Source organism: Haemaphysalis longicornis, unplaced genomic scaffold (genome assembly GCF_048455015.1).
Source record: "Haemaphysalis longicornis isolate Haplotype H1 unplaced genomic scaffold, Haemaphysalis longicornis Haplotype H1 scaffold_11, whole genome shotgun sequence".
Taxonomy (NCBI): Eukaryota; Metazoa; Arthropoda; class Arachnida; order Ixodida; family Ixodidae; genus Haemaphysalis; species Haemaphysalis longicornis.
Window position 1 is genome coordinate 126,710,366 of NW_027526214.1, and position 72,089 is coordinate 126,782,454.

The 72,089-nt window shown below is 47.2% G+C and overlaps 3 long non-coding RNA genes and 1 pseudogene across 3 annotated transcripts in view; 2 read left to right on the forward strand and 2 right to left on the reverse strand.

The window, feature by feature from the left end:
* Positions 1-12,717: 12,717 nt before the first annotated feature.
* Positions 12,718-14,881, forward strand: LOC144160799 (uncharacterized; annotated as a pseudogene).
* A 15,528-nt stretch (positions 14,882-30,409) lies between these two features.
* On the forward strand, positions 30,410-36,764 carry LOC144161004 (uncharacterized). The gene is made up of 3 exons (XR_013320469.1): positions 30,410-30,494; positions 32,032-32,301; positions 35,186-36,764. It is a non-coding gene; the product is annotated as an uncharacterized LOC144161004 (long non-coding RNA).
* Positions 36,765-56,231: 19,467 nt separating this feature from the next.
* LOC144160912 (uncharacterized) lies at positions 56,232-56,864 on the reverse strand. The gene is made up of 3 exons (XR_013320440.1): positions 56,646-56,864; positions 56,466-56,544; positions 56,232-56,357 (listed from the first exon to the last, which is right to left on the reverse strand). It is a non-coding gene; the product is annotated as an uncharacterized LOC144160912 (long non-coding RNA).
* Positions 56,865-63,274: 6,410 nt separating this feature from the next.
* LOC144160913 (uncharacterized) overlaps positions 63,275-72,089 on the reverse strand; it is an 8,908-nt gene continuing 93 nt past the window's right edge. Inside the window, exons 1-3 of the long non-coding RNA XR_013320441.1 lie at positions 72,068-72,089; positions 71,380-71,466; positions 63,275-63,591 (exon numbers count right to left, since the gene is read on the reverse strand). The exon at positions 72,068-72,089 is cut by the window's right edge and continues 93 nt beyond it. This is a non-coding gene — a long non-coding RNA (uncharacterized LOC144160913). The remainder of the gene's footprint in view (positions 63,592-71,379; positions 71,467-72,067) is intronic.

Here is a 72,089-nt window from a genome sequence, read left to right on the forward strand (position 1 = left end):
CAAGTGCAAAAAACCGCTCCCCCGCGTGTCGCGTCCCTACAGGCGGAGTTCCCAAGTCCTAAAAACGAAAAGTGGCCAGGAAATCACCCAAAGTAGCCGAAAAAGTCGCCACCTTTAAGGGAATGTTTGAAAAGGAGCCAGAAAAGTTGCCATTATCAACAAGACGATGCTAATAAGTAGTTTGCGATTACCTTCGCGGGAAAAATGCAGAAATTACAAGAAGTATAAAAACGTATAACAAATTTCATTCGTTTCCTATGGCGCGAGAAAGCGACAGCGGTTGACTACTCTCTACAAAAAAGCTAAGATATGGAAGTTTCGGTAAAGCATTTAAAGAATACGAAGGACTTAAAACGGCCGTTCTCTGCACACCATGTTTTAACCCTTTCGCTGCCTCTTTACATTCCCGTGCCTAGTGCGTGGGAAGTGTGTACTGGGTGGGAAGCGTGTTCTCTCATACACACTTCTCACCCGTCTGCATGAAATATCGAGCTCTCTTAAACTACTTAGGCATTACACTTGAAACGTGTCGCGTGAAACGTGTCGGGAACGCGTATGATTATTATGCTTTATGATTATTATTATGTTTTATTGGCCAATCTTGGTCAATCTCTCTAAGTGCTTGGGGCTTCGCTGTCGCAACGAACTTTACTCCATCATTGTTGCTGTAAGTGGGAGCTTCTTTTCTTTTATTGCAAGTGTTAATCATTGCCCCATCATGCGTTGTATCAGTAGCTTCTTGACGTAGTTTGAATGAGTCAAGGATATAAGGCGCGTTCGTAGCATTTGATTCTGTCTCGGTTTTGAGGCGCAGTGGGAAGAGCACCATGTACCTCGCGTTCTGGCCACAGGGTCGTGGGATCGAAACCGGGCGCCGCTATTATTTTTTTTATAGTGTAGGGGGAAGGGTGTGGCTGGACAACAACGCCATATGGAGGGACAAGGCGAGTGAATATGATGCAGTCGCATCTAAAACACCGTAACACAGAACTGTTTGTGAACGAAGGCATCCTGTGCATTTGACTCCAACGGAACCAGTTGATCATTGGCGGATCTCCGCGCCCTGAAGCCAGCCCAGCAGCTCTCGAGAAGAGCATTGTACTCTAAGAAATACATGAGTCTCCTGTTGATCATCTTCTCGAGAAGCTTGCACAGGCAGCTGGTCAGGGCAATGGGTCGGTAGCTAGCGGGAGAGGAAGGGTCCTTCCCTTCCTTCAGGAAAGCCACTACTATGGCCTCCCTCCAAAACCTTGGAAGCTGCCCCGAAAGCTATATACTGTCGTATAGGTGTGTTTCTCAACCGTGTCTGGGTGTAGGTGTTGTATCATGGTATATGTAATCTTATCTGCGCCTGGAACTGAAGGTTTGCACGTGCTCAGGGCAGCCCTCAACTCATAGAGCGTGAATTCAGAGTTGTAAGAAGTTTTTGCTTTGTCTTTGTCATGTAAGGGCTTTTTCTCTGCAGGTGTTTTGTGTTGCATGAAAGTGTTAGTATAATCTGCTGAGCTGGACACGTGTTGTGTGAGCGTGCTGTTGTACTAACCATGGGCAGGCTGTGTGTCTGTTGTCTTTTTAAGTTTGCGTATTCGTGTCCAGACTGTGAGTATCGGTGTATGAGTTTATGGATGTTGTTAATGAGCGCCAACTTTTTCGTTTTGCCTTCCGGCGCACACGTTTTCCTATCGCCTTGGCCCTTTTGAACAATAAAAGGTTACCCGACGTGGGGTACCGACGAAGGATACCCCACGCCTTCTTCTCGGCCTCTCGCGCCGCCTACAGTCCTCATTCCACCACGGCGTCCTCTGGTTGCGCGGGGCACCAAAGGCGTGGGGAATGGGCTTTTCGGCGGCGTGGAGTATGTGCGCCGTGAGGAGTTGGGTAGCGTCTTCAATGTGTAGGTGTCCTATAGATATGTGGTGTAGCTTGGATGTCTCTGTAAATGTATTCCAGTTAGCTCTTGCTTCATTCAACCTGCTTCGCGGAGATGGACTGCATGGGCCTTTACCCATATATGTTAGTGAAGAGGGGAAGTGGTCACTACCATATGGGTCCTTGCCCACGCCCCACTCAAGACAAGGAAAGAGTATTACGGAAGAACGAGAGAAGCGAGACCTGGGCCATGGCTGCCCTTAGCGGGGACGATAACTTTCTCGCACAGTCCCCACGATGACAATGATAGTGGTGACTACGGATGCATACCCAGGATGAGATTTAACACACTCCCGCGCGCGCAACGTTCACGTCAGCTACCCGCTACGGGGTACGCGCAACGTCGTTTAGTGTACCAGCACAAGCGTTCAGTGTACCAGCACACCACAGGCTGCAACCGCGTCTCGATCCCGCTCCTGTGTGCTCCTTTAACGGCACTCACTGATACACTGCTCCTGACGAGTTTCAGGCTACTTTAGGTTGAGTCACAGATGAGACTTGAAGAAGCGAGTTCTGTACACATTTTATCACGATATTTCCGGGTGCCGGGACTCATAGTCAGAAGCAACGAGGGCTGCTGTTTTCGGTGAGTAGGCACGTGTAGCTGATCCGAGCGGCGTAGCAGCAAAGGTGGGTTGCTTCTTCGTTGGCTAGAAATGGCTTGTTGCTGCTCTCACTCCAGCCCGCGAGAAATTCGTGGTGCCGATGATCAATTTGTCCGCAATCCTAGTTCTGTTTTTCTTGGCATAAAGTCGATACAGTTGGGTAGCCGTCCTCGAATGCTACCACGCTTTTCTGCTTCCAGCGGTGCTTGCCTCGTCGTGCAGCTTTCAGTGGAGCGAGGCGTCGGCAAGGCAAAACGGACGTCCACCAAGCTATGCACTCAGATTCCTGAAAGGTTTCATGTACTGCAGTCTTGCGACCAGTGGCTGGAAGGTGTTGTCGGGCAACTGTTAGTGTCTCGATGGGGCGGTTTCGCGTGTGAATCCAGTTGAGCTACATTCTCAGAAAAGTCTTTGAACTACCTCGGATCGGTCTTTCGGTAGTTTCTTCTCTTGACAAGCTCTTTTTCGTGCTCGCAGCCAGGGTACTGTTCTGTGCTGGTGGTTCTAGACCAGGCTGCGCGGTCTTCTTGCATGGAACAGAAAGGCCGTGCAAGGGTTGCTCATGTTTTCCCACATCATTAAGATCTAACACCTCACACTTGCGCCGAGGGGCAACCTGCCACCCTACTTCGTCTATTAGAGCTGGTCGGCTTTCAATAACTTCTAGTAGGCATTCGCTTCTCCTTGTGTCTGAACCGGAGACACACTCGAACGGTGGCGGAAATGATGGCGGAAATGTCTTCTCTTTCACGTTCTTGCTTCTTTGAGGCTTTCATCGTCTGCTTGGAACACTGACGCTGTCTCGTCCTTTACTATGACAAGCGCAAACTCGTGTTCATGACAGTTGCCTTTCGCCTGGACGCTCGACACTACCTCGTTGCTGGCTTTGCGCTCAGCCACGTCTTCGGCATTTGGGAATACTGAGTCCTGCCCTGCAACGACGGCTTGATCCTGTACGGAGACATGCAAGACGTTTCCAGAAAGATGAGTCTTCAAACTCTTCTCTCGTTCTCCTTGGGGCCAGAAGCTCTTCTCCTCGTCGCTCGTCGCGTTTGCCGAAACTGGATCTCCTTGCATCTCCGCCTTAGAGCAGTTGTAGTCCAATGAACGTCCTGGCCTCATGGTATCAGAAGTCGACATTGCAGACAGCGTGGTAGACGTGAATGTCGACATATCTGGCTTCTGCACGTTGTCAGTATCGTCGCGATTAACTTCGGCAGTACTACTCGCGATGTCGACCTGCTCGAGACGACGTGGGAAGGGTCGTCCGGACGGGGTGAAGTGCCCTTGCCTGTACATTTATTGCCGGGTGCCCGCAGGTCCTTCAAGGTCGATCGCAACCTACTGAGGGCCCCGCATATCCTTTCCTGATATTTCATGACGTAAAAATCATGTTCAAACTCGTCTCCTTCGAGAAGCTCACCTATCGCCTCATTCAGCTCGTTAAGTTTAGCGTCTTTCCGATCGAGCTCGTTGATTGCCTCCAGCAGGTCCAACGCACACGGCGAGGGAGCTTCCCGGAGCTGGGTCGCTGCCTTTAGCAGCCTCGTAACTGCAGCGCGAAGAACCTTTCTCAACAAACGCAGGGCGTCCAGGTCGTCACCAGCTTTGTACTCGGGGGACGGGTAGCTGATCCCAAGCGTGGTGCCCTGGACGTGATGGTGCGTATCTGCGTCCCGTTGAAGGTTCCCGTCGGTCGTAGGTGGGCGGTCGGGGCCAGCCATGCCGACCTCCGGCTGAGGGCGGGGCTGATCAGCGGAACAACAGTCGAAATCACGGGGTTCCAGGAACCTCAAACCGGAGGGGACGTAGGTGGTCTCCTTCGTCGTCGCGTCCGGTCACCCTCCCGGGTTTAACGGCACCAGAAATATTACGGAAGAACGAGAGAAGCGAGACCTCGGCCATGGCTGCCCTTAGCGGGGACGATAACTTACTCGCACGGTCCCCATGATGACAATGATAGTGGTGACTACGGATGCATACCCAGGATGAGATTTAACAAAGAGAACTGCGTAGCCAATAGCGAAGTCAAGATATGAGTTTGTGGTGTCCTATATTAAAGTATGTTGGCTTATTAGATGCAGAGCATCTGATTCACTCGCTTTGTCCCTCCGGCGTCGTCGTCGTCGGCGTTGTCCACCACTCCCCCATTCTCCTCGCCGCACCAGCTGCGCTCTCCGCCGCTCACCCCCTCTCCTCTCCGATAGCGAACACTCTCTCTCGAGGGACATTCGATTGGATTCGATTGGATTGGCTTGGATTGGCTTGGCTTGGATTGGATTGGCTTGGCTTGGATTGGATTTCGATTGGATTGGATTAAAGTGGATTGTGTTGGATTGTGTTGCGTCATAGCCGCGACACGTTGCATCATAGCTGCGGCACGTTGCGTCATAGCCGCGGCAGACGCGCTGGGGCCGGCGCATGTGCAGTACTCTCTCTTCCGCGGTTTCCTCTCCTTTGGGCGCGCTGCGCATATAACCGGTGTGCCGTTCTCCGGCAAAGCAACACCCACGCTTGACTCAAACACCTAGAGTCCACGCCGCTTTACAAGTACGCCAACGTCGTCATCGACTGGGACCGGCTTACGCAGTCCCCTCAACGCTATGCGCGTTGAGGGTCCCTTCGCCGCTCCGGTCCCTTCGCCGCTCCGCCGATGCTTCGCATCTACACAGGGGTTCCCGCGAGGGGAGGTGGCAGTTTTTTTGTTCAAGAGGCGTGCTCCCGAGGATCTTAAAAACTTCTCTATCAGGCGACCTCGGGCATCCGTGCGAGAAGATTCCCAAGGAGAATTGTGTGCATTAAGGTCACCTGTGAGGATGAATGGTTGGATCAGCTGGTCAACAGGCGCCTCGAAGCCGGAGCTCGAAAGTGCGAGATCGGGAGGAATGTATATGGAGCATATCGTTATCAACCTATTAAATATTGTGCGGATTGCTACAGCCTCAAGGACAGGGTGGCATGCTACGGATTTCCTGGCGATCATAGCCACACCGCCACAAGAGTGTGTGCAGCCATCCCTGTTCTTTCTGTATACCAGGTAACTATTCAAGAAATTTGCGTGTTTGGAATTCACATGTGTTTCTTGGACACTCATTACACTTGGCCGATTAGCATGCAGAATCTCGTACACATTGTCAAGATTATGCAGAAGGCCTCTGAACAGTATTTTCTCGTCGCATTATTAAGTGTTCAGAGCTGCTGGAGTGTGACTATTTACGTCAGGTCTTTCGGGGCTTCGACTCTTGGAAGGGGTTTGTTAACCTTCTCTGGAGGTTTGAATGAAGCGACACGCTCCTTCCGCTGCAAGGCAGGCTGAAAGGTCGCACATTCCTCTCGTCATCAGATTTATGGGGTGTAGCCGGCGGACCCGACACCTTGGACTTGGCACTCTTCCCGGTGCCTTTTGTTGGAAGCACACCCGCCGAGGCCGTCAGGAGCGCCCCGGGTGTCAGAGACGGTGCGGCGGGGGCGGGAACTGACGCGGGTGCCTTCGTCTCAATCTCCTCCGTGCCCTCGCGTGTGCTTTGGGCTGGTGGAGAGCAAACAGTGGATGCAGCGGCATCACCAACAGACGTGGTTTCCACCACAGCCGCTGCTAACTGAGCGAGCGGTGCAGAGGTGGGTTGGGCTGCCCAAGCCGACCCTGAGAGGGCGGGGGCGGGACTAAGTCCGACTCGCGGTACTGGGTCGCCGCCGAAACCAGATGCCGCTCCGCTCCCCGGCGAGCCACGTCGGCGTATCTCCCCAAGGGGAAAGAAGCGAACATCACGTTCCTTTCCTGAGCTGTGGGAGACACTGTTGACCAGCTGTCAACCGCAGTACTAGACTCTCGTAGTGACACGTGCGAAGATGGCGAGGGCAACGCATCGATTCCTGGACTAGGGTTCCACTCTCACATTTGAGCTTATTAAATGTTTTTTCTCTCTCTCTTTTCTCGCCTCTGGGAAGGTGATGTTCTCGTTGACTTTTAAGGCAATGATTTGCTTGAATGTTTGCTTGAATGTTTGAACTTTTCATAACTCCTAGAATAGGCAGCATGCGGTCCCCAGCAGTTAGCACCGGTGATGCTGTCGGATGCACAATAGTCGGTTAGGTGATCATGTGCTGTACATTTTGCGCACGTCAGTTTACCTCGGCAAGAGGTTGGACCGTGCCCAAACCACTGAAAAGCAGCGGCGTGGGTTTGGCACGTAGGGTGGGACCGGACATCTCATGAAACCTGCCTTGACCGACTTAGGAAGTGCTGAGCGGTCAAACGTCAAGAGTATGTGCTTTGCTGGTATTACTTGATGATTTCGGCGTATTTGGATTCGCAATTTCGCCTCACTGCTGTCACGCCCCGATCTCGAAGACCCTCGAGCAGATCTGCTTCAGCCTCATTTATTAGATCACGATCAGAGATCACGCCCTGTCAGCTATTGAGGATGCGAAGGGGCGTGATCTTGATGTCAACATCGACCATGCGCGTTTGCTTGAGGAGGTTAAAGGATTGTTCTTTGTTTTCTACTTCAATCAAAACTTGTCCCGTTGTGAGTTTCTTAGCCTTCTAGAACTTCCCGATAAGGCTTTCGAGAAACTTGGAAGTTAGGGAGACAGACTGGGAGGTGATGGGTTTTGACGTATCCAGGAATTACCATTATTAAAAAGCGCGAGAAAGTATCAGGCTTTGGAAGAGAGAGCGAAGGAAAAAAAGGAAAAGAAACTTCGATGTGGCCCCTTTACAGGGACCGATAACGTTTGAGGGGGGTTGAAATACCATATGCTATAGTATAAAAACAGGGGACAGGGGTACATCCTTCGCTCGGGTTACCCTGATACCGAGAGAGGTCCCGGAGCTCGCTGCCTGGTAAACAGACAGGGAGCCCATCCGCCGGAGTTTGACCTGGGCTCCGACGGCCACCGCTCGTGGTTTGTCACCCTCCACCTATAAACACATCGCCACGGTTGAATACAGCTTATGTTTGGGGGCTCGGGGTACGCGGCGTCGCCAATACCGTAACCAAGATTACTCAAGCTGCCCCGTGCGGGGAACAGTAGCAACTAGTACAGCTTATAACACTTCAGCAGTTGATGATGACCCGGAAGGCCTCCACAAGGGGTCAGGGATTCATTCGAATTAACGACGCATTGAAAACGACGCCTGTGTCGTTCCCTTTCTCGTCCCTGTGAAAAACGTTTGCGCTTAAGTTTCTCTCATGGAAATTGCGAACCAACTAGCTCGTCTCTCCATTTTGTTTCAGAAAACTTTACACAATATTAAACACCATGGACATGGGAACCACGATGAATAAGTTCTGATATGTGGCCTCAGAATATGCATTCAAGCTTACGTAGTTCTAAATGCAAAAGAAAATTGCGTAGAATGGGCAGTATCTAAAACAAACTGATAGTACATACGGACAACTTTTCCCTAAATTGAGGGGAACAATAGCAAGAAAAAAAATTCAGTGCCCTTCCACTCTGTGAAGAAGGATGGCCAGCAAAGCTGTGGTGCCGAGCCTCAACGTGAGGTTTGACTGGGTCCAGGGGGTGCACGAATCAAAACACGTTTGTTTGTAATTTGCGAATGAGCATTGTTCCCGGTAATTAACTGAAAGTCCAGTCCTGTCCAGTCACTGCTCCTCGCACATGCTCAGCACGGCTCTTCACGAGCCACGTGAAACGGCTATCAAGCGGCTCCGACGCAGCGTCAACTTGGCTAATGCGCAACTGAGGCGCACACCTAGGCACGCGCCGGCACCAGTGCGTCTGCCACGGCTATGACGCAACACAATCCAACACATTCCACTTTATTTCAATGCAATTCAAATGCAATCCCATCCAAGCCAAGCCAAGCCAATCGAATCGAATCGAATTCAATGCCCCTCGCGCTTACGCAGAACGGCCCTTCGCGGCGCACGCGAAACTGCTCAATCTCGGCCAGTGTAGCGTGCGCTACAAAACAAACAGTTACCGTGGGTAGAAATTTATTGTAGCGCGGCTATGGTAATCACGGCGCATGCTCTATGAAGGCCCTAGGACATTTTTAATTTTGTATGATTTTTTTTCATGCCCCGGGGGGTGTGGGGCGCAGTTTTACGATTCCGGGAATTTGAGTAGGCTGCGCAACGTGGCTCTAGGCTCGCTAGCGATTCCTGTCTACATCGTTCTGGGACCTGTGGGATCCTGACGCCCTAGCCATTGCGCGATCACTGGGTTTGTGTCATTACGAGGCGCTCTTCCCCTCTCTCCTCCAAAATTCCGGCTCGTCTTGGCGCCACTGTGTAGAGCCGGGCCGTCTCTCAAACTCTTACGTGAGGTGAAGCCTGCAGAGACCGTTGCGGCGATAAAACACTGTCACGCAGCGGGCGCTCCGCCCTGGTAGCGGAGCTAACTTCACCTCATTGGTCCGTTTGAACGATGCCCGAACCCGGCTCTCGCCGGGGACGCGAACGCGCGCCCTGCGCGGGGGTCCGTTCGGGGAGACGCTTCCAGGACGCCGAAGGCGTTGGCCGAAGGTATGTGACGCTTTCTTTACCAGCCGGCTGCAACTCTGTTGCGCCGGCGAAAGCCCACCAGCCCTCCCGGCTGCGGCCCGTGCCTAAGGCTGCTCCTGTCGCCCCTACGCTTGCATATAGTAAGGCCGTACCTACCACTCGACGATCACGCCGTGCGGTACGCGCCTGTGAGCGAATGGGCCCCGTCTCCCTCGCTGCTGCGAGCCGATCTGGCCAGCACGGCGATGCGCGCGCGCACAACGTGCGCGCACCCCGGAGTTTGCCCTGACAGAAGAGCCCACTGGCTCTGCGCCGACGAAACGTGCGCACTTGCGCGTGGCGCCCCATCGCCCCTTTCACCTAAAAGGAAGTACGTACCTGTACTGTAAATTGTGTAATTGGCACTGTAAAATATGTGACTAGAATGTTAGTATAAAATAAACGTCTTCCCTCCGTACCCTGGGCATATTCCTTTGTCGCCCCCTTCTCCACCTGCCCAACAGAGGCGGTGTTAAGTTGGCGCGACGGCGTTTCAGTATCGTGAGCGTGCTCAAATAGCTCGAACCCGCGGTGGTTCCTCGCAGTGCGCATGAATGCCTGCCTTGTGCAAAGCTAGCGTTATGCATATTGTGAGGTAGAGAGACCACAGACCGCAGACGATCTGCTGGATCCCAGCCATTTACAGCTTTGCTGTAAAACTCATGGGTGTGGGACTACAGACTGTGCACAATGTATTCGGTGGCGCTGTCGGGCGTGTGGTAAAAAATAATCAAAAACTAGAAATTACAATTTTCAAGCCCCGGAACCGGTTCTGAATGGTTCCTTCGATTCCTTCCGGTTTGAGTTCAGTTCCAAAATGGCGGAGAAAATACGGGTTCGGTTCGGTTCCGGTTCCGGGCAAAATTTCGGGTTCGGTTCCGGGTCAGGTTCGACACCCTGCATGTGGGTCGCCACTCACCTATTTATGGTCGTGTCCAAGATGGCTGCAGCGTACACGGCCGGTTTCCAGGAGTCGTCAACGGCATCGACGAGCAGCTCTTGCTCCAAGAACGTCTGTATTCCACCCTTAAGTGACACCTTTCGAAATGGGAAGGCAGGAGAGGGAAATCGCTGTTTGTTAGTTCGTACGTATTCATCCATCTCTTGATTTAAACAAACAAACTTACGTTTTTGCGATAGTAGGGAAGGTAACAGAACCGAACTGAAAGGTTGAACGAAAGACAAAACAAGGCGCACGATCGCAGCACCCCTTTCGAGTACGTCATATAGCTCAGTGATTCAAGGGCGCGCAATCTCTTATCGTTTAGCCTAACAGATTTCAGATGACTTTTCAGACTTATCCCAGCATTGCCATGATGATATTCGTTGTTTATGTTGCAGAGTAACTTCTAAATGTGAGACAACTCCCACGCATGAGACCGGCTTCACTCTTTTGTAACAGTTTTTTGGGAGCTCGGCAATTGCGGCTAAAGAACGCGTTATTCTGCGCTATTCTGGATTTCTTTCTGCTGTTTCTGTCTATTCAAGCACTGATTTCCTCTCTGTGAAATCTCTCACTGGTTATGCGTCAGTCATGATCATCATCGTGGATTTACCGTGCGAGTAAACTTATCGTCCCCGCTAACGGCAGCCATGGCCCAGGTCTGCCTTGTGTCGTTCTTTCCGGGCTGCTTCCGTCCAAGCAGGTGACAAAAAACGTGAGGCAAAGGACATGAAAGAAAACGTACAAGCCACACCATTCGTGTCCGAGTACATCGTCGTTGCAGAACTCATGTACAGCGAGTCCTTACTTGAAGTTTTGGAAACCCGTGGTACGAACAAGACCGGCCTCGCAGCTCCGCTACACTCGCCGCACAAGGGCTACCGCAAAAGCGAAAGTTCGAGAGCTGCACATCTTCATCTTCTGCAAAATACGTACATCACCGAAGGGCTGGACACGTTTCAAAGACCTTGGAGCGCAGTATTGTTGGCAACCGCTTCATCTTGGCGCCCCGTGGCTGTCCTGAAAGCGGCGAGACGGTGCAAGCACCGCTGGAAACAGAAGAGGAGACAAAGTTTTCCAACAGCTTTCCCTGTTTTGACGTGGATGGAAAAGCAACTTTTATGATTGTGGACATATTGTTCGTGGTCGCACCGATTCTCGCGCGGGCGGGAGTGGGATATATGGTTAGTAGTTGAAGCAGTGTAACCGAATGTTACGGTGCCCGTGTCTGATGACTGATGAAACCAAAGCACGCTGTCTTCTCCCACTGTCGCGCTGTACTCACGAGACACCTGAGCAGAGGCATCGGTCCGTCCAGAAAAGGAACGCCGTCGCAATTCGCTAATAAGAAAATTGCCCCACATTGTTACGTACGACGTGTAAATGATCCGCGTGCTCAAAATGGAACCGCGACTAAGCGTAGGAAAGTTTCAACCCACCAGAAGTGGTTAATCTCGTAACGCAGCGAGGAGTCAAGCTACCACTCAAGCTATCGGATGATCTGCGAGGGTCTTTGCGCAAGCATCGTCCACAAGGAACGTGGTACAGGACGCAGGAAGTCATCGGTTTGCGCTGCGACGCTTGTGCCAGAACATTGAAGGAAGCTCCTTCTACCCCTTAATAGCAGAAAAGTACGTTGCGCGCGGAGGAGGATGTTAAATCTCCCGCTGGCTATGCGCCAGTCATGATCATCATCGTGGATTTACCGTGGCAGTAACGCTATCGTCCCCGCTAAGGGCAGCAATGGCCCATGCCTGCCTTGCGTCGTTCTTCCCTTAATATTTTGTTTTTGTTTTGTTTTTTGACTCATAACTAATTTATTCGTAGAATGCGTGCAGAATATAAACGTTGCCATCAACAGAAGAAACGAGAGAGAACACCACATTCCACTCGTACGCATGCCCTCCCCACCGCCTTCACCACATAGTGAACACTCGTAAAGCCTTTGAATTTGGGGAAGCACATGAAGCTTCCCCAAAATGTTAACCGAAGAACGACCGAAGCGAGACCGAAGCCATGGCTGCCCGTTACGGAGGTCATCCCTTTACTCGCACGGGAAATCCAGGATGATGATCATGACCGGCGCATAGCCAGCGGGAGATTTAACACTCTCCATACTAGGCGCAGACAACCACACAGAGTTCTTTTATTTCCTTTCTTCAGCCCATTCAGCCCACTGAACTCATTTCAACCCATTTACCCATTGGCATCAGCATCCAGCTTTTCGGGTACAACTGGTAGCCTTAACGAATCGATAGTAACTTTTGTGAACTTGCTTTCCGCAGCGCAAATGGTCTTAGAACCAACCCGAGGCAACAACATATCAGACATTCTGTTTAGCAAATGAACCGGAGCAAGCGCCATCAACAGTGATTACGACTGGTATCAGTGATAATCAGGTGTCGTTAGTGAAATGAATATAAAAAGCTTAAACGCTACAATAAGAACTTCCCGTGAGTCTGTAGTTATAACAAAGCTCTAATAACAGAAATAAATACATAAATACGCATACATCTATCAAGGACATGTGCACAACGTGCCTTTGGTGCTTGTCTGCGACGACGTTTCCCATGGATCGACACGGACCATAAAAGCTGCGTACCTACCACACGTGGATACATCGTACGGCGCAGCTAGTTCGAGTGCGTTGACGTCACCAGGGGACCACATGACAGTCTGGCTGGCAGCTATAGAGGACGGACACGGGACATCACTCTTCAGTTGACACGGCAACCCCGCCGTGGCTATGTCGCCTGACACTCCGCTTTTTGTGCAGGTTGGCGACCCGAAATACGGCTTTCATAGTATTTATCTTTGCATAGTGGTGTTGCCGTGTGCACACACGTTGGGAATTTGCGCGAGGGAATGTTTCTCTGTAGCGTGTTTTCTACTAAAACTGTCGGGAGATGTCGAAGAGAATCCAGGGCCTATTGAGGATATGATTAAAGAGGTGCTGCAGACACAGAGGGAAATCCTTGCTAAAATTACTGACATTCAAGAAAAGCAGCAAGCCTCAGGGATGGCAATGTCGCTTGTTGAGAACAGACTGGAAATGATAGAATGTAAGTTACGGGGCGTAGACGAAGATAACACGAGACTTGTTACACTTGAGGGCTCTATGAGAAACTTTGATGAACAGATCAACCACATGTCAAAACGAATAGACGATCTCGAAAATCGTTCAAGACGCAGTAACATCATTGTTAGAGGAATAGAGGAGGGAGAGCTAGAAACTGAGGAGGTACTCCTACGAAAAGTCAACGATGATGTGTTTGGGAACATTCTAAAACAAAAATTGAACTCTATCGAAACAATTCACCGGTTAGGTAAGAAGATACCGGGAACAAATCGGCCAGTGATACTACGAGTAGGAGACTTTAGGGAAAAAACCAAGATATTTGAACACTGTTCGAAATTAAAGGGAACTCCTTTTAGCGTAGAATAAGATTTTTCTAAACGAGTGGCCGCTACTCGGAAAAACTTGTGGAACTCGACAGCAGAGGAGAGGAAAACCGGAGCCAAGGTTATATGGGTTTTCGACAAGATAAAAGTTAACAACGTGCTCTACGCTTGGGATGAAGTAAACAGCCGACGGTATGCGTACCTGGCTTCTGCGGCCATGCCTCGTTCGGCTTCGGAAAATGACCGACTCCTTGGAAATAAATCCGACTGTTTCAAAATTTTGAACCTTAATGCAAGAAGCGTCCCGAATAAACGAGATACTCTAGAAAGCATTATAATTGAGCACGACCCAGACGCATTGATAATCACAGAAACGTGGCTGCATCCAGACGTATCTGATGTTGAACTCATGCCTCCCGGGTATTCGATAATCAGAAAGGACCGCCGCACTAGAGGGGGCGGAGTAGCTATCGTTATTGAAAACGACATTGCCTTTTCGGTACTGGATGATCGAACCGATCTTCAAACAGTTTGGATTAAAACTGCTTTAAACGACCGTAATGTGCTGATAGGCGGTTTATACAAGCCACCCAACTCTCCTGTAGAAGTGCTTGTTAACTTAGAAGCATTTATGAACTTGCACATGAGCCCTGATGACGCCATATTTTTTGCGGGGGATTTTAATTTAGCTGGAATTGATTGGGTGTCCAACTCTCCAGGATTGACGGAAGTGCGGAGCTGTGACCAGTTGTTAAATATTGTATTTAATTATAACCTAACACAAATTGTGTCTGGTTTCACAAGGGTGGGCACTGAAACTTCGACGCTTTTGGATCTTGTTTTTGTTTCAAATCGCCTATGTCCTTTTGGTGCGAACTGTGACGTCGAAGATGGTATATCAGACCATAACATGGTAGTGACGTCTTGAGCATGTGTGCGCGTAAACTCGTTCGTCCTTGGAAAGTGCCGGTATTGAAATTTGCTTTAGCTGACGATGTATCTGCCTTAGATTACCTCGAAATATCGTTGGATACATTTTTAGGCCTAGCAGACTCTGGCGCAAGCGTAGACGGTCTATGGAATTTCTTCTCAGACATGGTCAATCACTGTGTGCTATGCTTTGTGCCTAAAAAATTCAATAGAAAAAATCCCTGGATAACCAGAGAGATAATACACGCAAAAAGAAGGCTAAAACGAATGCGAGCATCGTCTTCAAAAAACTGCCGACCCATCGATAAAAGCTGCATTTACACTATGAGTCGAGACTTGAAACAGCTCATCGCAGAATCAAAAAATAAATTCTATAATTTAACATTAAAATATTTACTGGAAAACGCCCCTGGGAAATTTTGGCGATACGTTCATCCCCCACCCGCCTCTTCGCATGAAAACGGAGATAGCGCCCCAAGCAAGGCATGCGCTTTCAACTCGTTCTTTTCGTCGGTCTTTACGCGTGATAACGGCGTCCTGCCCCATTTTACAGATGAATCAGTAAGGCCCCCATTTGATGATATAAAGACTGACGATCAGGGTGTGTTTAACCTTCTGCTCAACATAAATACTAAGAAAAGTACCGGACCTGGCAGAATTCCTAATGAATTTTTGAAAAGATATGCAGAGTGGGTCTCTAAATTCTTAACTGTCATTTTCCAGGCTTCTATTAACCAATGTTCCTTTCCACGAGCATGGAAGCGTGCTAAAATTATTCCAATTCATAAAAGTGGCAGCAAATCAGACGCTACAAATTATCGGCCGATCTCCCTCACTAGCACTTGTTCGAAGTTACTTGAACATATAGTGTCGAAGCATCTATTATGCTACCTTAACGATTACCATATTTTAAACAAACGCCAACATGGGTTCCGTCAGGGACTGTCTACAGTAACTCAGCTAATTGAAACTATCCATGATGTCTCGTACACAATAAACAGCCGTGCTCAAACAGACATAATATTCCTAGACCTTGCCAAGGTTTTCGATAATGTATAGCACCCTAAGTTGCTATTAAAAATTAACACTTTATTTAGAAACCCCGGTGATCTGAATGGTTCTCGTCATACCTTAGCCATAGAGAGCAATTTGTCGAATATGAGGGCTTCCAATCTTCGTTTTCGCCTGTGGAGTCTGGTGTACCCCAGAGAAGTGTTTTGGGCCCCCTGTTATTTCTTTTGTTTATTAACGACATGCCGCCTAACATTACTGTTCCAATCAGACTGTTCGCAGATGACAGCGTATTGTACAACCCTATTGGAACACCTGCCGACCAGATCGAAATAAATGACAATCTGCCAAAAATTAAAAAAACTGGTGTGACAGCTGGCAAATGGTTTTGAACACACTTAAAAACTGTGTACATGTCTATTACTAGAAAACGAAATATGCTTGATTATGCTTATTGCATTGAAGGTGCGCCGTTAAGAAAAGTATCAACAATTACGTACTTGGGTTTGAAGCTTACATCTGATTTGCGTTGGAATGAGCATGTAGAATATGCATGCAGTAAGGCCAGAAACGCATTGAGGTCAGTTCGAATAAATCTGTTTAACGCCACCCCTGAAGTGAAATCTTTAGCGTACAAAACCTTAATACGAACAGTTATTGAATATACTCAAATTGTGTGGGACCCGTACACTTCCGGAAGTCATTCGAAACTTGACAAGATTCAACGGCTTGCGGCAAGATTTATTTTTAACAAATATCGTCATTGATGCCACTCCCCCACCCAGTTATGTGAAGTTGATGAACTCCTTCTTTAGAACTGAGAACTGAATGTGACCGATTGAAGTTTATTTTTCTTATTATTCATGGCCATGCTAAAATTGACAAAAATGACTACTTTCGCATATCTCCCGACGAATATTTTCGCAATCGTCACAGCATGTATATCCCACCTCCGACTGTTCGTAATGACTGCTTTAAATACAGTTTCTTTCCTAGAGCAATAAAGCAATGAAATATGTTAACAGACGCCGCAGTAAAGACGACATCTATAAACGAATTTCTCGAAAATGTAAAAGGCACACACGTTCGCGCTAAATGACCTGGCCAAAAGTGAACCATGTCATCACCTGTGTTTGTAGCGCATTTTATTGTTGCCTCAATGTTGCATTTCTCGAGATGGGCTTTCTTTTTCATCGTTGTAACCAACGTGTGTTGTACCCTTCCACTCCTGTAATAGCCCAACAATGAGCTGACAGTATGGATGAATAAATAAATAAAATAAATAAAAAAATAAATAAATGAGGCCTTAAACAATTACCACTTATGAAACGTTGGCAGAGCCGCAATGGCTAACTGCGCACTGGACTCTACTCAAAGAGACACTACTGTGCCTACGAGACGGATGTACCGTCATGGTCATTGTCCCCAAGACGTAGTGAAAATAAGCCTTGGTTTTTCAAAAGAATTCGGCAGGCTCATCTGATGCAGACACAGAATGTTGAAGTTGTTTTGGCGCACCCCCCATTCCGTAAAATGCAGATAAGCTTTAAAACATTTCCCAGCTACATTAAATTGGCCATAGAAGAAGCGAAGTGGCGATTGTTCGATTGTTACAGCCGTTTTCTTTATTCAAACACTCTCTGCATTATAGGTGTAATACAGAGAGCGTATGGATACAGAAAACGGCCGTAACATTTGCTTTATGAAAACTATCCGGATACTAATTATATGATAATTGGCAGCGGAGAACACTGTGACATTAGGCCAAGGTTCATATTTCCCCGCTAGAATAAGCTCTAGTCCCTTCCCTCCAAGTTCAATTCAGCCACTTAAGTAGAAAATAAACGCTCAATCAAAACTTGAAAGGAACATGTTTGTCTCATGCACCTCTTGGACTGCACCCTCAAGCTCCGCTGGTCGTGATTCGTTACAGAGTGCAACGGCACTGGCTCCATTTTTAATATACATAGCACTTGTACTCCCGAATGTATGGTGTGAAGAAATTTTAACCCCATGGGAAATGTTCCTTTGAATTTTTTTCTTTCCGTGGACAGAAAAAATTCAAGGGAACATTTACAATGGGGTTAAAATTTCTTTTTGAGTCGCAGTGGGCTGGATCTCAGTTTCTTGCTCTGCGGGGTCGTGTTGGCGACAGTGCAAACTTTTTAATCCCCACAAATAACTACCTATAATACCTGTACAAACAACCTCAGGGAGAGCACTGCGAACAATTCCCGCACCCCGCTGGAGACAGTGGTCAACCTTTCGTTTATGAATGAATGAATAATTGAATGAATGAATGAATGAATGAATGAATGAATGACTTTATTTCTGGTAAAGTTTACAAAAACAGCACGACGGACGATTTGGGAAAAAGTTGCTCGCAGGCAACTTGACCAGCCCAAAAGCCCGGTAGACTCACAGGGCAGCAAGACAGCGAGACGAGGAAATGAAAAGGAGAAAAAAAAAACACTGACAGACCTTGGCTTCAGTTCAATGTCTCAGAGCTATTGATACAAGCCGACCTCGTGACATCATTGTCAGGTCTCTAAAGTCAGTAGAACTAACGCCCGTAGAACAGCTTAGAGAATTAGCGGCAGCGAAGACACCCAGCCGCCCAAGCTCCACCGAGTGGCCAAGCGGGCCGATGATGATGATGATCAGAGGCCCTCCCTTTGCATCGGGACGTCGGTTGTCACCAACCGACTTGCCTGTGCTATTGTAATTATTTGCCCTGCCCTTAACTAACCTAATGGGTTGGCCCCTCCCCCCGGCTTTAAGCTCTCATCGGTCCCCCCCCCCCATTCCCCTTGTGTTCTAAATTCTAATTCGGTATATTACCCTACCGACGTCCCGCTCTCTTCCCTACTTTTCTTCCACTCCAGCTGCCTCATCGTAACCCCTATGGCCCTGAAGGTGAAACTCCCCCTCACACCATATCCCAAAGCCTCCGTCAACGTCGCGTCCCCATCGTCCTGCCGCGGTCGTATTTCTGTGCAGCCTATGAGAATATGCTCTGCACTTTCCCGACCCCTGCGGCACCATATACGAGTTTCGTCCCGTTGCTTGTAGTTAGCCATGTATTTCCGCGTTCTCAGACAACCCGTCCGTGCTTCAAAGAGCAATGCACTGCCTGGCGTATTGCCATAGAAACCTTCCTTCCTGATTTCTAGTTTCTCTGTTCTATAGGTCTCCATGGTTTTTTTAACCTCAATTCTCTGTGCCCAATTCGTCGTGTTTGCTGCTTTTACCTGCTTTTTTAACTGTTGTGTTTACCACACCTTCCCCTAACGAATTTCCGTACCGCTTGATCAGCTGTCTGGTCCTCCGTCTCCACCGCTTGCCCATGCTCCTCATATACAGTCACTTAAACACCCTCGCGGCCCTTTTACAGCAAAGCTTTTTAACTCTACCCCCTAAAGGTTCTTTCGTGACCGTTGGTGCCAACAGAAAACTCCTGCGAACAAATAAAAGAATTTACTGGCACCGCAAGGAATCGAACCTGGAAATAATAGAATAACAAAGCGAGAGCCCGTTCTCCTACCGATTTAGCGACGAGCCCACGCGGAGACACGAAGACAGGTGCTGCACTCACGAAGCACATGTACGGGTTTACCCCCTGCACTCTCGCTGAATGCCACGTGATAGCGTCACGCGAGCTCTCGCGCTGCTGTGCGGTCCACCCACGGCCCGCCTAGCGCCCTGAGCGCGTATTGTGCATGTGCTACAAGTTACAAAAATAAAGGATGCTCACACCAACGCATCGCATTTCAATTCTAGTACGTCAACGTGCTAAAGCCTGTGGCCTCCTGTGTTCACGTAAAAAATCAGAGCTTCTTATCATCCGCCCTCACGCCAAGCGACACATCAAGCAACACATTGAAATACTCCTTGCTGGCCAGGTCATCACTCCAAGCCCCAGCATCAAGATACTGCATCTCCAGGCCAACACCAAGAGTGACGTATCACTAAAGCGCTAAGTTAGGCGAGTCGGTTACTGTATACTAAGGAATTCAGAGGAAGACAGAGACACAGCTAAAGAGAAGACTAAACACACGCTAGACCTTCAATTCAGTTTATGCCACATAAACAGGAAAACACGAATGAGTACATGAAAAAGGAATGGGTTATTGTAAAAACAAACGTAATGAAACGCAGGCCACATTACAGCGCCGGTCTATATCACATTGCCGAAATTTAACAGACACGTGCAAACAGCCTTCATCCTTCGCCCGCGCTCAACCACCTTCCCCTCTCCAAAAATGTAATTTCCTTTGCGGGTAGTGCCAAAGACGGTGGGTGCGCTGGCGCATACATCTCCCTCTCTTCCTATCAAAAAGGCTTCCACAATTTCTCGGTCGGTTTGGGAGGATGACGTGTACAAGATGCGCGTCCCCCAGAAATCTGGTATGCACCCCTTCCACCTACGGCAATGATCAGCCCGGTGAGGAGCCCCCCTCTGCGCATTGACAGCCGCCTGGTGCTCTCTCAGCCTCACATTGAGGCACCTGCCTGTTTGGCCAATGTAGGACTTTTTTGCACGACAGGGGGATCCTGTAGACCACCCCCGTCGCGCAATTCACAAAACTGCTTGTATGCCGCACGGCACTGCTGGGCTTGGAGCCGTGGTATACAGTAACCAACTCGCCCAACTTAGCGCTTAGTAGTCCTTATTTCTAGTACAATGGGCCCTGTCAACCTGTTTCAATGTGGTAATCCTTCTGTCACTTACATTAACCTCATCGCCATTGCTTCGTGTCGCGCACACGTCTACAGCTTCGCCCTTGGCAATCACCTGGTTCCTCCGGATGTGCAACTGTTTTTCCTTCCTGCAATTCCTTCATGGCGAAGAGCGAGAAGATTCATGAGAATGGCCCACTCGGAACTGTGGAGGCAAATTCGTCAGCTAAAGGACTGTCTGCGTGCGCTGTCTGCTCACCATTGGGTTCGTCTTGACGACAGCCTCAGACTGCTTCAACGTTGGATTCGTGAAAGTGAATCTGTGAAGGTTTTTCTGTGGTCCCAATGCCTCCCGACACTATGTTCCTGGAAGCGAGCTTCTTCGGGGAAAAAAGTTCTGCCACAGAAGGTAAAGTGCTTCGGGGATGTAACTTTGACGAGCGAAGCAGAGTCTGTGTTGAATTGTGGTCCGAAATTCTGTTGTGAACCGAAGATGCATCCTGTTCGATTGGTGTCAATGGTCAGGAAAGTAGCATCTTGTGCCGGTCAGGACAACAAGAAGCGGTGCATAGCGGAAGGGGTAGAGTGCCTTGTGGGTGGTAGTGGGAGAGCGCAGCGCTGTAGTCGTCGTGTGAACAACACCGTAGGATTCTTGCCATACAATAACTTGGCTTTGACGCTGTCCGACAAGGAGGGTGGTTTTGTTGTCATGACAAAAGACTTCTTCAAGGAAAAGGCCGAGAACGCCCTAAAAAACAATTTTGTGTTAACCCCAGCCAATCCTGTTAATGTTAAAAGAGAAGCGCTACGCCATTGTGACGATTTGAATTTACCCAACCTAAGAAAAGAGATTGCGGGTGCAAAAACAGATGCTCTAAAAGTGTTTTATACAGCAAAGACACACAAGGATTCTGTACCTTTTCGTGAGATTGTTACGGAAAAAGGCTCCTGGCAAGGTGCGCTTTCAAAGTTTTTGCAAAAGCAGTTGAATGGCTTAAAGCTTGGGGACCCGTTTCTGGCACGCAACTGGGAAGAAGTAATGAGTTTTTTCTCGGAGCGCGAAGATAGCGGCGGCGGCCTTTTTGCCTTTTGCATTGACGCGGAAGAACTGTTTTACTCCATTCCAAAGGGTGGAATGCTAAGCGCTGCACAGAAAAGCATGGATGCTAGTGGTATTGTATCGTTCCAGAATTCCGCGGGCATGCCTGCCAGTAGCTTTATAGCTTTACTAGACTTTTATCTGTCATCTACTGTGGTCAGGTTTGAAGATAGGCTGGTGGTGCAAAAAGAAGGTGTGTGCATAGGTTCGTGTATCGAACCAGTCCTGAGCGACGTGTTCTTGGCAAAGTGTGACCGGCAGATTGCTTGCCGCCTTGAAGGCAGCCCCATTGTGAAGATCTGCCGGTATGTAGACGATTATCTTGTGGTGTTGAATGAAGTCGTGCCCGGTGATAGAAATAGCATTGTTGCCCATGTGCTAGGCGTTTTGACTGAGCGTGCAGGTGATGTACGAGTTGCCGGAGATGGGTGTCTTGACGCTGGATCCAAAGCACCGTGTGTCTCTCCGTCTCCTCGTGTGGGCGTAGCTTAGTCGCTAAGACTACGGGCTGTAGCTCCGCTTCTCTTCGGGCCCAGGTTCGATCCCTGGCGGTGCCAGTGGTTTTTTTGTGTAGCCTGCCTGGTTATAAGTTAGAAAATTTCCTTGGCTGGTTAGAGGTACTCTGCTCCGCAGTAAAGAGAAGTGGCACAATGGTATAGATGTGGGCTTCTTAACGCGAGGAACCCGTACGATTCCGACCACATGAGGCGTCCGCGCTTGTTGAGCCATGGCTTTCATGTAGCACGTTGTCGCGTGCGCAAGGTGCCATGAACTGGCATAGAAGCGTCGCTTTAAAGTAAACTGAGATCTTTAGAAGCAATCAACAATTCATTCATGTAGAATACTATTCATAATAAGCTCTCTGTGCAGCATTCACCCTTGCTAAAGCCTGTTTCAATTTTTAGCAAAACGAAACTGGGACGTGAAACAACGTGTGCTGTGCATATGTGAGCACGGCAATGGTACTACAAGCACGTGCATACGGACACGAGTTTTATCGGCGCTTTCGTGCATGCAGGCATGGCACAAAAACAGCGTATACCTGATAGATGTCCACGGCGACTCGTAGCAAGATGTAGACCCAGATGGATCGAGTGTAAAGCCGCGCATACTGTGCGAGCCCATTCAGTGGTGCCTGCCTGTCGTTTGCGTTGTCCAGGCTCCAGAAGAGATGCGACAGTCGAGACCGGTAGTGCGACACGCGGTTGAAAGCGTACGTGGCGGCCATCGTGCGGAGGAACGCCACGGCCGTTTCTCCGATCTTGCCGCCTCTGCCGAGAAACAGCACGGCCAGCTTGAGGAGCAGCCGGCCGAGCCAGAGGTGGATGACGATCCAGACGACCCTCGACCGCACTGATGTTGCAGGGGAGGAGGTTACCCTGCTGCCATCCTTGATGTCGCGGACGGTTTTCACGGCTTCAAACGGGCCGATGCCGAAAAGCCGAAGGGACGCTAACACGTCCTTCACCAAAGCGACCACAGAAGAATCACTCATATGCGTAACCGTTTGGCTTCTCCAGTTCAAACGCATATTTACGAGCCGCCTGTTGGCAAACCGATGCGAAGTTGCGGTGAAGACACTCCGTTGCAGATATCAGTGACTTCAATTGGTCGTAGTTTTGACCTTTGGCGTTCGAAGGTAAAATAGATTTTCCGTAACTTGACTTAAAATGCTTCTGTGCGAACTGGACGTCTGTTCAGAGTCAATAATACTACGGCTGCTGAGTGCTTGTACCCTCACTCAGAGCTTGTGCAGAGCGCTTGAGTGCTTGTGCCTTCACTTGTAACCCGCTCCTTCACTTGTAACCCGCTACTACAAATAACAGCTTGCCCTCAAGAAAGCTAATTCCGCTTCACCAATGTCCGATAGCATGCGTTTGCAACTACAGACTTTACGGTAACAAGAGCGAACACCGCTCGTACAACGTGCCCAACTGCATTCGTGAATGTCAGCGAGACACCATAAATTAAAATTATTAGTGCTGCGTTTTGAATAGCACAAATGAACATAGCGCCAGATGGCCACCTAAACGTATGCACAGCACGAACACGAAAAGGTAGGTGGTAGAGACAAAATCGAATTTTGACCTCCACGCAAGGGTGGTCAGGAGACAGATCATTGGGCCACTCCTGTCACCGCTCCTGAGCGTTCATTAGCTCGTGTATCGGGCATGTATTAGTAATAATGTCAGCTGCAACGGTAAATAAAAGAAGAGTTGAGACCTTCAGCAGCAGCAATAATTTTTCATTCCCCGACCACCCAGGAAAGTAACATTCAGGCAATATACAGAAAGCCATTCGCCACCAAGTGTCAGTTACTCTTTGTAAGATGCAAATAAAGAGAAAGAAATGAGCAAATAAAGTGCACCTTCTGGAAAAAAACACGTCATTAGTGCGGAAGCAGTGAGGTCATCAACAACACAAATTGTGGGAGGGTCTGAGGGGACAGATCCACGCAGTGTGGTCTAATTCACGGCGCACCCGCAGAGGTGTACGGAAGAAAGCGATATTGCCAAGGCTTCATAAAACAGCTCATCAAGGGGATACAAAAAAAAATGCAAAAAAAATGGCTGCGGCTTAGCTCAACTAACCCTGGATATGCAAAGCGAAGGCTTGACGTATCCTAGTTAAGTCTTGGTTTCACTAGGTCAACCTTTCATCTAGCTGTGGGTATTCGTTCAAAGCCTTCCTCTGCCTGCGGTTGTGCTCCCGCTTCTAGCGTTTTCCGAGCCCAGCAGCTCGCCGGTCGACACCTGCTGGGTGGGCAGACGCCGCCTGCCGACATCGGCTCATGGCGCAGCTGCACCAGGTCTTCGGCTCGCCCAAGGCTCGGCGCGAAGAGGGGAAAGCAGAGAGCCGCGTACAACACGCGCATGGCGCGCGAAATCGGGATTCCATTGAAATACGAACCGCGGAGAGCGTAGCTTTGAGCACATGCCACGCATCCTGGCGCCGGGGCTGCGTATGAGCATTGAGGCATTGAGTAAAGCTGGAATTGGTGGCTGCCGGTACCACCTGCGGATAACGGGTTAAGAAAAACGGTAATAATAATGATGCAAAATAATAAAGTGATATGGTATTGGTGAAATAGAATACAAATAACATAAATAAAGAAAGCCACAGGCTTAGAAGAAACAAGGGAGAAAAGAAGGGAGAAAAAAGACACACGAAGGCGTGTCGAAATGAAATGTAAACAAGGATAAACCAGGAAAGGATGAGGAGTGTTTGTTGCGGAAGAGGTAATCCACGGATAGCACCTACTAGCGCGACACCATCGGACCCAGGGAGGGGCCGAAGAGAAATCGGCATTTAGTCACAGAACCACCAGAACTGTGCAGGTGCAGCGCCGACTCAGTCAATCAAACTCGAGTTAAATTGACTTTTGATGTGTTGTGGTGATGTTAGACTATCATCCCGGGGTGAGGGGAGGGGTGTGTGAAAACCGTTCCTCTTTCTCCTGGCTGATGGAGCGAACCCAGCACACCCTCCACGGTGATGGGTTCGGTCTCGTCCTCACCTCACCAGTGAAAGGGACCGACGTCTGCCCGGTCTTGTTTAAATGCCGGTTGTTGTTGGGAGGACGTCCTCGGTTCGTTTCGTTGTTCCGTTGGGTGGTCCAATGTTGCTCAAGACCGGAGGATGAACTGGCACCATCCACGGTCTTGTGTGTCGCCCTTGCGCCTGCACTCTTCTTGTCCGCGAAGAGAACCGGATCAAATTCTCCTCTCAAAGAAACGAGCACACGGGACAGGCCTAGCTGGGGATGAGGAGTATGAGCTCAAAGTTAGGCTGGAGTTTCAAAAATTCCTAAAGAAAACTGCATAATAAGCAGGTCTTCGTATCGACAGAAGGGTGTGGAACGGGGAAGAGATGACGCCGTCCAGAGGTTCATAAATTTAGTCAAATCATCCAACACTCCTAGTGAACCTTTGTCTTTTACTATTTCTGGTTTGGCTTCTACGACTCTTTTATTCTGTCTCTTTGCGAGATCGCCTCTAAATTATTTCTTGAAGGAGCATTATTTCAAGTAATGGTCAATGTTTTCCGCCGCTTCTTCACTGATTATTGTGCCTTGGGCCAAATCGTGAGAAATAGAACCGGAACCGGCAATTTCCAGTCAACCCTTGAGTTGCAAAGTGATTAGCTGGGGAGTGGTCGGAAATATGTTTATTATTTATAATCCACTTATACAGCGGCGCATCTCTGCTGTCCACTGACCAACTTTCATTCCATTTCTCGTAAGCGTGTTTTCTTATTTATGAACCTCTTTGAAATGGAAACTTCCAAATGCGTGCCACTTTTAACTTCTTTTGCCAACTCGTCTGCAATTTAATTTCCGTATATCCCGCTATGAGCTTCAACATACGTAAAATGAACTATGAATTACGAAAATGCCGCTCAGTAGACCGGTATTTTCTTGTCATGTGATTGTTAATTTCATTTTTATTCACCGGGTTCACCAACGCCCTCAAAAATGAAAGGCTATCTCTGAGAATTCGAATACATTTTCAAAACGTTTGTCCATATTCAATTGCCTTAAGGATTGTCACTCCTTCTGCTTCGAAGTTGTCACAATACTTTGGTAACTTTATTTCGCTGGCATCAATTCGATTTCTGCCTCTTTGAGAAACGCAAATGGTGCCCCAACCAACTTCCTCCTCACTCTCTGATCCATCTCCGTAGGTCCCTGACCGCCCGTGTGTCGAAGGGAACACTGGTCATTTCGCTCAGATGCCGTTTCAACGCGTCACATTTGCTCTCTCTGGAATTCAGTCTCCTTCCCATCGAATGGTTCTCACTCATGTAAAATTCCATATGCACCGGGCAGCTGCACGGGTGGCGCCACCACTCGGCGCTCCCCTTGCTAATGGAGTGAGCCAGTGCACTAGACTACGCAGACGTTTTGCCGTTTTTGCTTCGGTCCTTTTGTGGCGGCGCCCCAGCAGCTTGCGTCGTCTGCTGCCGCAAACGGGCACGCTCCAGGAACGATGACGCTGGGGCTGAGCCACGAGTGGCGAGTGCTGACCACGCGCTTGCGGTGCGCGCTGGGCACGATGTGGAATAAAGCGGGGACCCCAGTTTGGGTCCACGGCGCTGTAGCGTGCAGACGTGCGTCTTCTCATCTCTCTGTCGCCGTCGCGACACTTTGAATGTTTTGGTGTTGTTGTGAGCGGATATGTGCCGCAAAAAGAAGTGTAGACCGATGTGTTGAGATGCAATAAAGGCTACGTGAACTTGTCCGACGCTTCTAAGGTTGGGTATGGGCTACAATGGCATGAGCGCGTTTTGCAGCGATCTACGCATCGCTCCACCCGATCTGAGTGCGAAAACTACTATTATTAGTATCCATTTATTCTTGAAGGCACTCACGGCTACGTAAGCTTATTGGACGCTTCTGAGGTTAGGAATCACTTTTTGCAGCGCTCTGCGCCTGGCTCCACGTGATCTGGCTAGGAATAAAGCTATTAATATTGAGGGAGACGCCAAGGGCAGCCGTCACCCAGAAGACACGTCGCAGAAGCAGTGGAAGCAGCGGGGTTATTCTGAGCAGGTTTATTCTCTCTTACCGGTGGACAAAGAAGGAGGCTTTGCAGTGTTTCCTTCGGATGCGTACAAATGTAAAGTACGAGAGGCGGTAGCGTCTGTATGGGCTCCCCACCGAGATGTTTCTCTGATAAAACTAAAAACTCAGATAAAAAAGCTGTGCAATACGCTAAGTCTTACAAGTGTTGTAAAGGCGATGGATAGATGCAAAGATGACTTTTTAAGCATCCTTTTCAGTGCGAAGACCCACAAGGTCGGAGTACCTTTTAGAACCATTGTGTCTGAAACTGGAACATGGCAGCGATGCCTAGCAAAGTTTTTACAAACTAATCTTAATTGTTTAGCCCTTGACGACCCTTTTATAGTACGCAACTCGGACGAAATTTTAGAGTTTATTAACAAAATCTGTGACAAAGATTCATATCAGGCCTTCTCTGTTGCTCCACTGCGTTGCTCCACTGCGTAGAAGAAAGCATTGACAGGTTTGGTTCCGTTGCCTTTCAGAATGCGTGTTGTGTCCCGGTTGATGGTTTTCTAAAACTTCTGTCCTTTTACCTGAAGTCTACATATGTGCAGTTCGAGGGAGTGCCTCATCTCCAAAAGCAAGGAGTGTGCATAGGGTCTTGCATAGCTCCCGTGTTTAGCGATTTATTTTTAGCACACACTAAACTTTTTAACACCCTTAAAGGTGCTAAAAGGGTGCACTCAACATTTTGCACCCTTTTTGCACCTTTTAAGGACTAAAACATTGCTCCGGCACCCAATCATGAGGGTGCCACATATTAAGGGGTGTAAATCTTAACATTTTTACACCCTTTAAGGTGCAAGGAGGGTGTACTGAACATTTTGCACCCTTTTTGCACCTTTCAAGCACCCAAATATTGCTCGGGCACCCCACCTCGAGGGTGCCGAAATTCAGGGGTGTAATCAACAGTTTCATAGGGTGCTACGACCGTTAAAGGGGTGCTAAAAAGCATTTCTTCTCGATTGGGCTGTTACCACGGCACCTTATCGTTAGGGTGCCTAAAAGAACGGTGTGTGAATGCAAGCATGCAAAATTGCACAAAAACAGGCTGAATGTTTAAACCGCACATTGCACTATTTCACCGCCCGTTGAGAGAATAAATATGAACTCTCCACATAGACCAGGGGAAAGGCTCTAAAATTGCTGTTCGTAAATTGAACAAAACGTGCTGAATGTTTAAATTCCACTCTGCACTAATCTACTGCTTCGAGTGTATCACAAGGTTCGTTTCGATGTCTGGGTGCACGGGAAGGAAAGGCTACAAAATGCCTCTTGTAGTCCTATAAATAAAACTTTTACACGAGGCATCGGTGTCCTCAACGAAATCGAATTTACCTAAGAATTTGTTCCCGTATTATTATGCCCCGGGCAAAAATTCCAACAAGACTTTCTTGTTGGGCTCACAGCACGCCTGTGGGGCCAATACGAAGTTCTGTCGGCACTCTATCGTTCCAATAGCCTAGTCTTCCAACAGGGAGTTTAACCTTGATGGCGTTTGTGGGGCCAATAAGAAGCTCTGTCGGCACTCTATCGTCCCAACAGCGTAGTCTTCCAACAGGGAGTTTAACCGTGATGGCGTTTACCGGCTCGCCAACACGATAAGTCAACGCCAACAGACGCCTCGTTCGTAATCAGCGGCGCGAGCGCGCCATCAGACAGAACCGACAGACGCCCTGAAGGTGGTTTTTAGGGCCTAAACAGCAGCGTCTATGTGTCTGGCATAGACGCTAGACGTCAACGTTTGTGTTCTGAATTTTCCCTTCAGTAAGTAACAGTCAGACGGACGATAACATAACTATGTGAAGATATGCTTTGGCTCGTACCACGGCAAGCGCAATCGTTTGTGGCTGCAGCCTCGGTTGCTCTTCGTCCACAACAAACTGAATCGGCTGTACAGCTTTCTTCGAGGGCGTGTATGCAGGGGTTCTATCTTCCTTTTTTGCGCAGGCCGACGGGGGCGGTCGTGTAAAATCATTTTCGCTCGTCGCTGCCGTAGGGTTGCCACCTTCCTGGTTTTGGACCGGCCCGACCGGTTTTTTAAACAGCGGGCCGGTTGCCGGTCCATATCTAAAACCAGCCGTCATCAGCCGGTTTTTTGGCTTTTGTGCCGTGATTATGCCCGTTTTGGCGTTTTATAAGCGTCAATTCAACAACTAAGACGATAAATACGTGTCGACACAAGCTGCGCAAAGACACGCGAGCAGAGAAAATACGCGGGCGAGCGCGCTGCCTCAGATGGAGGGGGACCTAAGGGAAGAACAAAATAACGAAATTCTACCGCCGCGGTCAGCAATTGCGGTTACTTTTCAGTGAAGCACATGCAGAGCGATTAACCAAGCTCTCAATCACTTTCAGTACAAACGTTATGTTGATTTCTCTCTAAGAAAACACTACAATAAATGGCACTGCATGTTAAAAAACATGGCGTCTTTTTTCAACACAATCCCCCCTCCCCCCCCCCCCCCCCCCCCCGGAAGGCCCGTTTTTTTTTTTCGGGGAAAGGTTGTAACCCTACGCTGCTGTTCTGCCTACCTGCTTGCTGTACCTATTACGTCGCCGCCACCGCAAATCCCCACTTGTTACAAACTCAGAGGTTTTCGCACTGTTAGCAGTCGTTTTACACGATGGGTTTGATGCGCCTGACATGCCAGGAGTGACATCGCTTGTAGTATTAGAGCGACGTTGCTTGTCTGCAAGACGGTGCCGGTCAAACAAGCGTTATCAACGCCATAATTCTAACGGCACATTCCATTTATTTCGTGGCTGCCGTGGCTTGCGCAGAAAAGGTCGGGTTGACTGCGATAGCTTTTCTTGAGTCAAATAATGGAGCTTTGGCTCAATCGCTTGCAGCGCTAGCAATGCGGCCTCGTCTGCAAGACCGGTGCGTGAGAAACAAGCGTTAGGACAGCCAGAATTTCAAAAATGCAGCATAAACTAGACCATCGTTAAAGGAGGCGATGACTAGACACAAGCAACAATATTCGTTGACAACTTACGTAAGTATAGAGTTGTTCTAGGCGCCTCGAACACCGCCCGCCGACAGAGCTGTTTGTTAACGCGTCCGTTTACTGTTTTGTAGGTCAATGGTTCGATTCCTCGTCGAACGTGTTTTTTTTTTTTTTTTTTTTACGTGAGGGTTTCATTAGCTCCTTTTTTAACGACCAGGGTAAGCACCTGTTCCTTGCTTTCTATCACGCCGACATTTACCGCCCTCTTCCTAAACCCAAAGTAGCTCGTTTTCTCGCACGTTCTCTCTTGAGAAGCCCGCCGTGAAAACAAAACCAAAACAAACGTCAAACCTCTTTACAATATCAGTATATATGTCAATTACTTTATGTGTATTCACTTTTTGTGTTTAAAAACCTTAAATTTAAGTTATAAACACATTTCAGACTTTGAAAGCAGAAAGATAATTACCAACATTACAGTAGTAACACAATTTTCGTCAAACATAGAGATGCTGCATTTGAAGTCTGGCAACTATCTCTCACTTTTGTGTGTGTTTTTTTATGGCGTTTTGTTCCGAGTGGTTGGTGGCGTGATTTAATCTGTTTTATCTATTTCAAGCTTAAATCATAGTTATAGAAGCTTTATGGGTGATGTCTACCCTTCTAACCTACGCGTGTGTTGAACATGGGGACCCCGGAAGAACGATCATCGCCGGATAAAATACTGCGCGTCAAAAGTGGATGACATTGCATCAGAACCACGACCGGCTTTGTCGTGATCAGAACAAAGCGTGTTCGTGTGTCCGCGAGATGAAGACGACAGTGAAGGAAAATTTTACGTTGGAAACATCGTTTTTGCTCGGGTAAGTACGCATTTTTTATTATTCTGTATTTGGTTGGAATGAGTTCTGGTGTTTATGGGTCAGTAATTCGCTAGACCCCCATCTCGTTTGCTCTGAGAGCCTACGTGAGTTAGTATACTTGTTTGGCGCCCAGTCCACCGTTTCTGCAGAAGTCAGCATCAATTTACGCTGAAGCTAGACCTTGGCTACGATGCTCGCGCTATGGTACACGGCTGCTAATAATTTCACATCACGCAAGGCTCTTTAACACCGGGGCGTTTGTTTATGTGTCTCTCAAACAGTGCCTTTGCGGTTGCCGATCGCAGTCGCAATTTCGCGTGAGTGGCACAACGCTGTGATTAGTCCTCCCTCGTGAATACCCGCGGTATACCAAGAAATAACATGAACAGGAGGTTCCCTGGAAGTGCATGTGAAAACGCGTACACGTGATTCCATGGCTGGCGTCTCGTAGGTGTTGTGAAATCTCTCCCCCCCCCCCCCCCCCTTCACGAATTCCGTGCAGTGCGCTTCGCAGCTATTGCGCTCGCGAGACCGGCGACCGTACGCCTCGCGGTCTTCGGGCCGCGATATGTGTGCTGTTCTCGTGAAGCTCGACAACAGCGAAATTGCCGTACTCGCTCGCCAACGCGCCCCGACAGCGTACGCGTCGACCGGGTGCTGACGGAGTTGTGCTGGAAGAAAAGCAGGCAAGAGATGAGGGCGCATGAGGTGTAGTTAAACATGAGAATTTACAAAGTGCAAGGTGGAGAAAATAGTATGCAAGGGCCGGAAACGGTGAGAGAGTTCGGGCCGCGCGCCAGCGAGCGAGTGCGGTAATTTACGTTGCCGAGTTTCACGAGTCCGGCACGAATATGACGACGCCCGTCTGAGAGTTCATAGAGGTATAGAATTCACATACGTGCAAATTGAAGGTGAAATGCGCGCATGTGGCCTCGCAGGGAGTTAGCATAGTCTCGGGGTAGTGGGGGAGATTTCACAACGCCTACGAGGCGCCTGCCGATTCTGTCAGAGTAGCTCTCGGGAAGTCTGGGGCTTGATATCAGAGGCATATGTATTGTTTAAATTAGTGCAGAAAATTGAGCCAATTCGCAAGTTCTCATTTTCGCAAAACCGCAGGCCATACAGAGACTAACAAGAAAGCTGTAGGCACTCACTCAACTCGATTTATATTGGAGAATTGAACGTGCAGATACAAGTCAGACATTGAAATGGAGGAGCCTCAACTATCACACACCAGTTCCGATTGAAAGCAAGGGATACAGATGAGCTGCTAGCATGCGTTCCATGCAAATTAGCTCAGTAGCTAGCTTTGCATATATCATGCATACCCCACTCACAGTACCTGCGGGTCTAATAAATACATTCTTACTGTGACCTAAATTTCACTTGGGGTGTTCCGGGAATGTTCTTATTAGTGCCTTGGAGGTTACTGTCTTTAAACGATTAAAAATCTACTTGATGTAAGCATTCGTGCTTTGTGTGTGCTCTTCTTGTATTTCAACAAGTGTCAGCACACTCACAGATTATGCACCTGCAGGTGCTGCTGCTGGCTGTCCTGGGTCAGCTGCCTTCCAGTCCAGTTTCAAAGGCTTTGCCAGGGCCTCCCTTGGCCAACCGACACTGCACCTGCTGTACCCAAGTACTGCCTGGCCTTTCGTTGGTGCTCCGTACGCTTTGCCGCCAGGAATGGTCATTCATCCATCATCTGGCCGCTTGGACCACCCGTTCAGAAGTCAGCGCATTTGCTCGACACATCGGTCCAGGCACTGCTGCCATATCGGTGCACCCACCGATTATGTATTTTCAGGTTAGTTATTGCATGTTGTGGAACTTGCCATGATGTATACCTGTTAGCAGTGCTGTGGCCTCTGATTATTTGAAACATTTTCATGAAGCAGTGCTGTGCGTATGGAGCGTGTCATTGCTTAGCAGAGATATTAAGAGAATCTGGGGCTGACGACTAAAGGGCAAGAAGAGAAATTGAACTGACTTTGAAGCAAGTATTCGTATGTAATCAAGCCAAGCAAACATTTAGGATCTTTCGATATGGTTTTAAACTTGCAATACAAACTGGTCTACTTCAGATCATACTGGTAATAATCATACTATACCGAAAAGTACATCCCGCAGTCTGTAGAATTCTGACAGCGCTTTTTTCGCAGTCTCTCATGACAGGCACTAATCTCAATGGTTGGAAGATAGTCGAGGTAGCACCAGTCTTTAAATCAGGAGACGGTACTTCACCATTAAATTTCCCTAACAAGCACCATATGCAAGGTCAGGAAACATTTCATCCACTCTCAGGTCGCTAATTATTTATAAAATCACAATATCATATTCGAGTATCACCACGGTGTTCACAAGGGTTACCTGAGAAACACAACTTTCAGGATTTGTTCATGATCTACATTGATCCATTGACACAGGCTTACAAACTGCGGTAGTTTTTCTCAATTTTTCTAAAGCATTCAATCGCATTGCACACCACAGACTACTTCTCAAACTTCACCCTAATGTCCTCACTTGAGCAAAAGATTTTCATTCTTCTCAAATGCAGTTTACTTCTAATAACTATATACTTCTTTTGCTCGTGCCACTTTGTTGTCCCCCCAGGCAGGTTGCTTGGTCTATCTTCCATGTTGCATATCCTCCCATGTAGGTCTATTTGCAGATGATGTTGTAATTTATCACACAATTTCTTTCAACTACTACCGTCAATGCTTTCAATCTGATCTTAACACAATTAACTCCTGGTGCTGCAAATGGCTAATGTCGCTTATCTCTAAAACAAAGTGCATGACTTTAACGGTGGCAAGTCTCGGATTGTAAATACTTACTTCATTAACAACAGCCTGATTACCTCTTGAGACAAAGGTGTTTTGGTAGGCCGGTAGGGGAGGGGGGATTGCATGGTGGATTTCAAAAGGTACATCGATTGGGAAAATAAGACGTGTGATTAATATTTTCATTTGCACTCCAAAACTCGCTTTATTTCATATGTTTAACCCACTGCCGCGGCTAGGGTGGTGTGCTGTGGAGGTGAATGTCGGTTAGATACCGCTTGGTGTAGCCGCTTTTCAGATGGAGGCAACACGTAAAGACGCCCGTGTTTGGAGATTTCGATGCGCACAAAAATACTCAGATGGTCAAAATTAATGCGAAGCCTTCCCCTACAGTGCTCCCCATATCCCAAGTGTAGCTTTGGCGTGTTAAACCACCGTTTTTTTTTTGCATGTTTTTGGTATAGTACCAGCTGCTGTAGCAGGTGCAACTTAAAGGTAAAATTATACATAATGTTTCCAAGAGCTAAATATAAAGGCCATATTGAAGTGCGTTTATGGGTCTATCTCATAGCAGTAGTGAAAGGTTATATACTCTGGTGCAGGTTAAGAACGCCAATGGCTCATGTGGTGTATTTCAGTGTTTGACGGAATGCCGTGTAGGCAGGTAAAAGCATTATTGCAGTGATGAAACGTAGGTCACTGACCAAGTCAAGAAAGCCATTTAACGGTTTGTTGCTTGTTCACGGTGAGCATGTGTCGTGGAAAACGAAGCTATATATTGGGCATTACGCGGCGCAATGAGTTTGCATAGATATGGTGCAGATTGCCATCCATTATGTTGATAATGTTGGGCGTCGTCTGAACAATGAGGGACTCGAGCAGTAATCGAGAAGATAGATTGCACTCAGTTGTCAGTAATTTTGTCTTGTTCCAGTCGACCACGTGTCCCGTCCTCTCACGGTGCTCTGCCAGTGGACTTGTTTTTGCATGGCCCTTGTTCACTTCGTTCCAGTGCTGCATTAATCTTCTGTGCAGATTGCCCGCTTCGCCAATGTACACTGATTTGCATTCAGCGCATGGAATCTAATAAACAATACCCGGAAGCTTGGAGCGTGAGAGGGGGTCTCTCACGCTGACAATGTCAGAACGCAGCTTGCTAGTGGGCACATGCACAATGTATGCACTGCGTGTCTTGAAAATGTGTGCGAGAGTTTCACCGATGTGTGGGACGTAGGTAATTGCTGCACGTTTTGATGCAGTCGTTGTCCTGAATATAATGCCTAAAGCATTATATTCAGAAAGAAGCGAAGAGGGCGACTAGCAAGAATCCACATTGACATTAGCAGGCAGAAGCGTCCACAAGGCCTGTGTCAAAACGTGCTGCAATTCTCGTCCTACACATCAATCAAACTTTCGCACGCATTTTCAAGAAACACATTGTGCACATCGTGCAGGTGCCCACTAGCAAGCTATGTTCTGACATTGTCAGCGTGAAAGACCCCCTCTCACGCTTCAAGCTTCCAGGTGTTGTTTATGTTTTGAACAAAAAAAGTGCCATTTAAACGTGACACCTCCTTCCTTGCCGATTTCTGATGCCTGATTGTTCAGTTTGTGGGGATACGTTTAGCAGATTGCTCACATGTCTGATGTGTATTTGTGCTTGAGCAGTCAAACGCTGATGTTATCAGTGAAGTAGGTGAAAATTGTAGTTTGATTGTAGTTGCGTGCAGATTACCTACATTGTGTTAATTCGTAGAAAAGCAAAATTGAGGTAACCCTGCTAACTGTTCCGCATTGCAGCATTTTATTATGCGAACGTTAAGGAGTTCAGCTGCTTGTTAAAGGTGAAATAAACAGTGGTACAAAAAGAAGAGCATCTACTAAACAGAAATATCTTCACAATCGCAGGATGCCAACGGTCCGCCTACCAACTTGTGTCCTGCATCGTTTCTGCTGGCTGGAGCGGTTCATGGAGCATTTTCCAGCTTCTCAAAGTTTGTGGTCAAGCGCTCCTCCAAGTGAAAGATGCCGCAGAGGGATCTTTTGTTTTAATGCCACAATTTCACGTGCTCAGCAGCAAATTTACTCGTAAGGCTTTTTAAATATTCATCACCCAAGAGGGCATGTTACCTTCGTCTTCGGTGGAATGTGTCTGCACTCAGGTTATTTGTGACAGAAACAAGTGGACCACGTCATGAGAGTCATTGAAGCCTTGTTGATTGTGCATGCTTCTGAAATGACATTTTCATTAAGCTGAATACTTTCCACATATTACGATTTGTGAACAAATTATGGTAAAAGTCATGATTAGTTGTACTACACGGCAGGAAGGAAATGCCAACATACGTTTTAAGCACCTCTGATATTTCAGATCGTTGGCTGGTGAGCAATAAAACGAAACTGAAATTTTTTTAAAGTAAAATCAAATATTCGTTGTCACCAGTGCATGACCATAGTAAAAGCTATCTAGTCACCAAATTTAGAATTAGACACGAAATGCCAAGAAAAATAGGGAAATAAACTAGACAGCTGGCTACAATAAACCAATTCGTAAAATTCCTCAATGTCTATCAAGTGATGATTCAGGCGGGTTAGTTAAGATGTCAGTGGGTTTACACACCCAACTTGCCGGGAAGCACATGAGCTCCCAATATTAACATGTTTTTAGTGAATACCGTCTTCCTTCATTAAGCTGCTTTGCACATTGATTCCAGTCTGATAAATGTCCTGAATTTTTGTTATGATCAATCTTTGTATGAGAACCATATATTTTTATATGATGTCGCTGTGTATTTCTGAAACTGTATCTAGTCACTAATTCCAATTTGTCGTGGTCAGGTTTTTTCAACTAATTCGTAGCTTTTTTAACAATTATGGTATATTTTGTGTGCCTAAAGGAATGCCTCATTGCATGTTTAGCCTATGTAGTGTTGAAAGCGGACATTTTGCTTCAAAGTGGAATGTCGGGCTAGCAACAAGGTACTTCGCGTGCTGCTCACTTTCATTCATGCCATTATTTTTTATATTATCATTTAAAATTAAAAGCCAACCAATTTGCTGTCGTTTTAATTTTGTCACCTACTTTATACTTTCTTTTTTTTTGAACTTTGTGTAAGGATTGACTATCCATATTTTTATGATACCAAGGCGTTGGACTGGGCTAGCTGGTACATGTTTGAATGGATGAAAAACCATAGGAAAACCCAGGACACAGAAGAGAACGACGGGACAAACTTGTGCCGTCATTCTGTTTTAACTGTTTCCTGTGTTTACCACTGGTTTTTTATGCATTCAAACATTTTTTATGAGTTTGTTGAACAGTGATTAGTTTAGGTGTGTTCAAACAATTGTTGGCTGCGAAGGCTCCCTGTAGCATTTGTATAAGTGCTCTCTGCTTTTTTTTTTGAGCCAATACCCCACCACCAGTCTTCATGAGGTGGTCTTTTGTAGAAATAAGTTGAAATAAATATTTGTTTGCATTGCTTTACATGTTTTGAAAGAATTTCTTGTTCATTCTTGTTTCATTCAACCCCGTTTCAGAATCCTGCTTAAGGCATTTCCTCTGTTATTTTTTTTCAGAACCAGGAAGGGTGCTCATCCTCGGTTCTTGCTGAAGCAGCAGTATCCATACTTCACACGTGAGCTCTGAACACACAGTAATTATGGTATGAAACATTCTACCAGTATAAGCCTGCTTTGTAGACGTCATTGTAGATGTCAAAGCTCTTGACAGTGTAGTCCAATGTCTGGTGTAACGGGCAATGTCTACAACTTGTAAAAATTAATTTTGTGGCTATAATGTTTGTGATTATTTTAAAATGCACGTCAACTACTATTTAGAATCGCTGTCTAAATTGGCAGCCATTTTCCTGGTGAATACAGAAAGTGAAAAAGCGCATGTGTAGAGATTTCAGTGCACCTTAAATGTCCCAAATTTGCTAAAGCTAATCCGAAGCCCTCCTTGTGGTGCACTTCATATCCCATGTACAGTTTTGCGTAAAAACAGCTAAAAATTTATGATCAATTTAAACTTATTTTAATGTTTTTAAATGCAAATATTCTCAGTTTAAGCTGCCATATTTAGAGTAAAATATTTTGTAACAATTATATAGCTACCAAAGGTTTACAGAAAAGCTTTTTGCTTTTGGTTGTGCACCTTCGTATCAAAAGAAAAATGTTGTTAAGAAAGGCAGAAGAAACCCAACTATGGAAATTAGCAAACCCTAAAGCTGCGGATAGAATGAATGTTTTGTAGAGAATCTTTTGCTGATTTCAGTTCTAGTCAACTCTAAAAAAGTCTATCGACGTAGAATGCTTACCGTGAGGCACCTCGTAATACTAGCCAAAACTAATGGGCCCTGGCTGTTGGCTTTTCATTTGCAACAGTGACAAATGACCCCACATCTACCGGCAGGGACATAATGCAAGGCACCATGTACAAGCTAGCCTCATGATAAAATAATGTTTTCTGAACAATGGCATTACATTTCAACCATGGGCTTCACCAGGGAACTTGTATGCATTGTTCTGTGATGTTTGCAGTTCTTGTTATTGCTATGTGGGGTCATTTAGTCTAAAGGTATGTTTATAAAACTCCAAATACCACCAAACCTTGCAAGTGCTGTACCATATGAATATTTTTCCGTAAAGCAAAAAGAATAATGCAAACGAAAATAAATGGCTTGGGTACCCAACTTTTGTAAGTAGATTATGAGCCGCAGTACGGAGGGAACTATATTATGAGCCGCATTACGGAGGAAACTATACATTTTGCATTTGGTCTTCCTTGATATTGAACCTTCCTGCTCAGCTCAAGAATAAGGCACTAAACATTGCAGGTAGCTACCTTGATTGGAAGTTTGATGCAATACTAAGAAGCCAAGGGTTTTAAGGTTCAAGGAAGTTTTGTGTGGTTGAAGTGTTGCACACCTAATTGCTTTCACTGCACAGCATGGTTAGGCTCTGCAGTGAATCTCGAAGGATGTGTACTGCAGTTCAGCAAAGTGAACATATAATTGTTTTTTTACGAAGTTTTGGGTAATCAACTAGCTCTAAAGTTATAACTGTACTGAGATGTGGCTCCTGACTTTTTAAATTGATGTTTTAACAATCGGTGACACAAGTTCAAGGAAATTATCAGCTGATGTTGAGCTTCAATGGAATGTCTCACAGAACCGAGCTTGGAAAGCACGAATGTTTCATACCATAATCGTGTGTGATATTGTGCAATATGTGGTCTCACACCTGCTGCACCTGTGAACCGAGGATGACGCACCCGTTTTGTACCCCTTTAGGTGGGTGCTTTTGCAGAATATGCTCCTACAGATTGGGGTGCTAAGTAGCACCCTAGGATACTTTTAGGCTGAAAAGGGTGTTTATAAGGCACCTGTCTTCTGGGGTGCTTCACAGAGGGTGCTCCTGCGGCGACAAAATCCAAGCACCCTAAAGGGCGTAAAATATTCAGTTTTTAGGGTGCTCCTGCGGCGACAAGCTGAAGCACCCTTTTGGGCGTAAAAATTTTTAGTGTGATGTCTTGTGACAGAAGCCTCTCGGCAGGACTAGAGGCAAGCAATGCCGTGCGGGTGTTTCGATACGTGGATGATTTCCTAATTGTCGTTTATTGTGAGCCTGATGCCCTGAACGCGAGTGTGTGAATGTCCTGACTGTGTTTCGAGAGGGTTTGCATCCACTTGACCTGACGTACGAACTTACGGTGGGAAGGGGGGGGGGGGGGCAATTGCGATTTTTAGATATCCGGATTACATTTCGCAATGATGGTGTCTGCTGGAAACTCCTTCTACCATACAACTCCGCCCATTCGAAGATTGTGAGAAGGGGAATAGTCACTCTGTGCTTCAAGAATGCCCTTGAAAAGTCATGTCCGCACCTTACTGCCGCCAGCTTCTACGGCCAGGTGGAACGCCTGCAGAGCGCTGGCTACCCGGTGCCGGTGCTCTCCTCCGTTGCAGAAGGGTTACTCGGAGGACTGCGTGGGAAAACTCAGCCTCGTGCTGATCCTATGGAAGGCAGGCAGAAGGTTGCGGTGATCCCCTACATGCACCAACTTTCCCATAACTTGAGGAAAATGGCCCAGCGCTCAAATGTGAAGGTCGTTTTTTCCGCCCCAAACAAGCTTTTGAAGGTGAAAAAAACCAGCGAAAAAGACGGAAGACGTAGAAGAGACGACACAACACACACGCTGGACTAGCAACTGAAAATTTAATTGAAAAACAGAAACAACCAGAGAACGACCAAGCCTACGCATGCGCAACAAGTACGCACGTTCTGATAAAACGCTATCGAAATACACTTTTTTCCGCTCAGCTTTGTAGGAACGCGATCTCTTTATCGCTGAGGGAGATGGAAGAAACACTCACGCAATTTCCTTCTTCCTGTTGGCTGATGTAGATGTTGGCTGATGCTAGTCCAGCGTGTGTGTTGTCTCGTCTCTTCTACGTCTTCCGTCTTTTTCGCTGGTTTTTTTCACCTTCAAAATGTACCAACTGGCCCAGCAAGCTGCACTTCTTAAGCGTTTGAAGCTGTGCAGAGTGAGCGACCCAGAGGCCGTGCGGGGAAGGCACTGCGACACGAAGCACAGGAAAGCATATGTTGAATGCGTGGAAGGGGTCGTTTACAAAATTCCACTCAGCTGCAAAAGATTTTACGTAGGGCAAACCGGAAGATGTCTCAACGACAGGTTAAGGGAACATGCAAATAAGGTAAACAACGCACTCGAAAAGAAAGTGCTCGATGGATATTTAGCGCAGCGCTGCCACACGTGCGGATGTGTGCCGTTCTTTGATAGAACTGCTGTCGTAAAGAAATGCTCAGGCCGTATCACACGGGAGATTATTGAAGCTGAATTAATCCACAGGCTTGGGCAAGCATGCGTTAGTTCACCGTCACTAGCCCTTACTGCAAAAGAATTGGACTTTCTGCGCATGCGCCGTGTATAAAAACCCAGATAAGCGTGACTACTGTGCGTATATATAGGTGTGTCTTTTTTTCATTAAAACTGTTGGTTCAGCGCTCGTGTGTGTCAAGTACTATTCCCTGTGTCCGTGTGTAAACCGCGCTGTCTTCTCCTAATCATGTTAAACCAACACGCCCAGATAGCCACGTTACAGCGGCAACCCAGACCTCCAGCCCCAGAAATGATGATGAGGATGGGTATGAAGAATAGATGAGGTACGGCATGATGATGATAATTGTCCTGGGAAGAAGACGAAGTATACGATGAATTGGCCACGACAGTACAAGGGCACTTATCCATGTCTCCTTGAAGTGGGAACCAGCGCATTGGACAGATTGATTCTCACAATATTAGTATTAATTTCAATCACTTTAAATGATCTTCACTGATTTCAATGACTACGGTTTGAACGCCAGCCTTAACGGTACGATACTTCGATACGTGTGCTTTGAAGAGAAAGGCACTCATGTACGAGATCGATTGCCTTGAGACCATTTACACTTTCTGTAACCGTGAATTTTGCGCTTTCGGTTTTCGTGAGTTACGGTGGCAGCACCGGAGCCCGATAGCCGAAGCGGAACTCCCACGTTTGTAGTGGTAATTTTATCAAGAGTCAAAGTTATTCAACCGCCCAACAGCCCAAGGTAAAAGTTTTCGAGCAACTTCCGAATACCAAATGATGCTCAGACGGCCAGTAAAGCGTGCGCGTAAAAGAAACATCCGCCTCACGAGGGGAACGATCAAATGCAGAGCATTTCCGCGGGGGGCCCGCCTGCAAGTCGTATGGATTACGTATTGGTTGTTGTTGTAATTGTTGTCTTCCAGCGTAGACATTGTCGATGAAGTCGATGGTGAAACGTGAAACGTGCCGTGAACCCCCTGCCGCGGCTATGACGCAACGTGGCGCGGCTATGACGCAACACAATCCAACACAATCCACTTTAATCCAATCCAAATGCAAATCAATCCAATCCAAGCCACGTCAAGCCAAGCCAATCCAATCCAATGCCCCTCGCGAGAGAGTGTTATAGCGCCGAAATCGCGCCACCACACGAACGCGTGATGTTGAGACGTCACGATCACGCCACAGATGTTAGCGACCGGAGCGCGCGCGAACGACATATGTGGTTTAAGCGCGAACCGACCGCGGCGAGAGAGCGCGATGCGAGCGCCCCCACTTGTTCTTGCGCGCGAACCGCTGTTGCTCAGCGCGAACCCAACGCGGCGAGAGAGGGTGTTGCGCACGTCCCCACCTGTTGTGCGCCCGAACCGAAGGCGGCGAGAGAGGGTGTTGCGAGCGAAGAGAAGGCGAGGAGGACGCGGGGGAGAGGGCGCACCTGTGGCCGACGGTTGAATGAGTCAAGGATATAAGGCGCGTTCGTAACCTTCCGTTCTGTGTCGGCTTTGTGGCCCAGTGGGTAGAGCACCATGTACCTTGCGGTCCGTCCGCAGAGTCGTGGGATCGAAACCTGGCGCAGGTAAGTATTATTTTTTATATTTATTTATTTATTTATTTAAATACCTTAAGAGCCCGGAGGGCATTACATAAGGGGGAATACATACAGGAGGTTACTAAAGCATCAGTAAAACAACATGTCAGGGAGTAACACTAGTAATCAAACTGACGAATAGCACAAGCAACATTGCTAATAACACAGTAAGTAATAAACACAGTAAGCAGTCCGCCATAACAGGAAAGATATTTCAAGAAATAGCAATAAACATGCTCTACGCATGCGTTACACATTAATTGTCAATGGTGGCTACAAAGTATTTTCCACTTGTAAATAAGTAAGTACTGAAGATTGAAAAAGGGAGGGTTCAGTAATAGCTACGATGTTTGAGGGCAGTGCGTTCCACTCGTTTATGGATAACAGTAGAGGTGAAAATTGATATTTCTTAGTGCGTGAGTGTATAGGATTGACCTTATGTGCATGATCTACGCGATCAGAAACGTAGGGAGCCGGGTGAATGAATGATCGGGAAAATGATGAGTCACTATGATATAAACTATGGAAAAAACAAAGGCGGAACAACTTTCTGCGCGTGGCAAGCAATGGAAGGTTCAGAGAATGCTTAAGAAATGTTACACTTTCGCGGCGAGAATGACAGGAGATGATAAACCGAGCTGCTTTATTTTGCACCGATTCTAGCATATAAGGTAATATTGCCGTATGTGGATGCCAGATGGTTGACGCATACTCTAGTGAAGGCCTTACAAGAGATTGGTATGCGTGAAGTTTAGTTTCCGAGTTTGCGCACATCAGGCGGCGGTTCAAAAGACCGAGTTTTTTTAATGATTTGCTGGTGATGTATTCGACGTGACTGTTCCAGGTTAAATCAGAACTAAAGAAAATTCCGAGGTATTTTGTCGATGAAACGGCCTCAATTACGGTGTTGTTGACTATGTATTTGTCGGATGCTGAGGGGTTGGCTACGGAAGTAAATCTAATGTGTTTAGTTTTTTCAGCGTTGATGTGCATCTGCCACAAGTTGCACCACTCTGTTATTTTGAACAAATCTGATTGTAGGATTCTAATGTCATTCGGTTCGGTAATCTCCTTATATATAACGCAGTCATCTGCGAATAAGCGTAGGGAAGAAACAATATTAGATCCAATGTCATTAATGTAAACTAAAAATAATAAAGGTCCGAGCACGGAGCCCTGGGGGACTCCAGACTTTACCATGCACTTTCTGGAAATTATGTTGTTAAGTTTTACTGACTGCGACCGGTTACAGAGGAACTCTTGAATCCATTGGGTTGTTTTCTGATCAAGCTGGAGGTTGCGGACTTTGGTTAGTAATCGGTTATGTTGGACGCGATCAAAAGCCTTTGAAAGGTCGATAAAAATAGCATCTGTTGGAGCAGAGTTATGCATGGATTTGTGCAAGTCTGTCAACAATTCGAATAGTTGGGTGTTGCAAGAGCGTTTTTCCCGAAAACCATGTTGATTTTGGATGAGAATGTTGTTTCTGTTCAAATGAGAAATAATTTTGGAGTAAATAATATGTTCTAATAGCTTGCAAGAAATACAGGTTAGAGAGATAGGACGGTAGTTGTTGGGACATGACTTTTGGCCGGATTTGTATATGGGTTTAACAAAGGCATATTTCCAGTCTTCCGGTACACATCCCGTGTCAAGCGATTGCTGAAAAATAAGCGACAATAAGTACGCTGATGTGTGGCAGGTTAATTTTAGGAGTTTGGCACTAATGCCGTCGGGCCCCGGGCTAGTCTTACAAGGAAGTCGTTGTATAGCTCGTGCAACACCATTTTCAGTTATTGTAATTGATGAAAAAAGGTCGTGAATGCTAGGTTGTGACAGTGCCAGTGAATCGAGAGGAAGTTCTTCCGTGAACACCGACGCAAAATGCTCGTTGAAGCATTCGGCGCTTTCCTCTAGCGACATAGCTTTGCCTTGATCACTCAGTAGAGTTGACTCAGAAAGGTCGGCTGCAGGGTTCACCACTCGCCAGAATTTCTGGGGGTCAGTTTTCAAAAGGTTAGGTAAAGTGCAGTTAAAATATTTATCCTTTGCCTCTTTTATTGAGGCGTCAGCTTGTTTTGAAAGATTTTTATAGTTAAGCCAATCTTCCGGATCATTAGTTCTTGTAGCCTTTTTAAAAGCTCGTTTCTTCCTATTTAAGCATCTTTTTACATCGTGTGTGAACCACGAGTCGTTTGTTTTAGTGCCGATTGTTAGTTTCGGGACGCAGCATTCTTCTATTTTTTTTAGTGCATCACGGAATTGAAGCCAATTTTCGTTGGCAGTACGTTGTTCAAAACTTGACTCAAATATGGGTATAAAGTTATCTAGCATACGGTTCATCTTATTGATGTCAGCACATGCGTAATTCAATAACTGTTTGGTTACCTTTGATTTGTCGGCACGTTGTAGAGATAGTGAACAGTGGACAACTCTATGGTCGCTAATTTCTTCAAGCACGTGGGTAAAAGCTTTCTGAGAATTGTTTGTGAACAGCAAATCTAAAATGTTATGTGTAAAGCACGTTGTTGGGCTAGTTGGTGTTCCATGATAACAATAAAACTGCGCAAAAGGACGGGACGGAATTTTGGATTTGTTTGGTTTGGTGTCCTGTTCTTCCGTCCCGTCCTTTTGCGCAGTTTTATTGCTAAAATGTTATCGCCACGTGTGGGTTCTCTTACTAACTGGGTCATGAGATGGACGTGTGTCAAATGTAGAAAACGCAAGCATTCGTGACGGTGCGAGCTGTTACTGCTGACAGAAGAAGACGACCAATCTATGCCAGGGTAGTTGAAGTCGCCGCCCAGAACAAGAATAGAATTTGGATAATGGGTGTGTACATACTCAAGTGAATCATTCAACAAGTCGACAAACTCTGGACCGCTATCGGGGGGTCGGTAGCAGGCACCGATAATGACAGTGATGTGAGCTGACTGCGCAGTAACCCAAATTACTTCGATGGACGAGTCGTAGGCGATAACTGACGGTTGGAATTCTTGTTTAACAGCTATGATTACTCCTCCTCCTTTAGATACCGATCTATCTTTGCGGAAAACTGTAAACTGTGCGGGAAAGTTAAGTTCAGAGTTCGAAATGTCGGCCGACAGCCACGTTTCCGTACCGATCAAAATGTCGGCGGAACATGTGTACAAGAGAGAATTTAGGTTGTCTAGCTTATTTAGAATGCTTCTGAAATTTATTAGGAGCAACGTTACTGCGGTGGAGTTCCGATTAGAAGAGGCAGATTGTCAATCGACGGGAGGTTCGTGTGATGAGGCTACATTAGAGGAACTGTCTAGGGGTTTCATCGGGTGGGGAGGGAATTCCTGCCTGGTAGTTACTTCGACAACGCTATCGGTGACAAAATTGTATCAAAAAACGCGGTCCCAAATGTACAAACAGTTGAAGCGAAGCGAATAACGCTCGTTTCCTTTGCGCTTAAGCTTTGCAAAATCCCTCAACCGTTTACGGGCCATCTGCACCTTCGGCGAAAAATCTTCGTCAATCCGAACCTTGGGGTAATCTAAGTCCTTTAGTTTCGGGGCATTGCGCAAGACCTCCGTTTTGGACTTAAAGTTGAGGAATTTGATTATAATCGGTCGATCAAAATCCGGGCGCCGCTTACCGACGCGATGGGCGCGTTCGATGTCACCAACCTCTACCTCAAGGTGCGCGGAAAAAAATTCTTTAACAATTTTTTCTGTTTCCTCGTAGTCCTCTTTGCCGGTCTCGGGGAGGCCTTTAACGATGAGGTTGTTCCTCCTCATCCTGTTATTCATGTCGTCGACTACATCAACAAGATCTTCATCTACTTTTGATATGCTTGATATTACTTCACGAACTGAATCGCCTACATCTTCGCACTTTGACTCAATTTGCGACATTTTTTGCAGACGTGTGTCAATTTCATGAATCTTAGTATTAATGCTTGCGATGTCTTGTTTTATTTCTGTCAGTGTAGCTGTAGTTTCTCCATGAAAATCTTTCATCAAAGCTAGAACGTCATCGATCTTAGGACCAGGGTTTGCTTCCACGTCGCCAGCGCAGAGTAGGAGCAGAGAAAGCCATGTGCATACCAACAAAACGCATGGTCTCGGGCTAACAAAGCGGAGCAAGTTACACGCGCCATTGAAGCGAGCTCTAGGGTAACCTGTGTGCTCACGACAAGACACAAACGACCCGATCCGTGCCCGATATGTAGACACGTCTACACCCATATCAGTGCTCAGGATACAAAACACAACTAGAGATAGTGGGGATCAGCGGCCAAGAGAATGCAAAAATACATTTCTAAGAAAAGGACAAGGCTAAATGCCTACCTAGAACAATCAAAACGACGACTTAGCCATGGCTGCTGCAGGCCGCAAATCCCAAGGAGGAGCTGTGGGCAGCGTCTTTATGTAGTGTCCGGTGGCGCTACATTCGTTGTGACGTCAGCGGGAGGATGACGTCATTCTTGAATGGTGACAGCGCAGAAAGGATGAAGCACAGTGCCAATCTTCGGTGACGGTGTGCGACCAAGCAGCAAAAAGGAGCACGAGGCAGGAACCTAGAACAATCAAAACGACGACTTAGCCATGGCTGCTGCAGGCCGCAAATCCCCTGTGTATAGTGTAGGGGGAGCGATGCTGACTTCGGACGTCAACGCGGGTGACAGCGTAAGTTACTGAAATGCTCTGCATTTAAAACCATCCCCCATTCCCCTCTCATTTTACCACCTGCGCGGCACCGGTGGTTAAGAAATGTCGCAGTGTTAACGCCAGCCTGTGTTTTTTAATGCTTAAGTATTATTTGCGGAGTATCTAAAAAATCGTGTAATGTCTTGTGAACAAACCAAAAACGCGTGAGTGGTTGCCTCAAATAGCTGGGTTCATCAGCCTGAGTCCTCCAGCAGAGACGCATTTCCGACATGCTGGAAGCAGTTAGGATTTGGAGAGGGGTGCATGGAAGGGCAGAATTAAACAGCAAAATCATCCAGCCCTCCGTCTAATGACGACGATGCTTGAACGCAAAGCTTTCTTTGTGCGAAATCGAATGGGAAATGGTCAACGTCAAAGACGATGTGATCAGAAGCCCAAACTGCGTGCTCATCAAATTCAAAGCTCAAATAGTGGAAGTTTAAATCGAGAAGGCAACCAAAAAAACCCGCAAGAAAAAGCTTTGCGATGAACCATCATCATCGTTAGACGGAGGAATGCATGATTTTTCAAGCGTAGGTAACCGCTTGTAAAAGTCGCCCGCAGCATTCAGTTGTTCCATAAACGCTTTCCATAAACATCTTCCATAAACGCTTTCACTCTTTCTTTCGTGTCTGGAACCACTGCGAAAGCTATAGTTATCGCCACCACGGAGCGGCACCAGCGGCACTGCGTGAATTGCTCGTCGCACCTGATACGACTTCCATTTCTGCTTTATTGTTATGGCTATTCTTTTAAATGTGGAGCATTTCTTAGGCTCGCGATGTCACTCGTCGATCTTGTCGGCGCCGTCCACACGCTCACTGCGCATGCGCGTCGCGTCGAGGCGCAGGTGCGCGCCTCTCCCCCATACCCTCCTCACTCTCAACAACAGGTGCGGCGGTGCGGGAGGAGCGCGTGTACCCCGTGCGGTCTGTCGCTCTCAACAACGGCTGCGGCGGTGCGGGGGGAGCGCGTCTGTGTCCGCATGCGTCGTAGCTACCCGTGCGCTGCGTCGCGCTCAACAGTAACGGCGGCAGGGCGTGTGCACGTGATAACGGCGTGGTGGGTGCGTGGAAAGTTCGCGCGCTTGTGTACGGAAGTGTGCGCATGCGCGTCTCTCCCCCGTACTCCTCTCCCTCGAACGCGGGCGGTGTGCGCGTTCGGAATTCAGTCAAGGGCGTCTTTGCTTGGCTTTCGCTTGACTTGACGCTTTGCTTGACGGCACCAAGCAATAAAGACAGACTTTAACTTTACACTCCTTGCCTTCGCTTCTACCTCATTCAATAAATAAGAATAATAAAGACGAAATAACAATTAAGCATTCCCAAACCATACCCTATTACGCAACATTCACGCGATACCCCACCACTCTGCGACGCATTTACTCGAGTTCCCCCGTGGAAAGATGCTGGCGGGTTTTGTTTTTAAAGGGAAGCTGAAGCGCTTTTTTAAAAAAATTAGTTGTAGGCATGTTTATATGGTTTCTTGCGCGCTGACTACTAATATCACATTGAATTTTATCGGACATAAGTTTAACTGACCTTTATTTTGCAAAACGCGCGGTCCCGTTTGAAAGACGCGCGCTTCTCGTCTTTGACGCCTCTGATTGGTTGTGCCCGTCATGACGTCAAAGGAGGACACCCTTCGGCCGCGCGCGTTGTCTGAAGCATTGGAAACGCTCGCACGGCAGCGGCGCTTGCCTTTTCGGCAATTTAGCTTGCATTTTAGTGTTCGCACGTGACTGCAAGTTTATTTTGCAACTTCCTGTGCTGTTGGGTTAAGTATCTTGGAGCTCCAATTTGCTTTACATGACCGCGAACCCCAAAGCAGTAACTGTGGCGTCGGCTAGAGCGTTCCGTCGGATAATTTCTGAACTGGGCAACCAGCATAGGGGGTTTCTATTCCTTATGTTAATATTAAGTACTGCCTGAACTGTTTGTTACTACATACGAAACCATTTATGCCCAACATTAAGCGGAGTTGTATAAACAATCTACCAGCGAAAAGAACGTACGTGCACTGCGCGAAAAAATAGCGTTCATGCGCTGTACACTTATATGCGAGACATATGTTACCGGTACACGCATAAACCAACAGGCGAACTCTGCTTCCGAATTTTCCTTGTTCGTGGTCGCCAAGCGAACCCCACTTACTCATCCCCATACACACACCACCACGCGCGCGAGCCATTTGGGCAGCGGCGCTAAGGCGCCTCCGCGATAGCTAGCTGCGCTTCGACGAGTGGCGTCTTACTGCTTGACTTGCATTTATTCTGAAAACACTGTGGCATACTGGGGCCTCCGCACCATTATCGGCTCTAGTAGAGCTTTATTTTCGCAAACGGAATATTGAGCAAAGAATTAGGCCCCCGCAGTCAACACAAATTATGGTACACACTAAACTTTTTTACACCCTTTTTGGCCGAAAAGGGTGTAAAAACCTTGTCCCAGGGCTAACACCTTTAAAAAGTGTTTTCGCAAAAAAAGGGTGTACGGACGAAAAAAGGGTGGAAGAACAAAAAAAGGGTGTTGAGCTCAACACCTTAAAAAATGGGTGTTGAGGACGCTCAACACCCTAAATAAAGGGTGTTGAGCATCGTCACATTGCTTTTTAAAGGTGATGGCATGCGCAGTACCATGGTGCTGCGCGTGTCATCACCAGGGCCTTGGAGGCTTGCGACCTATCACCATGGTGTCCTAATGCAATTCATGGCGACAGGTGTATGTCTGGAGGCTCTGTAAGTAAATGAAATGCAACAATTTATGACTAATGGCACAATTTTAAGTTATATATACAGTGATCCCTCGTGGCGTCAAACTCGGACATCTTGAAATATCGGTTAACTTGACATGACACACAAAAAAAAATGTAGTAGTCTGAACCAAAAAAGAAGAAATAACAGAACTTCACAATTTCATGCACGTGGCGATCACAACATTCGTGCACTAGAGGGACCACTGAAAACCGTTATCAGTGTGCTCACTACACTTTAGCATTCAAGTGATACAACTAGACAGAACTGGACCCCCACTACAATTGCAATCATGTTTTCTGGTGGTAGCTTCCAAAAACAATATCCCATGTGATGTGCACCCATAGAGAACTTGTATTGGTATTTGTCGTCACACTTTTTTAAAAGGCAGACAACCACATTTATAAGTTCAATTCACCATAAATTGCACAAATTCTTTCGTGTCAAAAATCTTGAGACTCAAGCCGAAGGAAACCACATTTTACAATCGAACGAAACTTTTACAATCGACAGTAAATGTCGCAACATAAAAAAAAAGAAACAAGAATGTTCGCAGAATTCTGTGCATGAATCCTGAGACTAAAACTAATTCACAACCATAAACTATGATTGAGGTGTCTATTAATAAACATTTTGGCAACTTCCCTTAAAACTTCACAGCCAAGCACATACCAAATATGAAGACACAAGCAATTATGAGCTTCCTTCCCTCCGAATGCAATGAGGTGGACACAGCAGTCTGAACTATAAAGAACATTTATCTTTGACCCATCCTATAGCCGGTATTCATTGAAAAGTTTAGCTGTCAATTTCTTCGTTTGGCAACACTGAAATAGCCACGAACATGGCTGATCACGCCACGAACATGGCGCGGCTTGTGCCACTGCGGCCGCACGCCGAAGAAAAATATAACACTGACGTGCGTCGCCTGCTCCGTTTCAACCGATTCTCAACAGTGGTGTCATCAAAGTTGTTATTAAAAGCACTCACATTGGAGTCAAGGCATTACTTTGCGTTCGGCGGGCTAGAGCTTGGAATGTCCAAACCATATCATGCGCTTAGCACGTACAAGTACCGCCATCTTGCGGAGCTCGACGTAACCACACACTAAACATTTTTAGTCCGAAAAGGGTGCGTTCAGCTTGTCGCCGCAGGAGCACCCTCATAACACAATATTTTACCCCCCTTAGGGTGCTTGGATTCTGTCGCCGCAGGAGCACCCTTTTCTGCCCAAAATATCATACGGTGCTTACTTAGCACCCCAATCTGTAGGAGCTTTTCCTGCAAAAGCACCCATCTAAAGGGGTACAAAAAAGGTGCATCATCCTCGGTTCACAAATGGCGCTGCAGGTGTGCAGCCACATATGGCACAATATGACACACGATTATGGTATGAAACATTCGTGCTTTCCAAGCTCCGGTCTACGAGACATTCCATTGAAGCGCAATGTCAGCTGATAATTTACTTGAACTTTTTGTCCCACCGATTTTTAAAACATCCATTTATAAAGTCTAATATTACAGCCAAATCGCAGTACAGAAGTTGTATCATTAGAGGTTGCTGATTACTCAAAACGGTGTTAAAAATTCAATTTTATGTTCATTTTGCTGAACTGCAGCGCACATCCTTCGAGCTTCACTGCACAGCATAAACGTGTTATGCAGTGAAAGCAAGTAGGCGTGCAACACATAAACTGCACAAAAGTTCTTTGAACCTTACAACCCTCGGCTTGTCAGCATTGCATCAAACTTCCAATCACGGTAGGTACCCGCAATGTTTAGTGCTTTATTCTTGAGCTGAGCAGAAAAGCTCAATATTAAGGCAGACCAAATGCAATATGTATACTTCCCTCCGTACTGTGGCTTTATTCTACCCATAAAAGTTGGGTCCCCACTGCCACTTATTTTATTTTACATTATTCTTTTTGCTTCATGAAAAATTACCTCACATAGCAATACCAAGAACTGTAAACATCACAGAACAATGCATTTGCATACCTGCTAGGTTTGCCGGGGTGGCATTAGGGAGATCTTACTGGGGGGGAGGGGGGGGGGGTGTAGTAGCTACAACAGAATGGGTAACTTTACCCACATTTTTTTTATTTGCTTAACACGTAGCACGAAATGAACTGTTTCTTCGTACAAACTACCAAGAAGCTAGACCACTCAAATGTTCGACGAGGCTGACACCGCCCTTATCAGAAAGTCCTGGAAATAGTTCTGCAAGTGCAATACAAAACAGCAGGAACTGAACTGTTTTGTTGTTTCGTCTAAGCTAACCACAAGCTACACCACTGGAAACTTGCTAAATCTTCAGAACCGCCGTCCAGAACGGCCGTGCTCGTGTGTAAATGAAAGCGGCGGCGCTGCGTTTCTATAAACAGTAAACTAACAATGGGTCGAACGGGTTCACCATCTACACATGGCCCACTACACTTTTTAAGCACTTCATTGATAACGATGCCAATTGGTGTCGCGTTGTATTGTCAGGTATACCTCCCTCACATTGTGGCCACACTGGGAAAAAGATTTGGCCAAAGACGGGTGCGTTGTCGGGAGATTTTTGTTACGAAACCATAAAAATTCGGAAGCCTCCTGGAAAATTTGGGAAACCTGGCAGGTATGCGTTCCCTGGTGAAGCCCATGGTTGAAATTTGAGGACATTGTTGCTATAGCAGTATTTTATCATGAGTCTAGCTTGTGCATGGTGCCTTGCATTATGTCCCTGCTGGTGGATGCGGGGTCATTTTTCAATGTTGCAAATGAAAACCCAACAGCCAGTGCCCATTAGTTTCGTCTAGTATTACGAGGTGATTTATGGGAAGCATCAAACCCGTCTATAGCCCTTTTTAGAGTTGACTAGAAGTAAAATCAGCAAAATATTATCGATAAAACGTTCAGCATCTTTTTTATTAGCAGCTTTAGTGTTGCTACTTTCCATAATTAGGTTTTTTCTGCTTTTCTTAATGACATTTTTGTTTCGCTGAGAAGGTGCATAACCTATGAAAGCTTTCCTGTAAACCTTTCGTAGCTATGCAATTGTTAGAAAATATTTTACTAAGTAAGGCAGCTTAAACTTAGAATACTTGCATTTAGAAACATTACAATCAATTTAAATTGATCATACATTTCTGGCTGTTTTTACACAAAGCTGCACATGGGATATTAAGTGCACCGCGAGGAGGGCTCTGGATTAGCTTTGGCAACTTTGGGATATCTATTGCGGACTTAAATCTCCACACATGGGTATTTTCACTTTCTGCCTCCACCAGGAAAATGGCCACCAATTTAGAGAGCTATTCTTACTAGTATTTGACGTACATTTTAAAATAATCTCAAGTATTATAGCCACAAAATTATTCTCTACAACAGCACCCAGTGGGTGCTGCTATAGAGAGATTGTGCACTACACCAGACACTGTACTACACTGTCGAGAGGTTTGACATCTACAATGACCTCTACAAAGCAAGCTAATACTGGTAAAATGTTTCATACCATAATTACTGCTTGTTCAAAGCTCACGTGTGAAGTACAGATACTGGTGCTTCAGCAAGAACCGAGGATGAGCACCCTTCCTGGTTCTGAAAAAAAATAAACATGGAAAAATGCTTTAAGCAGGATTAAGAAACAGGGTTGAAAGAAAGTGAGCAAGCAATTCTTTCAAAATATGTAAAGCAATGCAACCAAATATTTATTTCAACTTCATGTCTACAAAAGACACTCTCATTAAGGCTGGTAATGGGGTCTTGGATAAAAAAAGAGCAGAGAGCACTTATATAAATGCTACAGGGAACCTTCAAGCCAAAAATTGCTTCAGCACTTAAACTAATCACTGTTCAACAAATTCATGAAAATTGAATGGATGAAAAACCAGCGGTAAACACAGGACACAGTTAAAAGAGAGCAACGGGACAAGCTTATCCCGTCATTCCCTTCCGTACCCTGTGTTTTCCGCTGGTTTTTCATCCATTCAAACATGTACCAACTAGCACAGTCCGACGCCTTGGTGTCATAAAAATACGAATTGTCACTCCTTACAGGCAGTTGGAAAAAAAGAAAGTATAAAGCAGGTGACAAAATTAAAATGACAGCAGATTGGTTAACTTTTATATTAAGTGATAATATAAAAAATAATGGCATGAATGAAAGTAAGCAGCAACCAAAGGACCATGATGCTATGCCGAATTCCGCTTTGAAGCAAAATATCCGCTTTCAACGCTACATAGGCCAAACATGCAATGAGGCAACCCTTTAGGCCCACAAAAACATACCATAATCTTTAAAAAAGCTACAATTTAGTTGAGAAAAACTGACCACAACAAATTGGAATGGACAACTAGGTACAGTTGTCACACCCAAGCAAGCCGGCGAAAGATGAACAGATATCTAGCTGTCCTACCCCCTATTTGTGCCCTAGCCTCTGATCCGCTGCAGCAAACAAAAAAATTGTTTATATGTAGAACTACTGCTCTTGGTCAAACATAGACAGTTCTAATGAAGGAGCCAACTGGGTTCCGAAACGTTGGGAACGCTTCGGATAAAGTCCTTGGTTAGAGTATTATATTTGTTTCCATCAAACACATAAAAATGCATGGTAAAGCGCTGAAATTTACTTTCTCTACTGTGGTTCCTTCATGGTGACATCACTACAGGAACCAAAAATACATTACAGTGCATTAAAGGGGCCATTCGGACAACACAGAAGTTCGTTTCGTTCTAAATATTTCCTGTTTTATAGTGCCCCCACCACTTGACCGGCAGCAAATGATGCTGCATTCACAGAGAAATTAATTCAGGTTAAAACTCTGATTCTCCCACCATATCGTGCGTTTTTGGGATGTCAGCAATAAAGCCATAAGTGCGTGTAATCAAACAAACTACTGCGTCACTCGAATCTGCAGCCTTGCTAGCCATCAGTCCTCCCAGGTGGAGCTACCATACTCATCCGCAAACCGTTGTTTGCCATTGCTTTGTTTTTGATCGTATCTGCACCTGGCTTGTTTTCGTTAATGTAGAAAGTAATGGTTTTGTGAAACATGGGGTATCCTCGACAAACAGGGTCACGTAAGACAACAACGCCTATGCCAATCGGCCAGTGCCGTGCAAGCCAACTCCAAAGCGGCGGAGTGCTGTCCAGCTAAAACAAGCATAGTGTGCACGCCGTACCAACAGCAGTATGCATCGGTACTTGTATGTTTACGCGTATTTTCGTAACTTTCATAGTTTACTGCACCATTTTTACTGCTGTAAAATGAATGTGCATTACATTTAGGCGCAAATAGCTCGTTCGGCATGCTTATAAGGCCTGCCCCATTTGCGTTTGCTTTCTCCGGCCTCAGCCAATCGCACAGCTGGGAACATATGACATCATAGGTACTGCTGTGGGAAATGAGCTAGTGGGTCGCATGGCCATTCCCTTTTTCCTAATTATATAGCTATTTGAGTGAAGTGCGCGTTAAAAATGGTTTCAGTATGATTCTAACGAGGCAATCTGTCGAATGAACGAAACTTGTGTGTTGTCTGCATGGCCCCTCTAAGCAAAGGCAAGGCAGCCAATTTTTTTATTTAGGCTGCCTTCATGCACACAATAGTGCTCTATTACTGCCACAAACTCATTACGGGACTCCTGACATATTTACAGTTGCAATAAAAATCAGAAATAGAACGAAAAATCATTGGACACTCCACCATGTCCTAAAAACAAAGGAATGTGCGAGTGAGCTACCTAAAACACTGCGACAGAAGATCATATTCATCACGGCAACTAATAAAAACCATGGCTAGTGCATAGCCACTACGCAGCTCATTTGTTAAGAGCTTATGTGCGTCCCCACAAGTTGGCTGTGTAAACCCACTGACACCAACAGAGTCCAAGGTTCGACGAAAACTCGTCAGGGGAGGGTGATTCATTGATGAAATACAAGCAAGCACTCGCCTGGTCAAAAACAAATAAACAAATAAAGACGCCTTGGGGCCCCTACGGGCCCCTTGTTCACAATGAAGAGTGGGTGAAAGGTCGCGACTATCTATAGGTTTGGTGGCACAGAGTGCGCATGTATATCTCGGGGAGATTACCCCGCGACCGGTTAATCGTGTTTTTAGTTGGTTGAATATGCACTGGTTCTAAAAGTAGTCGTGTCGACAGGCGCTTCTCTGATGCGATTATGCTTGCGGAATCCCAATCGATGACGTGGTCAGTAGCCAGGTGATGACCCGCCAAGGCATTTCAGCTTGCATTGCCTTTTTTGACATCGTTCTGGTGCTATTTAATTCTTCTTTTAAAAATTTCGTTTCACCTATGTAGGATTAGGAACGAAAAAGAGGTGCCGACCAGTCCAAACAAAACGTACTGACGTTTTGGCTTCCAGCACGGAAGCCTTGTTCACAATAAATGCATCACCAGAAGTGGGTCGTTTAAGTGGGCTTGAATAATCGCTGCAAAGAGTGTGCATAGATCGGGTTTACATTTCCGTCGTTACGATTGACTGTGTTCGATGTGGTCTGAATGATTAGTGATTCTAGATGTAGCCGTGATGCTGTCACTTTTTCTGTAGTGACGATTCTTGCATTGTCCCAATCAACCTTGTGGTCATTCACGACGGCGTGTGCGGCTAAAGCATTGTTGCGGACGCTTTTATTCTTTACGTCACGTGCGTGCTGCTGCAGACGATTCTTATAATTTCCTGATTCCCCGATATACAGGCCGCTGCAGTCTGCACAAGGTATCCCGTATACCACACCGGAGAAGCGCTCCTTGGGCAAGCGGTCCTTGACTCTCACGAGCTCATGGCGCATCTTTTTGGCTGGAATTACATTATTGGCCAATTGGTCGGCCAATAATGTTTTAGGCACCCATTGGCGTACCCATTGGCCGGCCAAATGGGCGACCCATTGGCCGTCCACTTGGGCGACCTATTGGCCGACCCATTGGAACGCCAATAGGTTTTCCCATTGGCCGCCAACTTGTTGCACTTTTAGTTGGTTCATCCCACTGCCGCAGCCACTCCATCTGAGCTGCCGCTGCAGTGCGTTGGTTACCTGTATCACAAATACAAGAACTCTTGGAATGAATGAATACCTTTATTGCTCTGTTTGTATACACAGCATGCAGATAGTTCGTCGTTTAAGCAATTTTTCTCAGGCCATTGTCCATGCCGTGCTCCGCTCGCCGCAGGCTGGCTGGACCTTCACAAAGTGAGTGGCAAAAGCGAACAATGGGTTAAGTTTATAATAAACCGCAGTTTCGCGCATTAAAACAACAAGGCACTGAAATGTTGAGTTGCGTGAGCTCACCTCTTCAACAACGTCCCATGCATGGCGAACTGCGTTGCGCGGCGATGTCGTGAACCCGTCAATCGTAACATGAACAGCTCTGAAATATATTTAGGCAGAAAAATTAATTCTTAATAACACCGCTCACGCTATGAGGAGTGAAAATGGCAAGGAAAACTCGCATATAAACAGTATACTCACATAAACAGAGACACGCTTCCTTCGGTGCGAGGCTTAGCGGCGTTCAGCGTAAAGATGCATCTTGAAACACACTGCTATGGGTGTGCGACATCATCGTCGCCACTTCTCACACTCTTGCAGACCACCTTACATTTCTAATGCAATGCAGTCAGAGAAGACTGCGTGTGCAACCGACCAACACGCCTACAACCTACACCGCCAACACCACGTTGAATACCACTTATCATGCCACTTATCCACTGCCCGCACAGAACAGGGCTGTCCGTCTATGGATTGGATTCGATTGGATTGGATCGGGGTTTTATTTCAAAACTATTTTGCTACTTGTGTCGGAAAGTTTTCATTAGTGTTTGTTTGTTATGTTTTTTTTAAGAACTTTATCTTGAATTGCTGATTGTAATATCAAAATTAATTGCCTCATAAATATACATTTGTAAAGGTTGAAGTTCTGAACATTTCTGAAGGTTTCAAATTAAGGGTGAGAGGAGGAGGAAAAAACTTTATTTGTCTCATCCGTTGAGTGCAGTCACTCCGGAGCAGTGAGGGGTGTCCTCAGTCCAGGACTCCCTGGCTGTAGCCGGCCTTCCGGGCCCTATTTACCAGCCGAAGCTGGGAGCAGGGGTCGGAGCTGGTCAGCGCCGCCGCCCACTGTGAAGGGGTAGGGTTGGGATTGGGAGGGAGGTCTGGGATGTTCGGGCATTCCCACACTATGTGGTATAGTGTTCCTGATGTGGGGCAGAAGATGCACTGAGGGGAGAATTGGGTGGGGAATATTTTGTGCCAGAGCGTGTTGTGGGGAAAGGTGTTAGTTTGAAGCTGACGAAGTATAACTCCTTCCTCTTTGGTCAGTTGCTTATGCGGGGGAGGAAACTGTTGGCGGGATAGTCGGTAGTGAGAGAGGATGTCGTTGTATGTTAGCAGGGGTTGGGGCGTATAGTTAGGGGGGTGGTTGGCATAGGGTTGTGGCTGTCCGCAATGGCCCGGTGTACTGCTTCTCGAGCCGCGGTATGCGCCGCTTCATTGCCGACTACGCCTGAATGGCTTGGTGCCCAGATAATGCAGAGGTCAGGTAGGTGAGTTTTGGTTTTGAGAATACTGAGGGTTGCTGGGGAGAGAGTGCCTCGCAGAAAGTTGCGGCAAGCCTCTTGAGAATCGGTCAGTATCGTAACGTAGTCGCTCTGTGTTGTGGTGGCTGCCACGGCTATTGCTGCTTCCTCTGCAATGGCGGTGTCCGTGGTGAGGACAGTGGCTGTGGCTACGGTCTGAAGTGTATTATTTACAACTGAAATCGCATAGGCGTTTTTGGTGATGTAGGGAGAGGCATCTGTGTACAGCACCTCCTTTTGATTTTGAAATTGTGCCTGAAGATAGTTGGCGCGGGCCCTTCGTCTTCCAATGTGATGAGTAGGATGCATATTTCTAGGAATTGGGGTAACGCGGATGTGTTTCCGTATAGACAGTGGAACACGTATTCTGCATCTGGAGACCGGAGGCGGTGGATATCCAAGGCGCACTAGGGTCGCACGTCCAGCATTAGTGAGTTGGAGCCGTTGGAGTTGTGAAGTGCGTTGTGCCTCACAGAGCTCTTCCCAGGTGTTGTGTAAGCCCAGTTGCAACAGCTTGGCGTTCGATGTGCATGTAGGAAGTCCGAGGGCCGTCTTGTATGTTTGTCGGATAAGAATATTTAGCTTTCGCCGTTCGGCTGGCTTGAGCGACAGGTAAGGCGTACCGTACGTAACACGGCTGATAAGCACGGCTTGAAGGAGTCGGATGAGGTCTGGTTCTTTCAGTCCGGTCCGTTTGTGCGTGATACGGCGAATTAATTGGGTTATATGAGTCATGGTGCGTTGAAGTTGTAGGATTGTATGGGAGCCCGATCCGTCCTGTGGGATGGTGAGTCCCAGTATGCGCAAGTGGGTAACAGTTGGAATGGGGAAGTTTTGAATATGGAGTTTAGGGTCTGGTACTGGGGAGATTCTTCTGGCCTTTGTGCGTTGTTGAAGGGTAAGGAGGGCCGATTTCTCTGGTGCGCATGTAAGACCGCGCTCCTGTAAGTACCTGCATGTATAATCAACAGCTGTTTGAAGGGCTTCTTGCTGGTCTCCGATGGATCCTGTGGTAGTCCATAAAGTTAAATCATCTGCGTACAAAGCATGCTTCAGGTCCGGTATGGCAGAGAGTTGCGCAGATAGATCTTTGATAGCGATGTTGAAAAGGAGTGGGGAAATGACAGACCCCTGTGGGGTACCACGTGGAATAGCGGTAAACTTAGGTGAGCGTAGGTGTCCAAGTCCCACTGTCGCCGTGCGCTCTGTTAGAAACGCCTTAACGTAGTTGTAGGTGTTCGAACCGGGGTTGAGCGTGGCGAGGCCTTGTAGGATGGCGTCGTGAGTGACGTTATCGAATGCTCCTTTGATATCCAAAGCAAGAATGCAGTATTTGTGATTTTTAGGAATACGAAGGATGATGTCTTCCTTTAGCTGAAGTAGAATATCTTGAGTGGACAGATGTGGTCTAAAGCCGTACATGGTATTTGGTAGTAATGCGTTGTCTTCTATATAGTCAGTCAAGCGAGTGTGAACCAAATGTTCCATGAGCTTACCGACGCACGAGGTAAGAGAAATAGGACGTAGGTTTGAAAGGGAGACGGATTTCTGAGGTTTTGGAATAAGTGTGATGTCGGCATGGCGCCACTGCGGTGGGAGCGTGCCGCGGGCCCAGTGGTCATTGATGTATTGGAGGAGATTCTCAAGAGCCAAGTCGTTCAGATTGCGAAGGAGCTTATTGGGGATGTGGTCGTGTCCCGGCGTAGTGTTGCGGATGAGTTTACTCAGTTCGGCTTGGAGTTCTTGCATGGTGAAGGGTGTGTCAAGGGCGGCATTGTGGCTGCCCGAGTACACCGGATATTGAGGAGAAGGTTGTGACGGGTCACGTGCGAATTTCTTTTCTAAGGTGTCAATTAATTCTTGCTCGGTGCCTGGGTGGTTGTGTATAAGGCGGTGTATGCGCTGTTCAGTGGCCGATTTTGTCTCTTTCGTTCCCATTAGGGAGCGTATTAGGTGCCATGTTTTACGGGTGCCCAAAGTTCCCTGCAAGCGATCGCAGAATTGCATCCAGTTGTGTTGGCTCAAGGATTGTGCATATTCTTCAGCTTGCCGTGTAAGGTGCGCAATGCGTAATTTCAACTTCCGATTTGTCTTGTTGCGCTTCCAACGCTTCATGAGGCTGTTTCTCGCAGTCCACAAGTTGTTGAGGCGTTGGTCGACGGCTGGATAGTCCGTGGTGAGAGGGAATTCTTTAGAGTGGGCTTTCAGTACATCCGAAAGAGCGGCCGTCCATCTATCGAGGTCTTTAATTTCTTCCGCGGGTAAATGTTCGCGAAGGGCTTTCCAGTCCGTGAGTCGGGCTGTGCCTTTGCGAGAAGGGGCAATACCTTGGATAGTTATGGATATAATGTGGTGGTCGCTACCAAAAGTGTCAGGGAGGCATTGCCATGTGTATTCCGTCACGTTGCGAACAAAAGTGAGGTCTGGCGTAGTATCCCTTGATACACTGTTGCCTATCCTGGTGGGAGTGTTCGGGAGGTTGCAGAGCGTAAGCCGGTGTCGATTCATAGCGTCCCATACGATGGTGCCTTTGCGGGCATTACGGGGGTAGCCCCAGGCCATATGCGGAGCATTAAAATCTCCAGTGATCACAAGCTGGTGGTGTTTAGCGAGGGAAAGTACTTGTTTTAAAAGGGAGGGGAAGTCGGCCAGAGTGAGCTGAGGGGGACTATAGACGTTTAACACAAAAATACTGCGGTCACCCTTTCGAGTTGGTAGTATTTCCACGAGGATACAATCGATGGTGGATGTCAAGGCATGGTGCTGGGCAGTATATCGGTTGTGGACGAGCGTAGCTGTGCGTATGGATGAGTCGTTTTGGAAGGTATTGTAGTCTCGAAGGGTCGGGTGCTGTGCGTCAGCTTCTTGAAGGGTAATGACGGCTGGGAGGTGTTGCGATGTATATGGTTGGAGGGAGGCTTTCTTTTTACGGAATGATCGACAGTTCCAGTGCCATATTGTGAGGGGTTGAGTAGGCGCGCGGAGTTTACGTGGAGAGCGTGGAGGAGGCATCGTCGTCCATAATGGCGTCAGCGAACGAGGCAGGGGTGAGAGCAGGGCCCGGTTTGCGTTGCTTCTTCCGTTTGGTGGTGTCAGTTGCTTTGTCTTCCAAGGCCTGGATTCTGACTACAAGAGCAGTGAATTCTGACTGGAACAGTAGTTTAAGGTCGGCAATGGAAGAAGTAAGGGCTGCCAGAGGTGAGGTAGAGGGAAGCGGGTCGGCTGGTGGGGGGGACTGCTGTGTATGGTGGGTGCTTGTGTTAAGTAGTGTTCGCAACTCTGATATTTGTTCTTGAAGTAGGGTTATTTGACGTTCATTGTCAACTATTTGCGCTTTCAACTGGGCGTTTTCACGGATTAAGGCGTCTAACTGTGTAGTTGGTGCTGTTTCCTGATGGGGATCAAGGGGTGGGAAGTCGGCTGTAGTGGGAGGAGGGGGGCGGCGACGCATGACCAGCTCACCTGTGGTTTCCGTTGGGAATCCGGCTTCAGAGGTGGGGGTCTTCTGGTGGTGGAGAGGGCGGGATGCCGAAGTTCTTGTGTTTGCTGACGGATGCGCACGTGTGCGGGGGGTGGAGGTGGTCGTAGTTTGCGGCGGCACTCTTTGCTGGCAGTAAGGTGTTCTAGTCCGCAGAGCTTGCACTGGGGGCGGCAAGGGTGGTCGGGAGCAGGATCCGGTGTGTGGCACTGGGGGCAGATGCTCGGGCGGGGAGAGGGGCACACATCGGAGCGGTGTCCGAGTTCACCACAGCGCACACAGCACTGATAGGTGTTGCGGTAGGGTTTGCAGCGAACAAGTGTTCCGTAGACACGCACGTAGAAAGGCACGTGGGGGCCGTCGAAGGTGATGGTCGCCGTGTCGGACATACCGAGCATGCGAGCTTCCAGTATCTGGGGTCCTGTTGTTGTGATGAGTGTGAGGAGCTGCTCGGGAGAGGTGCCGGGATCTATGCCTTGTATGACGCCACGACAAGTGCCCGGGGGGTGCTTAAGATACGTCGTGATTTCGTAGTCGGTGGTGCCCAAGTGAATGCTGGTAAGTTTGCGTAGTGCGTCTGCGCAGACTTCGTGGGGTGTGCTGAGCGTGATGAGGTTCTGAGCGGGTTGTGGAAACGTGATGACTTCTGAGCAGAAGACCTGTATAGGAATGTTGCTTGCTTGCTGAATACTGGTGGCCAACTGTCGGGCTGTCCAGGCGTCGACTCGCAGGCCGCCTCGAGGTCGAATGATGATCTTGTAGTCGTTTGCGGGCAGCTTTGGGAGTGTTGGCTTGCGCGGGGCGGGAGTAGCTGGAAGCGGTTGATCGGCTTGCGGGAGTCTCTTGCGTTGATGGCGGGCATGGAACACTTGTTGCCACGGGTCATAGCGCGGGAGTGTGCGTCCACTGGCGGGATCATGCGTTGGTTGCATTTGGTTCGATTCATCCATGGCGCGTGGAGGCGTGCACGAGGAGTAGAACGCTGCCGATGTGAATCGCGACGTGCCCGGGCACACGCGCAGCCGCTGCGCGCACTGCCAGGAACAGGTTAGGGTTAAAAGCGTTCCCCCACCTCAAATCTTGAAGCGCTGGTTGCGGTCCACTGGATGCACAGACTGGGTCATGGGTGGTATCGGCGAATAGCTGGTGACGCTACAAACACCTTCGTAGTAAATTTGCTGCGGTGGCGGTTGTCGTTTCGGAGCCAAGGAGTCCAAAAGCGGGAGCACATGCGAGGTGACTGTGCGCTACGCAGCCCCCTGGTGGCTTTTTCTTAAGGGTGAGAGAGAGAATTAAATTTCAGCCAATTGTTGTCGTAATTGAACACTATCCAAATACTATCCAAAATGGCTCCCCGATTGGGTCATCATGTTGGAGCAGTCAGTAATATTAACTTTATAGTAGGAGCCAATGGGTCCAATTGGGCCAACTGGCCATCCTAATCGAGCCAATGGGCCCAATTCGGATCGCTCCAATAGGTCCAATTGGACCCGTTGGGTTTCCATCTGGACCCATTGGGATTCCATTTGGACCCACTGGGTGGCAAATTGGACCAATTGGTCGGCCAATGGTTTTTTTCGGCTGGGAAGGGACCAGTAGGGGCCCCAAAACGTCTTAATTTGTTTATTTGTTTTTGACCAGGCGAGTGCCTGCTCGTATTTCATCAAAACCGAACTAACCCGCCTGGGTCACCACTTTATAGACATTGAGCAATTCTTTGAATTGGTTTATTGTAGCAAGCTGTCTTGTTTATTTCCTTATTTTTTTGGCATTTCCTGTCTCATTTGAAATTGGGAGACCAGACAGCTTTTACTACGGGTCATGCATTGGTGACAACAAATAATTGATTTCACTTTAAACAATTTTCACTTCTGTTTTATTGCTCACCAGCCAATGACCCGAAATATCAGAGGCTCTTAAAACATATGCTGGCATTTCTTTCCTGCACTGTAGTACAACTAATCATGACTTTTATCATATTTTGTTCACAAATTGTAATATTTAGAAAGTATTCAGCTGAATGAAAATATTATTTCAGAAGCATGCGCAATCAACAAGGCCTCAATGACTCTCACCACATGGTTCACTTGTTTCTGTCACAAATAACCTGATTGCAGCCACATTCCACCCAAGACGAAGGTAACATACCCTCTGGGATGATGAATATTTAAAATGCCTTACGAGTAAGTGCTCAGCACATGAAATTGTGGCATTAAAATTAAATCAGAAGATCCCTCTGCGGCATCCTTCACTTGGGGCAGCGCTTGATCACAAACTTCGAGAAGCTGAAAAATGCTCCATGCGCCGCTCCAGCCAGCAGAAACAATGCAGGACGCAAGTTGGTAGGTGGACCGTTGGCATCCTGCGATTGTGAAGATTTTTATTTAGTAGATGCTCTTCTTTTTGTACCACTGTTTATTTCTCCTTTAACAAGCAGCTGAACTCCTGCAGGTTCTACGAATCATACAAGCATAATAAAATGCAGCAATGCCGAACAATCGGCAGGGTTACCTCAATTTTTGTTTTCTAGGAATGAAAACAATGTAGGTAATCTATGCACAACTACAATCAAACCTTTCAATTTTTACCTACTTCACTCCTAACAAGCACACATACACGTTAGACATGTGAGCAAGCTGCTAAATTAATGCCCACAAACTTAATCAGGCATCAGAAATCGGCAGAGAACGACGTGTCACCTTTAAATGGCACTTTTTTCGTTCAAAACATGTAAATGGGCGAGAAAGATACATAATTATGAGTTGGTACCCTCATCTGGTATGGTTTTCAGGCAATGCTTACATCTCACTTCAGTACCTTCAGGTGGTGGAGGTCTTTGAAAACTCATTGCGGGCAAGTGGGTTGTGTTCAAGCTCTCGTATCTTGCCAGCATATGCTGGATTCCAGCATTCCCAAATCAACGTGACGACCCGAATGTGGTGGATGCAAGAAAGAATAAGCACACGCCAAGGGCGTAGCCGAAGGTGGGGTGGGGGGAGGGGGGGGCCGGTGCCCCCCTCCCCCATAATGTTTTATGCCAAGGCTGGGGTGCGGTTTAAGCAGCCTGAAAAACCGCCTAAAGTCACCTGCAGGCGCGGGACCTGCAGTTTTAAGGACATTCTTGCTCATATAAAGCTGACAACAGGGGCAATGTCAACGTCTGATCCCTGCGCCCACTCCAGATGCTGTACCTGTCAATATATACAGCCCGGCTGCATTTCGCGCCGGATACACCGACAAGCGCCGGGAACCTGCCGGGAGCCGATCGAAACAGCCCCACTGTTTCACTGGCGGAACAGCACGGCCGGGGAATGGCAAAACAGCAGGAAAAGCCTCATATAGGCTTACATGTGGTCGGGAGCGTGTCATTCCTTGTCTTTACACTGATACAAAGTATAATCACATCACAGAGCATGTCGCTGTATTTTGTTCTGTCAACTATCAATCCTTGATATGTTTATTTTTCTACCGACATCACATTTCATTGACTATTGCAGTTCCATAATTTCTGCTGCATAAAAAGCATTGCTCTGCCCATCTTGTATTTCCTCCACATCAACAAAACTACACAATACTCCTTATTGCGGAGCTTTGTTTTTTTTGGCACTATTCCACTGTTTCCTTGACCTCCCTTTGAATCAGCATTCTGTATTTGCTTAACCGGAATTTTACTAAAGCCATGTCTGTTTCAATTTAACAGATAGAAATAACGAAATTTAATAAGAAACGTGCAACAAGCTCAACATTCAACAGCAGTGCAATAAGGTGTTCCGCTTAGCGCAAGTTCACTACTCACGTTACTAGCACAAAAAATAACAAAAGGCGATTACTTAAAGGAGCCATGAAGAGAAAACAAAAGTTTGTTTTATTCGAAAGATTAGGTGTTTCATAGTTCCCCAAGCGCTTTCCCGGAAGCAAATGATGCTTTATTCACTGAGAAATAAGGCAATTTAAGCCAAAATTTTAAATCTCCCGCTAAAATTGCACATTTCGTCATGTGAACAATGGCGTCATACGAGCCGGTCCATGAAACATATACTTAGTATGTCGACTCCATATAGCACCCACACGCGGGAGTCGACCGTGACGGCGGCCATTTTAAAAATACTAGTAAAACCTAGTGCACCCGCAGCCCTAGTCATGGAATCGCCTGATCCGGAGAACAAAACTCTCGCCGAAGAGCTCGGGCTTGCATTTAACAACCTCACACCACTTGAACGCTCAATGCTTCTAAGTGCACGAGCGGCAAGAGTTGTGGGATACGCGGTGGACGGGAAAGCGACCATTCCGCGATAGCCACAACAGACCAACGCCCAGCCGTCGGCACCGCTGCCTCTTCAGCCCCGTCACGACGGATGAATACAGACTGCTACGTATGTGCCGTATTTTCAATTTTAGTAGCAGTATCGCTTATGCCAGTTGGCCGGTGTCGTGTATGTAAAGCCGTTCGCTCGAGCTCTCTGCTCCGACCAGAAAGATTCGAGTGTCAATGCGCGGTGTGTACGGCAATTTTTTTCCCCAAGGTCAGAGCGCTTTGGCGGCGATTTGACGAAGTCGGCGACGAGCGCCAGCATGTCCGGGTCCCTGCCGTAATCACTTCCTTGGAAATGAAGTGAGCACACTCGTACTTCCTTTAGCTCTCTTTCTCATCCGTTTGCAAAGTTCACAAAACATAGCCACTTGCTTCGCCGAGGTTCGTCGTTGGGCAGCACATGAAAGGAGATCTCACCACGGGGATGTCGCACTCCCTCGACGATTTGCCCGTACTACATGGGCATTTCAAAACACAGCAACGAAATTTTATTGTAAAGTGCTCGAACAAACTGAAGTTTTCAGTGGTTGTAAACTGTAAACGAGCTCGTAACGACAGCAGCAAACCAACACGACCTCCATACCGAAACCTGTGCGACGAGTGGCACTATCTCGTTGCTGCTCTGTGTTCCTTACTCCCCTTGCTTCTATTTTTACCTTTCCTGGTAGCGATATGACGGCCAACCTCCTGTGAAGGGATTACGATACCAAGCAAGGTCGCGGCTGTGCGTGCTGGGACGGTTCGTTGGCCCCGAAGAGCCTTGAACCCGAAAATTCGTCTGCGCGATGGTGGCGACGGCGAGATGTCGAGTTCGGCTGGTGGTAGTTTCGTACGCATTGGCATACATGCTTGCGTGTTCGTTCGGAACTTCAACCGTTTACTCCACCGTTCTTTGTCATAAAAAGAATGTGCAGTATGTTTCACGGGCATTTAGCTCGCTATGCAAACTGTAAGCCCTGCCTAACATGCGTTTGCTTTTGCCGGCCTCCGCAAATCGCAGAGCATTCTCGAGTGACATCATAGGTTCTGTTGCGGAAAATGAGCTGGTGGGTCGCGTGATCATTTCCTTTTTTCCTAATTATGTAGCTTATTTGAGCGAAGTTTGCGTTATAAGTGGTGTCGCTATGGTTCTAACGAGGCAATCTTTTGAATGAACCAAACTTGTGTTTTCTCTTCATGGCTCCTTTAAGGACGAAGACGCACGTTTGCTAGCTTCACCGCCATAATATACGAATGCGCCGCATGTACAGTCCACTGCGATTCGAAGTCTGTCGCGGGAAAGTTACTCTTTCAAACGAAGCAGAAAGAACACCAGCTTTAGCAAATATTCAATGCAAGTTTCGTTATCGTCGGCGTAGATAAAGGGTAACCAAGTCCAAGTCTGTGCTTGATAACAACGAACGTACAGCTTGAAACCCCAAAGGGTGGCAAGTCAGTCGTGCGGGCCACTGTTGTATCATGGAACAGCCAACAAGGGAGCGAAGAGTGCGAAATATCGATTTTCATGGTTCCGAAACGAAACCGTGGGATGGTGGCCCGCTTTGCCGCTCGATGCTGGCACGATAACCTTCAAATCGTGCTCGACTGTACTTCATAGCTGACAAGGAAACTTAATAGTCCCTTTTCTAAAGGAAAATCTAAAACACGAGAATCTTGATAGTAAACACCCAGTGTTGGCCTGCACTTCCGCCCGACGAACTTCAAGGACCACGCGTCACTCACGAGCGCACTCATGATCACGCTCACGAGCGTGGGTCCACCTAACCACCTGCTCTGCGGACGAATGAATCGCCCGTGGTGTGCCCACAGACCAGCGAACGGCAATTTAGGTTATCATCATGATCATCACCATCTAAGCTCCTAAAGGTGGGCTTTGCAGTTAGCATTGAGCATACACAAATCGCATGTTAAAGTCAGTTATTTCAAGCTTCGTTTCCAAAACAACGCGCAAGATGCCTTGCCTAAATATTTCCCCGTCCCATCTTTTGGTCGACCACGGCCCCCCTCCCCCCCGAAAAAAATTCCTGGCTACGCGCCTGGCACACGACCAATCAGGAGTACGTTCAGCATGCACGTCGGTTGTTTAAAAAAAAGGGTGTAATGTATTGCTCAGAAGACTCAATGCTTGCACGCATCTTGGAGCAGCAACGGCCTTAGCAGATGTGTTTGAGTGGTTTTCCTCTCTCATAACATCCACAGCGCTTTCAGGAAAAGCCCCAGGCCTTGCAATAGACCTTATGCGAAATTGCTTGGTGATCTAGCAACACTGATGTAAACGAGACCGTCGGCCATATTGGTACGGGCGCCGATCGGTAAGTCTCGTATTGTTTACTGTGGAAGAGCAGGTGACGGTAACGCGGTATGGCTCAAACTAGACGGCGTTTTCCCGCTCCCGACCGTGGATTGTGGACGAAAGACTTGTCTGCGCTGCCGACTGTGTCTGAAGACTCATACCACTCGGGGTGCCGCGCCAAAGACCCATCCGAGCGGCAGCGGAGCAGGGCATGCCGCCTAGCCACCGAGGCGCATTGCTCGCCTTCATCGGTGCGGACAAACACCTGCGGCTCGCAGTAAGTAAATCCTTCTTTGTTTTTTGCTTTACGCGAGTTAACCGGTAATGGCATTTGTGTAGCACTTTGTTCACCGTTGTTTACTATGCAAATGCGTAGCGGCGACGCCGTTGCAGTAACCCTGAAAAAGGAAAGCGACAATCGCCAGATCGTGCCGCTAGTGGGTGGATTAGATATTTTCAAATGCTGTACATCGAATTCGCGGGATGATTTTTGGCGAAGATGTTTACGGAAAGGTTGCGGGTGTTTTCCGTGCGTTTGCCGCAAAGCAATCGCGCTTTGCGGCAAAGTCAACTACAAAAGCGCACATACGCCTTGAATTTTCTTTTTTTCTCATTATTTATTGCGCATGTTCTGCCACAAAAATCTGTTTCTGTGTCTTTCTTCTCCTTTTTTGGCGGTTGGATGGTTGTGTTTGTTTCTAAAGCGCATGTTTTTGGTGTGCACGAATAGATAATACAGTAAAACCTCGTTAGCTCGAACTCACTGAACTAGAAGATTTTTTTTAATTCGATGGGTCATCGGTATAGCCCGAATGTTTACCTGTTTATCTCGAAAGATTCTGGAAGTAAGTTCCAGATAATCATAATATTGCTTGCTTAAGTTATGACGAATACGATTATGCGGGTACTGGTATCATTACCCACGGTGAGGGTTTTCAGTGTTAAACTTCCTTCTCTTGAAAATGCATTAACAAAGCATGCAGAGATACTTGCACGCTCCAACTTGACAAAAAAATTTCACATCATTGCTGTTTGAGGTGTAGATTATTGCCCTTGCAACAGTGTTAAGCAAGACGAAAATCTAGTCATTTTGAGTCTGTTCCTTGCGGCCACTGTTTTCTGCTCGGTCCCTTTACCATAAACTGTAGCGGACTAGTCCTGTTCTTCCCTGAGTGATATTTACTGTTACTCTCTGTTCTTGCAGGTTGGGCCTCATCCATGTGCTCAGCAGCTGCTTTCGCTCCCAGAAGAAAAGTGGCCGGCCCTATGTTGTGTGCCTCACCTTTGAGACGGACAGTGGGGCGATTGTGGAGGCAGCGTGCGAGTGCCTGGCGGGTTGCAGTGGAGCACGGAGTCACATCCTGGCTGCTTTGCACCTACTCGCGCTCTTGCAAGCCGAAGGTTTTAAGAGGCGCCACCGGAGCTTGCGTGCACTGAGCTGCCACAACAGTGGGGACGTCCGAGACAGCAGGGCATCAAGCCAGCGAGTGTCCAAGACATTGACTGGAAAAGTCCGCGAGAAAATGGCCCCTCCCTTCCCTTGCCAATGCGTCTGTTCGATGCACGTCGAGTACAGGAGCAATGCGAGCAGCAACAAAGTGCCGTGCAGGTGCTTGGGAGAAAACTTAATAGCCTTGGGAATGGTTTTTTTTTGCCCCAGTTGCGCTGGCCTCACCCCCCACATTGACAGAAACAAGGACTGGCATGGCACCTGAAGGGTCACCTATGAGCTACCAGCCAGCATTCATGCCACATTTCGCCGTGGTCATCTCGCGAGCACGCAGAGGCTGGGCAACGTCGTGTTTACTAGACCGCGGCATGCAGGGGTGCGAGAATGCTTCCCTTTGTTCCATTTATATCCACAGTTTGCTATACTGCACGTGGTATAAATCAGCGAAGTAGTTTAAGTTATTGAGATTTTCACTGTGGATACAAAAAATGCAAAAGCACTCAAGCTCATGCGCGGCGGCCGGATGCAACTCTGTCCGTCTTTTTTTTTTTTGAATAAAACTTGAAAATTGTTTCCGCTACCTACATCAATGGCCACTATCATTACGTTGGAGGCATGCATGCAGCATGTGACAAACTAGAGGAGTGAGTGTGTATTTTAGTCGCAAAATATTCGACAGTAAATACATCGTGGCTGAAATGACAATGGGCACCAAATTAACTTGATGTAACAACAAACCTTTCAGTATACAAATCGGGAACCAAGGGCAAAAGCTCGAATTTTCCACCGTTAGATCATCATAAAACAGTTGCCACTTCTGCAATGACACGCGGCTAAATGCAACGTAAAAGAAACCAACAACACACTCCCATACCGTGCGCGTCCGCCACAGAGGAAATCTTCAACCGCGCCGTGACGGCGTAGTGCAGCAAGAAAAGTTTGTTTACAGCCCTAGGTAAGATAAAGGCTCGTGTAGGGGCTAAACGATACCAATTAACAATGAAAAGAAGCTGGTGCAGGGCCACAGGGACGAGTAAAGAAACAGCCTAATTTTGGCAACGTGTGGTAGTGTTTTCCCGATCGAGCGCCGCTGTCAGTCGCATGAAGAGGTGGCGCACGCTCAGGCTTCATTTAGAATACAAAGGCTGGACCACAGAACTCCAACGCAGCTGTATTTTTCATCCGGACAGCGACTACGGAATTCCGCGCTTAGTGAACCAACGACAAATATTGGCTCCCAGCGCACCGCGCCCAGCGTGTCACAAAGGTTGCTGGCGACGGCATAGTTCGCGTCAGAAAGTTCATTCAAAAGCGTGGAACTTCACGGATCTTTTCTCCATTTGGACCGGTATTTCCGCATTGCGTGCACTGCGGCACGAAGCAATGCTCCGGCATTGTAGTCCATCACCAAGAGCGGTCAATGCCCGCCTTCTATGTTTTGCTAATTGGTTTCGGTTTCAAACGACCGTACCAAAATGGCGGACCTAGTTACCGGAGTCTACGTGAGATGGCGGGGCGCATTTTGCATAGGGTCTATTAGCATGTTCCAGTTAAGAATAATGCAGCTGATACTTTACACTTTCAAATCTTTTTCTTTGTGGAAGGATGTTTCTTTATTGGTGGTACAGCACTAGCGTGCGTAAATCGCAGCCTTCAGAACCCCAATCAGGCCTCTTTAAATGGTACAGGCAGTTACATTAACTATTTGAAAAAGTGGACTGCAAGGACTGTCAATTCACATGATAAACATCCAAAAAATAGCTGAAAACAGAACTGGTAAGGCTTTATCGAAGACTAAACTCCAAAGGTAATAACATTTTTGTGTCACCACCTAAGAAATATGGCTTCACCGTAAACATGACTAACACCAGGAAATTCGTATACATGGTGATTAACTGCTACGCCCACATTATGATTTTGGGTGAAACTGAGTTTTCCGAAATTAACAAGAAAGGTTGCCATTTAGCAGCTACATATTAGGTTATGCATGAAACACCAATAATTGTTACGGGGGCGAGAACTTGTACATTCAAGTGATCGAACATTATTCAAGTATGGTAGCCCACTGTGCTACCAAAACTGTTTGAAAACTTACGTTCTGGCGGCCAAACACTGTTGACAATGGTTGTGGCTCTTGTCCGGTTGAATGGAGGGACGTGATGTGCTCAGACCGTCCAGAGGTCTAAAACAGGATGACACATGATTACCACTCAGGCAAGAATGGAAATTATTGGGTGCACGAATGTTACAACTCGGGCAACACAACATTCAGCCAAAATCAATACCCGCGTACAGCGGCACCGTACACATGGTGAGGTGGCTCGCCGCAAACGCAACGAAGCTTGCGAGGCGCGCACATTCGCTCGCAAACGATTTTCCTTCGCCATTTACAACACGGCACAAACGACAGCGGTGATTAACGAAGCCGTAAACGCTGCGCCGCACAAGTAGCCGCCCGTGTTCTGATAAACTACGCGTAAGACGTGGTTCGCAGTGGTGAACTCTGAAGCTGTTCAATATAGTGCTGCGGAATGGGAAACGTTACTGAGTTACTGAGTGCCACTGCGTTACAGAGCGCCAGTGCGTTCAGCGCTCAATGCAAGCACCCCAATGTTCTTTCGCACATCGCCTTTCTAGAGACAAGCCCTCTAGGTTCAACCTAGCCAGTTCAGTTAAACAATTCACACACGCGGGCTCCTGTTAACGAATCCTTAAAGCGGCGATGACAGCTACAAACGACATCCAGTGACAAGAAAGGCAGCAAACGTGACGAGACAGCTTACCTGACAGAGACCACGCAGAGGA